Source organism: Podarcis liolepis, assembly GCF_965112155.1.
Source record: "Podarcis liolepis genome assembly, chromosome: 6".
Lineage (NCBI taxonomy): Eukaryota > Metazoa > Chordata > Lepidosauria > Squamata > Lacertidae > Podarcis > Podarcis liolepis.
This window is the reverse complement of record NC_139559.1, coordinates 81205864-81277952: the sequence shown is the minus strand read 5'-3', so window position 1 is coordinate 81277952 and position 72089 is coordinate 81205864. Positions and strand designations below refer to the sequence as shown.

At 44.6% G+C, this 72089-nt stretch overlaps 1 protein-coding gene and 1 long non-coding RNA gene across 2 annotated transcripts; one reads left to right on the top strand and one right to left on the bottom strand.

Annotated features, from left to right (window-relative positions):
- The first annotated feature begins 20177 nt into the window (after positions 1 to 20177).
- On the top strand, positions 20178 to 24515 carry LOC310708518. Its single transcript, XR_014527079.1, has 2 exons — positions 20178 to 20255; positions 24329 to 24515. It is a non-coding gene; the product is annotated as an uncharacterized lncRNA (long non-coding RNA).
- Positions 24516 to 35637: 11122 nt separating this feature from the next.
- ATP6V1G3 (ATPase H+ transporting V1 subunit G3) lies at positions 35638 to 67786 on the bottom strand. Its single transcript, XM_083506894.1, has 4 exons — positions 67698 to 67786; positions 55939 to 56055; positions 37590 to 37690; positions 35638 to 36279 (listed from the first exon to the last, which is right to left on the bottom strand). The coding sequence occupies exons 2-4, from the start codon at positions 56018 to 56020 to the stop codon at positions 36106 to 36108; spliced, it is 357 nt and encodes a 118-aa protein (XP_083363020.1). The 5' UTR covers positions 56021 to 56055; positions 67698 to 67786; the 3' UTR covers positions 35638 to 36105.
- Between the last annotated feature and the right edge of the window lie 4303 nt (positions 67787 to 72089).

Below are 72089 nucleotides of genomic sequence, written 5' to 3'. Positions count from 1 at the left end.
TATATTGGCACCAGCGTAGCTGCAGGAGTTTCCAGAAGGAGGCGTACAAGCCACTATCCAACTGTCTTAGGGATTCCACTCCAGTTTTGTGTAGCCTTAGCCTTTTCTTCTCCTGAAGATGTCCTGCAAAGCAGTGGAGGCTTAGGACCAGAGTTTTCCTTCTCCTAGAAGGGCTGCCTTCCCAGATTGATGAGCCTCACCTGCTCCTCACTTTCCTCCACAGCTTGTGCAGAAACCGCCTTCTTGACCATTGGATCCCACCATTAGACCCGTCTGCTCAACCCACCAGAGCCTGTCTTCACATGCAGGCAAAGTCCCTAACTCACTGAGGGGTTGAGACCCATCGACTACCCTCACCTGGTTTAGCTGGCCAGTCAAAGCCATTCCAGGGGTGCGGCCGCTGTCACATGCTGAAAGCTTGTAGGAGCCACATGTGAGAACTGGGTGCAGGGTGGGGACCAAAGATGGACAAACCACCCCAGAAGGAGCATAACATGTCCCCCACCAGAGTTACTACACCTTCCCAACACCCCATATACCCCAGAATTCAACATAGTGTTATGGTCATCATTTCATCAGTGCAAGCATTTCTGCTTGCTACTGCCTTCCCCTAACATGCTTTTTGGGGTTCTCCTGTTCTCTACTCCCCCCCCCCCAGGCAGTTAGAAGGAGAGGGAGGGAAGCCGCATTGCGTTAGTGCAGGCTTCCTCAACCTTGGCCCTCCAGATGTTTTGAGACTACAATTCCCATCATCCCTGACCACTGGTCCTGCTAGCTAGGCATCATGGGAGTTGTAGGCCAAAAACATCTGGAGGGCCAAGGCTGAGGAAGCCTGCGTTAGTGGAAATCCTTACATGAGCTTCCATTCGTGGGACTCATTAAGTGAATCCCATCCATAGTAAAAAAGGAGCTGAAACAATATTGCAGGCTGCCTGTGTTAGCAGAGACTGCCTTTCTATGTGTGGTGGACAGCTGAACATAACCCCCCCCCCCAATTCTCCTCAGTAAATACCTGGATATTCAATGCATTCTGAAACATTTGCTGATTACTTACCAGTAATCAGCATACAGCCTACTTCCCCAAACTGTGCGCTGTGCACCGACAGGGGGAGGGCATAGCCATATATAATCTCCTCACCTGGCCCAGCACTTCTCTTTCCTCTCTTCATTCTTCATCTCAGCACCAAGCCAGAAATGTAAGAACATCTGCATGCTGGAGCTCTATTGCTCAGACACCACCTTAAGCAAAACTTAAGCATGTCTTTGTAGCTGCGTTGCCATTTTAAGCCAGCCTGAACAAAGCTGCTGTTATCTGCTACTCCTCAACAAGTGTTCTGAGTGAGCAAATGTTATTTTTTTTTACTTTTTACAAGATTGTTTGTGTGATTGTTCAAAGTGTCGGTGTTGACCTTTAAAGCCCTAAACAACCTCAGCCCAGTATACCTGAAGGAGCGTCTCCACCCCCATTGCTCAGCCTGGACACTGAGGTCCAGCTCTGAGGGTCTACTGCTGGTCCCCTCACTGCGAGAAGTGAGGTTACAGGGAATCAGGTAGAGGGCCTTCTCGGTAGTGGCGCCCTCCCTGTGGAATGCCCTCCCTTCAGATATCAAGGAAACAATCAACTATCTGACTTTTAGAAGACGTCTGAAGGCAGCCCTGTATTGGGAAGTTTTTAATGTTTGATGTTTTAGTACATTCTGATATATGCTGTGAGCCACTCAGAGTGGCTGGGGAAAATGGGCAGGATATAAACAATAAAATTATTATTATTATTATTATTACATCTTACTGGGTTGCCCCAGCCACTCTGAGCAGCTTCCAACATACACAAAAACATAGCAAAACATTAAAAAATGTTTTAGAGAACTCCATACCTTCCAATATTTCTCCAATGAAAACAAGGAAAAGCGGGACATTCCAGGATCACATCCGAAACTGGGTCGTCCCTGGAAGATAGGGACACTTAGAGGGCCTGGGTTATCTAAGCTTCCCTTTTAAGCTTGCAAAGGGATGCACTATGCTGAACTCACAAACATGAGGAAGGAAGGCTACTATCTAAGAAATATATCCTCTCCTAACATCTATACACATCCCTACAAAGAGGAAGGTTAATACTTCACCTTGTCATGCTAATTTTGTATCTGCAGATTAACGTGAAACTGTGGTGCAGCAGATTTAGGAGTGAACACATGCACAGAGGAGAAACAGGTTGATTTACCCATTCCTAAATTAGAAGAACCAAATTGTACTTTAGCAGCCGTAACAAACGCAGTGGGCTCCTAGGCTGCCTCAACAATGACTGCAGCTAGGATGTGTCTCTCTCCCCCATTTTCTTGTATTTTCCAGTGCATTTTCTGTTGTTGCTAGAGGCCTTGAAAAATCTCAGATAATGAAAATCTCTATTCAATACTGCCTGCTGGGCATTTAACAAGGGTTCTTGTAAGAGGGCCCAGAACAAGTACGTACATGAATGGAAAGTGCAGGGGCCAACGCAGCATCACAGGCTGCGAAGTAGCCAACTGAAGGTAGCCAGAGACAAACAGGAACAAGTAGACAATGACTCCTAGTGCCTGGAGGCATTGCTTCAAAAGGTGTCAACACCAATTAAATTGTAAAGGCTCTGTCAGCTTCAGAAAACTTACCCAGACAGGGACAAGACAGGACAGAATCAAAGCACGATTTTGTGTATTTCACAGTACATGAATGTCTTTGTGATCCAGATGAGATCCCCTTAAAAACTGGGCCTCTGTCTGAATGCGAAAGAGAGCCAGTCTAAGCAGCGAGACGGGTAGATTTCTTAATGAAAACTTGGCCCAACTTTTCCTGGTAATCAGCAATTTAAATGAATGTTGACATCTAATTTAGGAGGATAGCAATCCCAGGTAAACTATACCGAAATACCCAAACTTTAAAGAGGCCCTGTTAAATTTTGACGGCCTTCCAAATGGGACTGCCATGTTTCATAAGCGTATTTATGAAAAGTCTGGAAGCATTTATCTGTTTTCAAGCATGCACAAAATTCACATTTACGATCAACATTCGCCATGTCTGGGACATTGCTAGCACAACATGTAAGTGACTTCTTTGCCTTCCTTGACCCAAGCAGAGGCTGACCGACAAATTAACAGAACTCATCAGAAAAATCACCGTGTTTTCACACTGAAGGGATTCTCAAGTATTGTGAGTGAAGACTGATTCAGTACCATATTTTTTTCTCTATAAGACTCACTTTTTCCCTCCTAAAAAATAAGGGGAAATGTGTGTGCGTCTTATGGAGCGAATGCAGGCTGCGCAGCTATCCCAGAAGCCAGAACAGCAAGAGGGATTGCTGCTTTCACTGCGCAGCGATCCCTCTTGCTGTTCTGGCTTCTGAGATTCAGAATATTTTGTTTCTTGTTTTCCTCCTCCAAAAACTAGGTGCGTCTTGTGGTCTGGTGCGTCTTATAGAGCGAAAAATATTGTAGTTGACTTCTCACAGACTGACTATTCCCTCAACAAACAGCAAGCCTGATGTTGATGGATCTCTCACATACAGTTACCTACAAGGGAAGCAGCAAAGATACAATCATAGAATTGTAAAGTTGGAAGGGACCACGAGGCTCCAACTCCCTGAATTGCAGAAATCTTTTGCCCAGCGCGAGGCTCAAACCCACAACCTTAAGATTAAGAGTGCGATTCTATTGACTGAGCCAATATCACCCTTCAGTTCTATACTGTCCTTGGGATAGGCACTATGAACGCAATTAAGTTGCTGATGTGATATGCATCAGCTGTGAAAAAGGTGAATTCCATGCTAGAGGTCATTAGGAAGGAACTGAAAATAAATTTTTTTGATTAATTACATCACACTTCCTCCTATGCCCTAATGCCATTCCTTGTGTCGTGAACCACCCTGAGACCTACAAATTTAATATATAATTGAGTGAAAGCGACAATGATCCACTGGGCAAGAGATGTGGGATATAATATAGAACTGTCTTCATGGGAGAAGTTGTGGAAGAGTAATCTAAGATTGACAGCTTGTGCTTTAAAAGGAAGCTATACGAAGATGATTTATAGATGGTATTTAACACCAGATAGGTTAGCCAAAATGTATGAAACTAAGTCAAGTATGTGTTGGAAGTGTAAAATATGGTGGGCTTGCAAAAAAGCTAAAGGCTGTTGGGAAACAATATATAATGAGATTAAAAAGATGTTTAAGTTGATGATTCCCAAGAAACTGGAGCTTTTCTTTTAGGAATTTAGCTAACAATGTTCCAAAAGAGCTGCTTAACTTATATATTTATACAACGACAGCAGCATGAATATTGTACAGTGGAACTTTGTGTTATGAACCGTCCTCCTTGTGAACGCTGCGGGTTACGAGATCCACTAACCCGGAAGTAAATGCCCCTTTGTTGCGAACTTTGCCCCAGGATACGAGCAGAAGTCGTGCGCTGGCAGCACGGCAGCAGTGGGAGGAGCCATTAGCGAAAGCGCACCTCATGTTATGAGTGGTTTTGGGTTACAAATGGACCTCCGGAACGGATTACGTTCATAACCAGAGGTCCCACTGTATGCCCAAAGATGGAAAGAAGGTGAAGTTCCAACAAAGGAAGATTGGCTTTTGAAAAAGATGGAGTATGGAACTGGCAAGATTAACAGCAAAGGTCAGATACCAAAACGACAGAAAATTCACTGAGGACTGGAAACTTGTCATTGAGTATTGAAAGAACTGCTCTAGCGAGATGAAAAGGCAAGTAGGATTTGTAAGATGTGAACAGAGTGAATTATTAAGATAAATAGGTTAACTTGGATGTATTGAATATGCAGCATTTAAGGGTAAATATGGAAACCATGGAATGGGAGGAAGTCAATTAATAAAGTAACTTATGGTTTATGTTGAAATATGTAAAGATGTTTTTTGTGTGAAAAATTAATTGATAAGATTTTTAATTTAAAAACCCCAGATTTAATATTTAAATGAATAAATAATACAAATCTATGGTACAACCACAGGTAATGGTAAAGGTAAAGAACTCCTGGATGTTTAAGTCTAGTCAAAGGTGGTTATGGGATGCGGGGCTCATCTCTGCTTTCAGGCCAAGGGAGCCGGCGTTTGTCCACAGACAACTTTCTGGGTCATGTGGCCAGCAGGACTAAACTGCTTCTGGAGCAACAGAACACTGTGACGGAAACCAGAGTGCATGGAAACACTGTTTACCTTCCCGCTGCAGCAGTATCTGTTTATCTACTCACACTGGTATGCTTTCAAACCACTAGGTTGGCAGAAGCTGGGACAGAGCAACGGGAGCTCACCCCGTCATGGGGATTCGAACCGCCGACCTTCCGACTGGGAAGCCCAAGAAGCTCAGTGTTTAGACCACAGCGGCACTCGTTTTCCTGGTGCAACCACAACTGGAATACTGTGCACAGTCCCCAAAAATGATATTGTAGAGCTGGGAGAGGTTTGGGAAAGGGCAAAAAAATGACCAGGGGGGTGGAACAACTCCCACAAGAGGAAAGGTGGGGGTAATTGGGGTTTTTTAGTTTAAAGAAAAGGTGACTAGCAGGAGACATGGACCTTACATATGGTGCAGAGAAGATGGATAGAGAAAAGATTCCTGCCCTGATCTCTCTTTCTCATATTATTAGAACTTGTGGGTGTCACACGCTCCAACATATGATGAAAATAATAATAATAATAATAATAATAATAATAATAATAATAATAATAATAATAATAATGTTTTATTATTTATACCCACCCATCTGATTGGCTTTTTATTTTTACACTATTCAGGTCTATACATTTCATTAATTTTACAATCATTTTAACATTTCAAAGCTTGACTTCCTTCCCCCTCTTTCAGTACCTTAAATTTATTTTTTAATATCTTCTGCATATCCAAATTCATTGAATTTGGTCATTTAATTATCTACTTTAAATATATACTCTTATGAAACTGCAGGTTATTACAATAATCCTCCCAATGTTTTAATCTGGTTGCAATTTATCTGTAAACATTCAATAAACCATTTCCATTCTTTTATAAAAAGTTTGTTATCTTGATTTCTTATCCCTCTGGTAAGTTTCGCCATTTCTGCATATTCCATAAGTTTTTGTATCCATTCTTGTATCCGTTGGCTTTCCCCAGCCACTCTGGGTGGCTTCCAACATGTATAAAAATATAATAAAACATTACACCTTAAAAAAACTTCCCTATACAGGGCTGCCTTCAAATGCTTTATCTCCTTGGCTCAGGGGGGGTCGGGTCACATAACTCCATACCCTCCAACATTTCTCTGATGAAAATAGGGACGTCCTAAGGCAGGGGTCTGCAACCTTTAAGACAAAAAGAGCCACTTGGACCTGTTTCCGAAGGAAAAAAACTGGGAGTCGCAAAACTCGTCATTATAAAAATAACTTTTTTGTCATTTTTTTATTATTTCTTTGTTTGACCCCTCAGAATTACTCCTCCTCATAGAAATAAACGTTAAATTAACAAGTTACCTTTTTGTGTGTGTGTGTTCTTCACTCCCCTTCAAAACAGTGACCAACATACATGCCCCCTTTCAATGCAGTGACCAGCATACATGCCCCTTACAATGTAGCGGGCGGGCGGGAAGGTGATGTCGGGACAGTGCGTGACTAACGCACGCACCGCCCCATGCGACGTCACAGCCAGTACAGCGCCTGCCACAGTGGGGAGTGTCGGGGCGCACAATGCCCTTCTCCCCTCGCTAGTATCCGCCCCGGAGCCGCGGCAAAGGTGTAAAAGAGCCACATGCGGCTCCAGAGCCGCGGGTTGCAGACCCCTGACCTAAGGAAAAGTGGGGCATTCCAGGTTCCAGTCAGAAACCAGGGTGGCTTCTGTAAACCCAGGACTGTCCCTGGAAAATAGGGGCACTTGGCTGGTTAGCCATAGACATCCGACAGTCATTGTAAGAAAAGAATGTTGAACTAGAATGGCTCATTTAGCAGACTCCTCTTATGATCTTTCCATTTTTACTTCTGTTCCCCCTTTCCACTTTTAGACTCCAAAAGAGATTTCCTGGAGGACATGCAACACAACACCTCTACTCTACCATCGCCTCTAATTTTGGAACACAATTCTTTCCCGCAACCCTTACAACAACCCTCTGAGGTAGGTGAGTATGGTGAGACTTCTAAAAGGTCAATTAAAATAGTTCTCTGCTTCTCTCTAATTTCTCATTCCACGGGGAGTCACAAATATTTTGTCAAAGCTTTAGATCTTATCCTAGTTAGAATCCTAGAGGCACTATCATAATATGAATTAATAATACATGTACCAGTTTCTTCTGAATGTAATAACAAGCAAGCCTTTCAAAGCTCTTCATCATTGCGTTCGGGGTTCTCCGTTGGCAGAAAGCTTTGTTGCGTAGATTTGTCTTATTCTGCTAATAAGCCCGCATGAATCTGAACATACAACATCTGCATTTAAAAGCCACGTTCCTGCCTGCTAGAAATGTGACAGTGTGACACAAATTTTAAAAATAAAATTAAAACCCTGGTTTCCTTTTAGGAGGAAATTCAAAAGAGCTCATTTTCGAGGATGCAATATTTGTTTGCTTGTATGCGTCTCTCTCTGTGTGTTTGCTAGTAAATGAAACTTGCAGAAAGCAGGCATAGACATTTGGTGATGGTGATGTATCTGAAAACGTCCCTACTGCTCATCTAAGCCTGATGAAGCAACAGAGCTCACAGCCAAAGTCCTCTTCAGCTATTCTGCATGTAAGCATAGCAGGGATAGGGAACCTGTGGCCTGCCAGATGTTGCTGGACTACAGCCCCCATCACCCTTGGCCATTCTGGGAGTTGGAGTTGGGAGTTCAGAAACACCTGTAGGTTCCCCACAAATTCTTCATCCATTGTTGTTGTTATTTAGTCGTTTAGTTGTGTCCGACTCTTCATGACCCCATGGACCAGAGCATGCCAGGCACTCCTGTCTTCCACTGCCTCCTGCAGCTTGGTCAAACTCATGCTGGTAGCTTTGACAACACTATCCAACCATCTCGTCCTCTGTCGTCCCCTTCTCCTTGTGCCCTCCATCTTTCCCAACATCAGGGTCTTTTCCAGGAAGTCTTCTCTTCTCATGAGGTGGCAAAGTATTGGAGTCTCAGCTTCACAATCTGTCCTTCCAGTGAGCACTCAGGGCTGATTTCCTTCAGAATGGAGAGGTTTGATCTTCTTGCAGTCCATGGGACTCTCAAGAGTCTCCTCCAGCACCATAATTCAAATGCATCAATTCTTTGGCGATCAGCCTTCTTTATAGTCCAGCTCTCACTTCCATACATCACTACTGGGAAAACCATAGCTTTAACTATACGGACCTTTGTTGGCAAGGTGATGTCTCTGCTTTTTGAGATGCTGTCTAGGTTTGTCATTGCTTTTCTCCCAAGAAGCAGGCGTCTTTTAATTTCTTCATCCATGGAGTAAAGTAAACAGACAAGAGTGTGTGATGAGTAGAGCGCCTTTGCTCTGCTCCCGTTCCCTGTCATTGTTCCCTTTGCCCTCCACAATATCATACTCCAACATTTCTCCAATGAAAATAGGGACACTTTATTTAATCATCATCCTCATGATAATGATAATAATGATAATAATAATAATAATTTATACCTTGCCCATCTGCCTGTGTTGCCCTACCCACTCTGGGTGGCTTCCAACATATATAAAAATATAATAAAACATTGAACATTAAAAAACTTTCCAAAACAGTGGTACCTCGGTTTTTGAATGTAATCTGTTTCTGAATACTGTTTGAGTTCCAAAATGTTCCAAAACCAAACCCTCAATACGCCTCCGGATCTGGCACTCAGCAGAAGCCGCATGGCATGTTTGACTTCCGAGGCGTCTTCGAAAACTGAAGCATTTACTTACTGGTTTACGGTGTTTGAAAACCGAAACGTTCGACTTCTGAGACATTCAAAAACCGAGGTACCACTGTACAGGACTGCCTTCAGATGTGTAAAGATTGAACAGTTACTTATCTCCTTGGCTCGGGGTTTACATAACTCCATACCCTCCAACATGTCTCCCATGAAAATAGGGACGTCCTAAGGAAAAGCAGGACATTCTGGGATCAAATCAGAAACCAGGACGGCTTTTGTAAATCTGGGACTGCCCCTGGAAAATAGAGACTCTTGGAGGGTCTGCAAGATGCAGGGCAATTTTCTGAATCCAGGAGCATCCAGTATTTGGGCAGGCGGCATCCGAGAGAGTTTTAGACCCCTGAAAGGTTCTGAAAGGGTCACCCTCCTATTCTTGCAGAGTGATGAGAACAGTTCTGGGGCAGGAAGGAGGCCATTTCCTCTGCTCTCCCTGTAGAGACTAGAGTTGAGGGCTGACCCAAAATTTCTTGAGAAATAATTTTATGGCAATTCATCTATATCTGTCTGTCTGTCTGTCTGCCTGCCTGCCTGCCTGCCTGCCTGCCTGCCTGCCTGTCTGTCTGTCTATCTATCTATCTATCTATCTATCTATCTATCTATCTATCTATCTATCATCTATCTATCTTTTTTTTAATAAAATATTTATTAGGGTTTCCAATTTTTTACAAACAAAAAAAAAGAAAGCAAACATAAAAAAGAACATTAAAAACACATAAATTTCACAGCTTATTTTCTCATAACATATTTCCCTGACCTCCTCATACCTCCCCTTCTTGTATACCCAGTTCAAATTATTTATGCAACAAATCCTTATCTCAAAGCATTACAGCTTAAAAAAGAAAAACACCTTATTTTCTCTCCAACACCTTGGGTTATTCTAACTTTAAATTCTTACTTATAGAAAGAAAACCATTTTATCATATTCCTTTATACCATTACAGCTAGAAACCACTTAATTTCAATCCAACATCGTTCAACATTCCTTAATTTTACAGTATTTTTGTAAATAGTCCTTAATTTTTTTCCAGTCTTCTTCTGCCGACTCTTCACCCTGGTCACGGATTCTGCCAGTCATTTCTGCCAGTCCCATACAGTCAATCAGCTTCATATCTATCTATCTATCTATCTATCTATCTATCTATCTATCTATCTATCTATCTATCTCTATCTATCTATCTATCTATCTATCTATCTATCTATCTATCTATCTATCTATCTATCATCTATCTATTTATCTATCTATCATCTACAGTATCTATATCTGCTTCTGAACCATTGCAGAATTTCCTGTTTGGCAAAATGTTCACCCATCCCCAACTTAACCAGCCACAAATAGTGTGGAGAATCTTGGGAGGCCATTTTGCCCAGCACTTTCTGAGACATGAATAAAGAATAAAGGAAACCCCAGTGTGTGTGTGTGTGTGTGTGTAAACTTGCCCATCCTGTGGAACACTCTTCCATCAGATGTCAAGGAAATAAACATCTACCTGACTTTCAGAAGAAATCTAAAGGCCCGTACAGGGAGGTTTTTAATGTTTGCAGGTTTTTGTGTGTGTGTTTTAATACTTTGATGGAAGCTGCCCAGAGTGGCTGGGGCAACCCAGTCAGATGGATGGCATGATAATAATAATTACAACGATAGCAACAACAACAACAACACAGTAGCAAATGTTTTAAAAGACAAAATAAAGTGAAAATAGGGGGCTCCATTTAAAACAAAAAACCTGAGACAGATGTCAGACAATCAAGACTATCTCATTTTTAAAACAAAACAAAACATGTGCTCATCTTTCAAGAAGCCTGCCCTACAATCCTTTGTACATGCTCAGGAAAGCTGTCTCTTCATTATGACTTCACACATCCCACCATTAAGTACGCAGTTTCCTGCTGCCAGTGACCTGGCATAGTCTTCGCCATGCTCTTTTCATCACGCGGCAGCAGAGGAAGAATGCCAGCTGATTCTTATTGTGAGCTGAATGTGTTTTGAGGGAATGCTTTGCAAAACATACTGGTTTTCTAGGTAATTCTTCCTTGAGTGTGGTCCTTGGTAACATTAACAAAAGGCCTTTTTAGAAAGCAGAATAAATTGGGACAGACCCGCGATGTGGGAAGAATAGCCCCGCATTTCGTCTGAGAGCCCCCTCCACCCCGCCCCAGAGAAACAGCTACCATTTAGAGTTTTGTACATTGTTGCCTGGAAAGGGGAGGGGAGTAGAGTGGGGAGAGGGACATGAAATGCATAGACAGAAATATTCTCCCTCTATATTCCCCTGATTTCATTCCTCCTTAAATCAGAAACAACCTCTCCCCAGCCCCCGATATAGCATTAATGCTTCTCCTAGCTTGGCAACCCTGAAACAATAGCAGGTATGGCCCATGGCCCATGCAAATATCTTACCCTTCATTAAAAAGAAAACGGAAAGTCGGTTACTGGATTGTGGCTCTCCATGGTTACCTGTCATTCAAAGAAATCTAGCTCTGAAGAATGCTAATTGGCCGTGTTAAAGCTGCGGGTAATTGAACTGTGGTGATAGGCTGCAGTAAAGAACGCTTTGGATTTTTCACAATGTGGACTTTTCTTGCAGTCATCCCACTACAGTTGACTAAAGCGATGGGTGGTGTGGAGGAGACAGAGAAATTCTTCTGGGCCTGTCACTTTTCTCTTCTACTTCAAAGTTGTGTGTACCAGAACTCTGGCTCCCTGTAGACCGGTCATGTCTTGAGGCCTTTGAAGAAAGTCCATAGCTCAGGGGCTGAGCACTAGAAAAGATTCTCCGCCGTGGGCATTTCTAGGTATGGCAGGAAAAGACCCTCGCCGTCACCCCTAGAGAGCTGTTGATAATCAGCGTCAACTATACGAAGCGTCCAGGGTCTGGCTCAGTAGGCGGCAGCTTCTTATGTTCCCAGATTTGAGGAAGGGTCCCAGTCTCCCCTCAAGGGACGTGGGTGGCGCTGTGGGTTAAACCACAGAGCCTAGGACTTGCTGATCAGAAGGTCAGTGGTTCAAATCCCTGCGACGGGGTGAGCTCCCGTTGCTCGGTCCCTGCTCCTGCCAACCTAGCAGTTCAAAAGCACCTCAAAGTGCAAGTAGATAAATAGGTACCGTTCCAGCGGGTAGGTAAATGGCGTTTCCGTGCGCTGCTCTGGTTCGCCAGAAGCAGCTTAGTCATGCTGGCCACATGACCCGGAAGCTGTACGCCTGCTCCCTCGGCCAATAAAGCAAGATGAGTGCCGCAACCCCAGAGTCGGCCACAACTGGACCTAATGGTCAGGGGTCCCTTTACCTTTACCCAGTCTCCCCTGTGCTGCAGTGCTCAGCCAGGCAACTCTCTGATGCCCAGGAAGTACAGAGGAGCTCTCAGGCTAGGCAATGCAGAACCATTGTGTTTTGGGTATATTTTAACAGATTATTGTTTTACCCTTTTGTTTTTGTAAGCTGTTTTGCATATAATTCATTATCAAACTGCGGTAGCCGCATTGGATTCATAATAAAGGTAAAGGGACCCCTGACCATTAGGTCCAGTCTTGACTGCCTCTGGGGTTGGCGCTCATCTCGCTTTATTGGCCGAGGGAGCCGGTGTACAGCTTACGGGTCATGTGGCCAGCATGACTAAGCCGCTTCTGGCAAACCAGAGCAGCGCACAGAAATGCCGTTTACCTACCTGCTGGAGTGGTACCTATTTGCACTTTGACGGTTGGCAGGAGCAGGGACCGAGCAACGGGAGCTCACCCCGTCGCGGGGATTCGAACCGCCGACCTGATCGACAAGCCCTAGGCTCTGTGGTTTAACCCACAGTGCCACCCGTGTCCCGCATTCATAATAATGAGCATCTATCCAGGGACATGGAGAGACAAAGGCTAAAAGAACCCTAGGACATGTGCAGAAATAGCTGCACACTGCTTTGGATCAAGCCTACATGAAAAGCTTCCTATAGGCAGAGGTTGTCAACCATTCTGAGTCCACGACTCCCTTGACTAACTACCTTCTTTCTGCAGCACCCCTGTGGGGCTCAGGAGCCCAGTTATGTGGCCCCTTGCCTGCAGAGCTGGCAGCCTCTTACCCATTTTTGGACACACTCCCTTGTGGAGTGTTCCCTCAGCCTCCTCTCTTACCCCTGCTCCTTGGGCAGCCACTGCCACCGCTCCTGGTCTCTGAGCTGCCCCCCACTCCACCCCAAAGAGAGGTGCCTCCTCACACTGCCCCACAGGGGTCTGGGGCTTCTTTGTCCATTCCCAACTGCAAGGGCTGGCGGACTAGCTTGCTGGGCTCCCTTGCCCCTTGCTTATTCCAAGGCTGTCTCAGCCCCTGGCAACCAGCACCCAGAGGCACCATTCGCCTGTGGAGCTTGTAGCCAGAGCCGCTGCAACAAACAGCTGTGCAAGCCTTGGGGAGGCAGAGATACTGTATTTTTCGCTCTATAAGACACACCAGACCATAAGACACACCTAGTTTTTGGAGGAGGAAAACAAGGAAAAAAATATTCTGAATCTCAGAAGCCAGAACAGCAAGAGGGATCTCTGTGCAGTGAAAGCAGCAATCCCTCTTGCTGTTCTGGCTTCTGGGATAGCTGCGCAGCCTGCATTCGCTCCATAAGATGCACACACATTTCCCCTTACTTTTTAGGAGGGAAAAAGTGAGTCTTATAGAGCAAAAAATATGGTACATCAGAGGAGGGAGAGAAGGAAAGAGGGACAGAGGCCAGTGTTGCTCACGGCACCCCTGACCATCCTTCAAGGCACCCCAGAGTGCCACGGCACACTGGTTGAAAACCACTACTATAGGGAATGGTGGAGAAATCATTGGAAATGAAAAAATCGCTAAATATTTTACTATCATAGCTGCATAATCATGCAAAAGTGGGGATTCAGAACTCTCCACTCCCCCTCCCACACTTATTACTCTAATAAAGTGAATTATTTGCTGCTTTTGTGCATGAAAATTCAAACAGCCCAGCTTCAGTAAAAGACAGAAGTCCATGGAATGCATTCTCTGTGTGGTTCCAAGTCACAGGCATGTGATTGTCCTCTTGTTGCTTCTCATACAACAGTCCATCTCGACAGGTTGAAATGTACGTCTCAGGGAGCTGTCGAACCACGACATCTTCATCTAGTATCGGCGTCAGCAGTGCCTCATCATACAGGGAGGCTTTTTAAACCAATTCTTTTGGAAACGGAACAGGTGATACAAGTTCATAGCCTCTGACTTCAAATTCTTCCGGGATGAGATCAGCACTAACCCTTCCCTCGATTTTCAGGGCCATGTCCCCAGGAACATGAGGCTTTCTCAGAAAATCCTCTACGTCTTCAATTTCCTCATTTGCAAATTTTATCCAACTGCTCTATTCACCCCAGCTCAATTGGATGCCCTCCTGCATCCTCAATCTGCTCTGGTTTATCTTCCCAGAAAGCTTCCAGCCACACTCTGCTGTCTCGACCAGCGTTCCTGATTTACTCCCACTAATTCCTGTTCTATTGGCTTCTGTGCTATAACGCAGGGATGTTCAACCAGTAGATCCACCAGTAGATCCCTCACTGATCCTAGTAGATCGTGGGATCTTCCCCCAAAAGCTCAACAACTCTGAGCAATCCACCCACCCCATGCACGTTCCTCCTCCCTCCAATGACAATGGGTAGATCAATGCCAGTGTTTGTTTGTTTGTTTTTATACTGGGAGTAGATCACAGTCTCTTGGGAGTTGGACATGCCTGCTATAACGATTTAATTTCTGACTTATTTATAGTGGGGGTTTCCCCCCCTGTGTGTAGATCCACCCCAGGAAGCTTCCGGCCTCCAGTAGGGGAGGTAGTAAGAGCTTTGTCTTCCAGAGACAATGCTCCAAACTTTGAGCATGTTTTACACATTTTTGCTAGGATTTTGGGAAATGATATATAATGAGTTGAAAAAAATGATTAAAATAACCTTTGTTAAAAAGCCTGAAGCTGTCCTTTTAGGAATTCTAGGTGCCCAAACCACAAGGGAGCAGAAAAGACTATTTATGTATGCGACCACGGCTGCACGGATGTGACTGGCTCAGAGATGGAAAGAAGATAAAGTTCCTACCAGAGAAGAATGGCAGGTGAAGTTAATGGACTGTGCTGAAATGGCTAAAATGACCGAAAGAGTCCAAAATCAGGAAGACCAAAATTTTATCAAGGAATGGGGAAAATGTATAACTTATCTTAAAGACCATTGTAAACTGTAAAAAATCGTTAGTAGGATTGGAATATCACTTGTAGTTTAAGGGTGAATTTTGGACACAGTGGAGAGGTAACATATTTGGATCATCATAAAATATGTGGGAGGAAATGCTGAATAATAGGACCCACAACGGGGAGGATGGAAGTCTAGGAGATTCATTGAAACCTTGTTTTCACAATTTATGTTTGATATATTTCTGTAAAATTGTAATTTGAAAAACCAAATAAATAAATTTTTTTTTTTTATAATAGTTTTTTTTATTGCTTTTTTCCAGGGTAAAAATACATCATCAATAGCACAACAAAAGCGGTTTTACAGAAAAGAAAAGAAATTATAGAAAGAAAAAAGAAGTTCACTTTTTCACATCAATTTTCATAATCAACCAGACTTCCCCACGTCCTCCATCCCCTGCTTTCTTTACAATGAAAATAAACAGCAAATTAATACCTTATTTCAAATGTTTTTGTGTTTTCATTTAGTTATATAGTCCACAATTTATGCATTTCTAAATCTTAACTTAATTTCCATAGTTTACCAATTTCAATACTGAAGCATGTTTTTCCAGAACACTTAGCAAATTCTCAACATTCATGTAACTTATAATGTTTTTGTAAATAGTCCTTAAATTTTTTCCAGTCCTCTTCCACTGCGTCTTCTCCCAGATCTCGGATTCTGCCTGTCATTTCAGCTAATTCCATGTAGTCGATCAGCTGCGAATGCCATTCTTCCAGCGTGGGTAGCTCCTGTGCCTTCCAGTATTTGGCTATAAGAATTCTTGCTGCTGTGGTTGCATATAAAAAGAAAGTTCTATCTTTTTTTAACACTCTCTGGCCCACGATGCCCAGGAGGAAGGCCTCTGGTTTCTTGTGAAAGGTGTATTTAAACACCTTTTTCAACTCGTTATAAATCATTTCCCAAAAAGCCTTCACCCTCGGGCATGTCCACCAGAGGTGAAAAAAAGTTCCTTCAGCCTCCTTACATTTCCAACATTTATTGTCAGACAAATGATATATCTTTGCAAGTTTGACTGGGGTCATGTACCACCTGTATACCATTTTCATAATGTTTTCCTTTAAGGCACTACATGCCGTGAATTTCATACCAAATAAATAAATTTAGAAGAGGGAGGCTTGGCGAAGCAGCAAAAGCATGGCTTCCACAAGGGTAATTCATGTCTCAATAATCTTTGGGAGTTCTTCGAGTGTTACCTGTTCTGGTTTGTGGCGTTGCATAGGTTGGCAGCTCACTGTACAGAATATTTCTTCTCCAGCACTGCTTTTGATTGCATTGGGACCCATCTATGCCTGGACCCCTTATACACGGTGAGAATTCCTCTCACCCTAAAGGTTTTGCAACATTGGCCACTCCAGTCCCAGACTAGCAGACTGAGGTAAAGCGTCCCTCTACTTTTTGCCATGTACTCAACGTTTTTTACTCCCTCTCTTTTCTCTACACATCTCACTCCTCAAGTTGCCGAATAACACTTGAGTGCAAGCTGCCTCCCCATGGCTCCCAGTTCTAGGAAGGCCACTTGCAAAAGATCCCTGGAGGGAAAGGAATTGCTTCGGAAGGCAAGGCAATCTCCCACAATGCTCTCTGTGGGTCTCATTCCGTCATGTAGACATTATGACTTGACACTTGGAAGAAAAGGGCTCACACACCTAGCACAGAATGAAGAAAAAGAGGACTTTCCCCCCCTGACTTTAACCCCTCTATGAAAAAGTGCATAATGTCCAGCATGAGCACTGGCTGGGAGTGTCGCTTTCAAATTTCAGAGGCAGAAGTATGACTTTAAGCAAGAGTTAAAAGGTCTGTGTGTATACAAGATAAATGAGTATTTTGTTGTGATTCCTTTTTATAACCTCAAATAGACATATGAATAAAAGTGAAACAATCTCCTTGGGTTGTTGGCCTGCACTTAACATGTAAAGGTAAAGGTAAAGGGACCCCTGACCATTACGTCCAGTCGCGGACGACTCTGGGGTTGCGGCGCTCATCTTGCTTTATTGGCCGAGGGAGCCGGAGTACAGCTTCCGGGTCATGGGACCAGCATGACTAAGCCACTTCTGGCCAACCAGAGCAGCACACGGAAACGCTATTTACCTTCCCGCCGGAGCAGTACCTATTTATCTATTTGCACTTTGATGTGCTTTCAAACTGCTAGGTGGGCAGGAGCTGGGACTGAGCAACGGGAGCTCACCCCGTTACGGGGATTCGAACCGCTGACCTTCTGATTGGAGAGCCCTAGGCTCTGTGGTTTAACCCTCAGCGCCACCCGCGTCCCATTTATTTGCAATAGAACCCCTATAACTTTGTTCTCAGAGTGGTTTCATAGAATCATAGAGTTGGAATAGACCACAAGGGCCGTCGAGTCCAACCCCCTGCCAAGCAGGAAACACCATCAGAACACTCCTGACATATGGTTGTCAAGCCTCTGCTTAAAGACCTCCAAAGTAGGAGACTCCACCACACTCCTTGGCAGCAAATTCCACTGTTGAACAGCTCTTACTGTCAGGAAGTTCTTCCTAATGTTTAGGTGGAATCTTCTTTCTTGTAGTTTGGATCCATTGCTCCGTGTCCGCTTCTCTGGAGCAGCAGAAAACAACCTTTCTCCCTCCTCTATATGACATCCTTTTATATATTTGAACATGGCTATCATATCACCCCTTAACCTCCTCTTCTCCAGGCTAAACATGCCCAGCTCCCTTAGCCGTTCCTCATAAGGCATCGTTTCCAGGCCTTTGACCATTTTGGTTGCCCTCTTCTGGACACGTTCCAGTTTGTCAGTGTCCTTCTTGAATTGTGGTGCCCAGAACTGGACACAGTACTCCAGGTGAGGTCTGACCAGAGCAGAATACAGTGGCACTATTACTTCCCTTGATCTAGATGCTATACTCCTATTGATGCAGCCCAGAATTGCATTGGCTTTTTTAGCTGCCGCGTCACACTGTTGGCTCATGTCAAGTTTGTGGTCAACCAAGACTCCTAGATCCTTTTCACATGTACTGCTCTCAAGCCAGGTGTCACCCATCTTGTATTTGTGCCTCTCATTTTTTTGCCCAAGTGCAATACTTTACATTTCTCCCTGTTAAAGTTCATCTTGTTTGTTTTGGCCCAGTTCTCTAATCTGTCAAGGTTGTTTTGAAGTGTGATCCTGTCCTTTGGGGTGTTAGCCACCCCTCCCAGTTTGGTGTCATCTGCAAATTTGATCAGGATGCCCTTGAGTCCATCATCCAAGTCGTTGATAAAGATGTTGAATAAGACCGGGCCCAAGACAGAACCCTGTGGCACCCCACTAGTCACTCTTCTCCAGGATGAAGAGGAACCATTGATGAGGACCCTTTGGGTTCGGTCAGTCAGCCAGTTACAAATCCACTGAGTGGTAGCATAGTCAAGACTGCATTTTACCAGCTTCTTTACAAGAATATCATGGGGCACCTTGTCGAATGCCTTGCTGAAATCAAGGTAGGCTACATCCACTGCGTTCCCTTCATCTACCAGGCTTGTAATTCTGTCAAAAAACGAGATCAGGTTAGTCTGACATGACTTATTTTTCAGAAATCCATGCTGACTATTGGTGATCACAGCATTCCTTTCTAAAAGATGTGCAATTACAGTTCGGACTCTTACACAAGAAAAGCACTAAAACCAAGTATAAAGGTTGCAGCACCCAGGATAATCTCTAAAACATAAGCTTAGCAGCTACAGCAACTGCAAAGCAATATGAAACCAGCTAGGTGGTCTTCTCTTGGCAGAAGAATGAACATGGACTAACAGCTCCCTTTCCACCTAAGAACACTAGGATCTAACCTGGCATAACATTTAACGTTCAGGGTTTTGTTTTGTTTTGATTTTATTTTTTTAAAGATAGTGCAAATAGTATCCACTGGTGGGGCTGATAATTCCTGGGGTAATCAATGGCGCCCACAGGGATTTCCTCACATTGCAAATAGCAGCTTCAGAAGAGGGATTATCCTGAAGACTACAGCAAGCTAAATTTGTCCTCCACATCAAATAATTATTAGCTTCCTGTGCCCTTCCTCTGCCACTCCTGAGTCATTCATATATATATATATATATATATATATATATATATATATATATATGAGAGACTGGGGAAACCCAGCCAGATAGGCAGGGTATAAATAATAAAATTTATATAGCATTTGTTGTCACAGCCAGGTAGCTCTTTGATTCGGTAACCGAATACTTAACTCTTGCTCATTGCATTGAAAAGAGTTTTTTAACTTTTACAGTACTCAGTCAAACCCTCAATACGTGGGTTTATTGTTCATCCACAACACAACTTCCTTTTGTAGTCTGCTAGAGTGAAATTTTATATACTGAATGCTTGGGTCTTGGCTTGCCCTTCCCTATTTAGGCAAGTTCTGCACCCAGTTCTCAGCTTTTTTTGTTTACCGAATGCCTTGCACACCACATTAAAGCTGCTGTAATAATCTGCGATGTGCGAATTATTATGCATCATCTTTAGTTTTATAAAAACTAAAGCCGGCAACTGGCGTCCCAGCCAGCTTCCCTTGTGGGCCATTGCACTCCTGGACCGATTTACAGTGGTATCTCGGGTTACATACGCTTCAGGTTACACACTCCGCTAACCCAGAAATAGTGCTTCAGGTTAAGAACTTTGCTTCAGGATGAGAACAGAAATCGTGCTCTGGCGGCGTGGCGGCAGCGGGAGGCCCCATGAGCTAAAGTGGTGCTTCAGGTTAAGAACAGTTTCACGTTAAGTACGGACCTCCAGAACGAATTAAGTACTTAACCCGAGGTACCACTGTATTATTTTATTTGTTAAAATAAATAAATAAATAAATAAACAAATAAATAAATACCCCCCCACCAGCGTTACATTGTTGTTATGGCGACGTATTTCTGGTATAATGCACTTCTTTCTTGCGCATGGACCTTTCCCTGGCATGTGCTTCCGTTACTATGGTGACGGTTGGGCCTTCCTTTTGCCCCTCCTTTCAATGGTAGAGCACCTTCTGGTGTCTTGAGCGTCTGTGTGTGGCGACAGTAGATGGCTGCGGGCACCGGGAAATAATAGTAGTGACAGAAACTTGCAAGCAGCTCATCCATCTATGGAGCCAAGTCCGTGTTGTGCGGTAAGGGCGGCTCGATCAGGCTTGAGATGTCTTGCGGAAAGTAATTTGGTCCAATTTGGGAAATGTGTGGCCGTGTCTATGGAATGCTAGGAGATCACAGATTCAGAGATCAGATTCCGAATGGGATGTGGAGGGGGGAGGGAGGGAGAGAGAGAGAAATTCAGAACAGGCACATTTAACTAATTTACACTTTCGGAGGTGGACACACAAACTGAAACACGGCAATCGTCTGGGATTGGTGCTTCTCTGAATTTTTCAAGGCAGTTCTCTGGCCAAGTAATGTGGGCAGGAATGCATAGAAAGCGTGCACAGAAAGGCCCATAACATACAAAAATGTGTTGCATTATGGGAAATTGCTCTGAGGAAGTCTGCACATTAGGTAAATTGGATACAGAAATGTGTATCTATGGAGAATTTTTCAGTAAAATGCCGATGAATTTTTGTGACTGTTTTTTCTTTTGAATGGAACATGTGAACTGATTTGGAAATATGTAGAGCTGAAGACTCCTGAGAGTCCCATGGACTGCAAGAAGATCAAACCTCTCCATTCTGAAGGAAATCAGCCCTGAGTGCTCCCTGGAAGGACAGATCCTGAAGCTGAGGCTCCAATACTTCGGCCACCTCATGAGAAGAGAAGACTCCCTGGAAAAGACCCTGATGTTGGGAAAGATGGAGGGCACAAGGAGAAGGGGATGACAGAGGACAAGATGGTTGGATAGTGTTCTCGAAGCTACCAGCATGAGTTTGACCAAACTGTGGGAGGCAGTGGAAGACAGGAGTGCCTGGCGTGCTCTGGTCCATGGGGTTGCGAAGAGTCGGACACGACTAAACAACGACAACAAGAGCTGAAGAATGGAAAATGAGAAACTGAAATTAACAGATGGCCCACCCACCCAGTTCCTTGCTCCATACAGTGTGAAGAGCAGGCCTGGCTCTCAACATAGCACAGGAACCAACTCCTAGAGGCTGAGGTCTTTTGGCACCCGCCAATAAAATATTTGAGGGGGCTGGGCCCCCAAAGATGATGGGCATTGCCATTCAAATGGTGTGCGTGCACTGCATCATGTGATTGATTATGTGGCGTGGGGCTTACTTGGGCCCCTCCAATATTTTATTCAAGTTGGCACCCCGGCACCATAGGTTTTTGTGGGACTGATGTAGCCACGTGAACAGGCATTAAGTCACTGTCTCAGTGACTTAATGCCTGTCTCATTAATGCCTGTCTCATTAATGCCTGTCTCATTAAGTCACTGTCTCAGAAGCAGTACATGTGAAAAGGATCTAGGAGTCTTGGTTGACCACAAACTTGACATGAGCCAACAGTGTGACGCGGCAGCTAAAAAAGCCAATGCAATTCTGGGCTGCATCAATAGGAGTATAGCATCTAGATCAAGGGAAGTAATAGTGCCACTGTATTCTGCTCTGGTCAGACCTCACCTGGAGTACTGTGTCCAGTTCTGGGCACCACAGTTCAAGAAGGACACTGACAAACTGGAACGTGTCCAGAGGAGGGCAACCAAAATGGTCAAAGGCCTGGAAACGATGCCTTATGAGGAACGGCTAAGGGAGCTGGGCATGTTTAGCCTGGAGAAGAGGAGGTTAAGGGGTGATATGATAGCCATGTTCAAATATATAAAAGGATGTCACATAGAGGAGGGAGAAAGGTTGTTTTCTGCTGCTCCAGAGAAGCAGACACGGAGCAATGGATCCAAACTACAAGAAAGAAGATTCCACCTAAACATTAGGAAGAACTTCCTGACAGTAAGAGCTGTTCGACAGTGGAATTTGCTGCCAAGGAGTGTGGTGGAGTCTCCTACTTTGGAGGTCTTTAAGCAGAGGCTTGACAACCATATGTCAGGAGTGCTCTGATGGTGTTTCCTGCTTGGCAGGGGGTTGGACTCGATGGCCCTTGTGGTCTCTTCCAACTCTATGATTCTATGATTCTATTCTATGATTCTATGATTCTTCCGAGTTAAAACTGAGGCACACTTCATTTGTTTACCCCCAAAAACTGACTTCTTGAGTGTCTAAGAGGAAGAACTTACTAGCCCCAGAGGGGTAACTTACTCTCTTACATACACTGGGGTGTGTGAGGAGTGAGGCACCGTGTCAGTACAGCAATGTGGCTAATGGGAGGTCAGGTGTGCAGTGACACCTCTTCTCATTGGCTGGTTCTTCATCCTGCTTGGTTGTAGTGGCAGTGGCCTTAGGTGGAAAGGGGAAGGTCTAAAACAGTTTTTCTCAAACTTGGGTCTCCAGCTGTTTTGGATTACAACTCCCACCATCTCTGACTACTGATCCTTCTAGCTAGTATGACCTGGGCAAGAGACCCAAGGGCCAGACAGAGAGTGTTAAGTTGTGGGTGAACATATCAGACGACATAGTGATTCTTTAAACAGCTCTTGTTTATTCACAGGCCAGAACAGAACTGAACTGAAGGGTTCAGCCAGCCTGCTTATATAGAGCTCCACTAGAACGCAACAGTAACCATTTTCTGTAACTATCCAATCACTGAACGTCACTTTCGATCCCTTATTTGCATATGCGGACCTGAACTATCTACAGTATCCCCCTGCTGGCCCAGGGTGAGAACTTCAGCACATAACAGAGAGGACATTTGGCCCCTTGAGGGTTTGCTATTTCTGACCTAGGGCATAAACCCTGGCAAGGCAAACTAGTTTTGGGGACCAAATACATACAGCAAAATTAAATCTCAGAGTGCTTGGGGAAACATTAACGGAACGAGTCACCACTGTGAACATAAATTTCACAAGCTTCTTCAGCCGCATCTCACACTGCAAAACAGATTGCCCCTTACCTTGCAACTTTGCTATTATTAAAAACGACGCAGTTACTCTCGAAATCAACAGACGGAGTTCTTGATACTCTCTTGTTGAACCATTGCGTTCAAAATATATAGATGCTTTCTTTGATGGCATCTTTCTCTCAAATCTCAAAAACCAATTTGCAGCCTCCCCACTCCCCCCTCAAGCTGTCACCCTGTTCGGTGGCACATGGGACGGCGTGTTGCAGAAAGATGACCACCCCCAACCTGGGGCTCCCCAAAAGGAACAGCAATAAAACACTTTTTAAGAAATGCACTTCACAGCTTATTCTTTGTGAGAATTGCTTCTTTCGCCACAAACCCCCACGCTGCTAGGTGAAGCGGAGCAGGGGCAGTTTCCCTGGAAAGCTTTCCTTTGTTGGAATGAAGGAGGGTCTTCAGTAACAGAGAGAAAGTCCGGCTTGTTACATGAACTCCGGCGAAAGTGAAAATAGAGTTCTAATAAGGATGGCTGGCCTGTGACTTCTTTCAGATCGGAACAACGAAGGCACCCTCCTCTTGTTGAACATCATCTCGCCGTAAGCATCTGGTGATGTGTTACACACGCCATCTTCTTTTAACACACCTGGTGAAACCCTAGTGGGTTTCCCCCCCTTCCTTTCTTTCCTGGTGCCAAACGGCAGCGCATCACATGATTACACAGCAGCGGAGTTCAACGGGGCCAGTTTTGTGTAGAGATGATATAGGATGCTGTGGCTGATGTTTCTTTCCTTCCTTGTTCCAGTTGGTTTAAGCCAATTGCTACTCAGCTTACTCTTCGTTTGCGATTTCCCCTTTCTTCCATTTCTTATGCATTCTCTTCTTAAATCTCAGCTCATCTGTCAGCTCCTTATGCAATGCTCCCTCAGGTACCCTGCCCACTGCTGGGGTTGTGTCGCTGCGGCAGGTTCTGATGAGATCTCGTGAGATCTCATGGAACTCTCGTGAGATTTTGCCAGAAGCTGCTGCATAACCCCAGTAAGCGAGGCTTTGGCGGGGGGTGGCAAGGGGGTGGCAGGAGATGCTACAATTAAAACAAAACAAAACATGATTTCACCTTGGCTGATCAGATCCGGCCAACCGATTTTGAGTTGATGCCTTGTGGTTGGATGGACTCGTGCTCCTCCGAGACCGTGGGCTGACCTTTATTTTATTTTATTTTTTCAGGTGGAAAGGGTTGCCCGGGAAAATATTCAATAGTATGCATGGCCTCATTAGGGCACAGGCAGTCCCTCATGAGACAATTTGTAAAGAGAATTTGTTTACTGCATTCCCCGCTTTCATTACAGATTCCGTCTTTGGCAATCTCAGACGTCAGGCTTATCACCACTTCGTTTCCTGGAGGTAATGAACGAAAATTCAAAGAAGATCCTGATACAATCGGAAGAGGTTAACACTTTGCATATTGCACGGCTTTCAACTATATCTTCCTCTTCAAGCCTTGCGTGGGGAAATTAAATGCCTTGTGTAGATGTCTATAGGGTTAAGGCTATAATGATGCAACACAACACAGCTAGTTATTACAATTATGTGATGTCACAAAAATCCTGGGATGCAAAGGGATCCAGTTAACCTATAAATGTCAGTGTTGGGATACGAGACTCTGGTGAAGGCTTAAGGAAAATTTCTAGAGGCGGAGAGGAGGGCAGGAAGCCTCAAAGTAACAGATGGGCCGAAGGGCGTCACACACCTACATGATGTATGGGAAAAGTGCAAAGCTTATATCTTTGAAGACAGCACAGTCTGATGGTGGGCGAGCTCATCTTGTGTATAGTTTGGCACCCATGGAAGATAGGCATCTCCTCTTACACTCAGCATCAGTGGGTGATGTGTGTGTGTGTTTCTGGAGGAAGGGAGGCTGAGGGCAACTAGGTAGGCAGAGAGGCGGGAGTCATTTTGCCAGCATCAGTCAGCCTGCCCCTTGGGTACCCAAGCTCAGAGTAATTGAATTGAATGAGGTCCCCAAGAAGACCAAAGGAACATAAAACCATGGCTGCATACACACGCCATGGATTTACAGCACATGACTCCCCCCCCCAAGAGTCCTGGGAACTGTAGCTTGCCCCCAAACTATAATTCCCAGCACCCTTCGCAAACGGCAGTTCCCAAAATTCTTTAAAGTGCTTTAAATGTAAGGTGAGCATTCAGGCCATTAGGTAGTTTATTTGGCCAGTAGTTCAGTAAATCTTTTAAGTGTCAGACCTTTGTATCTCAAAGAAAACTGCAGATAAGGTTTTACTCCTGCAGATAAGAAGGTTTTACTCCACATCGATGCTTTTGAGCTACGTAGAGCAGCTAAACCACACAGAGGATAACTAAGGCTGCAGTCCTGTATATTATTATCATTATTATCATTATTATTATTATTATTTATTGAATATATATATCCCTGAGAGTAAGTATGACTGAACTTAGTGAGGCTTACTTCTGAGTAGACATGCCTAGGATGGTGCTGTTTGACTTTTAGTGGGGTAGGAGAGCTGTGGGGTGGGGAGAATTCACATATGGCAACCAATGCACCCCTTGGGTTTCAGATAGTACATGAGTAGACGAGTCTAAAAAGCCCTGGAAATGAATTTTCAATAAGGAAATCGATAAGGAAATCCTAACTCCCAACAACCAGTGCAGACATCACTGTTTACACTGGTCCTTCAATTCTTCAATTCTCCTTAGTGCTCCAAGCATTTCATATACACTATGTCAGTAATCCTTTGGCTCCCAACCTCATAAGGCCAGGCAGCTGAAACATGGGTGCAGTTGCCTGCCTAAAACTAAAGGCAGGGCTGGGATTTGAAGAAGGGACACCCTGACTACAGATGGGGGAGAGATTCAATTCAGTCAGGGCTGGCCCAGGACATTTTGGGCCAGACGGGGTAAGTGAGGATGTTCATCAGGAACAAGGGTGGTGGTGGAGGAAATAAAAATCAACACTGGGATCTGCTGCCTCTGCAGATCCTGCCACCTGAGGCAGTTGCCTCACCTTGCCTCATGTGTGGACCGGCCCTGAATTCAGTTCACATTTAAATGTGACTCTACCCAGTTCACACTGTCCAGAACAAGAACTGAAACATGGGCATCCTTCAAAATTCTCCAGGTTCTGTAAAGCAGTTCTCCAGCCATGTTCTTGCGCATAACAATGCAAATACTGAGGTAAGTGTGGCATAAAAATGCATATTTGAGTGACAACCACATTCAAAAATGCATTATGTTAGAGGAAATTGCTCCCCAGAAGTGTTTATATTCCATATGAACACAAATACAGTGGCGCCTCGCAAGACAAAAAGAATCCGTTCTGTGATTCTCTTTGTCTAGCGGTTTTTTCGTCTTGCGAAGCAAGCCCATTGACGGATTAGCGGATTAGCGCTATTAGCGCTATTAGCGGCTTTTAGCGGCTTATCTGCCGATTGGATCAGCTGATAAGCGGATTAGCGGCTTAGAAAAAAGGGGGGAAGGAAAAAAAACAGCAGGAACTCGCAAGACATTGTCGTCTTGCGAAGCAAGCCCATAGGAAATTCGTTTTGCGAAGCACCTCCAAAACGGAAAACTCTTTCGTCTAGTGAGTTTTCCGTCTTGCGAGGCATTCGTCTTGCGGGGCGCCACTGTATTGGGAGAGATTTGTGTTAAAACACTGGTGAACTTTCATGATTTATTGTTATTATCATCACTGCAAACTGATGCAGAGATAAAGAGAACCAAACACTGGAAGATTAAGAAACTGAGAGAGAATTGACATTCTTGAATTCCTACTCCTGCGTCACTGCTTATTCTTGCAGGCTGCAGTCCTATACACACTTCCCTATGCCTCCCTAAGCTCATCGGGACTTACTCCTGAGGAGATATAGATAGGATTGCGTTGTTAATAATTACGCTATAGCAGCGCAATTCTAATTACAACCGGGGGTCCAAACGAGTCTCGAAACATCTGCTTTAATTCTCTACATCCTTAAGGTTACCTCAAGAGCCCCACAATTATTTCCAGGATTCAATTGCCAGAGTACTACAGCGACCACAGGGGCCTCATATTGGTTGTTTCCTGGCATCATTGGGCTGAGAAGCAGGCATGCAACTGGGCAAAATGGCCTAGCTGTCACAAAGGGGCTAAATCTGTATCCTGGCTATTCTACATCTGATCACAGGTAGAGGTTCATATGCCTGAATACTTATATACAAGAGGAAAAAGCCCTGCACCTGGAAAGTTAGATATTAGGTTTTTAGCTTAGCCATACCCCTTTCTGTTAATTTTCCATGTGAGGAGAGTTAGAACAGCCTACACACAAGTTTACCACTGCAGTGGAACCCAGGAAATGGTAAACGGTAAAGGACCCCTGAATAGTTAAGTCCAGTGAAAGGCGACTATGGGGTTGCGGCGCTCATCTCGCTTTTCAGGCTGAGGGAGCCAGCGTTTGTCCACAGACAGCTTTCCGGGTCATGTGGCCAGCAAGACTAAACCGCTTCTGGCACAACAGAACACTGTGACGGAAACCAGAGCACATGGAAATGCTGCTTACCTTCCTGCCACAGTGGTATCTATTTATCTACTTGCACTGGCGTGCTTTCAAATTGCTAGGTTTGCAGGAGCTGGGACAGAGCAACGGGAGCTCACCCAGCTTTGGGGATTCGAACCGCCATCCTTCTGCGGGGTGAGCTCCCGTTGCTCTGTCCCAGCTCCTGCCAACCTAGCAACTCGAAAGCACGCCAGTCGCAGGAAGGTAAACGGCATTTCCGTGCACTCTGGTTTCTGTCACGGTGTTCCGTTGCGCCAGAAGCAGTTTAGTCATGCCACCCGTTTCCCTAAAGGACGCCTCCTTTGGGGTTAGTAAGGATGTCTCCACATTCTGCGATGCGAAGAAAAAATGTGCATGTTAGCTGGAAGCACACATGCAAATGCATGTATTTGTGAAATGTGTTGCAGAAACATGCAAAACTGCATACAAAATGTGTATGTGAGGGGAAATGTGCATAAAAATTACCACTCTGGGTTCCTTTGCGAGGATATGAATTGGGGAAAAACATGCACAAAAGAATCAATAAAATGCTGAATGATTTTTGTGTCAGCTTTAGAAAAATCACAAACTGCTGTGGAAATAGAATTAATTGAATTTAAGATTGGAGTAGAGGGGGACTGAGAGAAATGGCAACTGACAGAATTGCTGAGCCCAAATCAAGAGACTCTGAGAATGAGGAAGGAAATGCCGAATGGCTACCACTTTTCTGTGGTCTACAGGCTTACTTATCGTATCTTAATCCCTTTGCTATTCCATTTCAAGGCATGGGAGCTCTTCTGAGACACATCTAACCAAGAGGAAAGGGAAAGACCAAGAAACTAAAGGTGAGAAAACGAAAGAGGTCCCCAAGAATGTAGTCAGTGGCCTTTTGGGTATAGCAGTTGTGGTGAACCTCACTGCTAAAGATCCACCACACACTGGCTATTTTATAAGAGAGAGAGGGAGAGGGAGGGAGGCAGAAGAAAGCTGGCACCACAGAGATTCATTTCATAATTTATACATGTCAAAATATGTCAAATCAGTGTATAATTTCTAAAATATCCTCTTGTTTCTTTGGGTGAAATGGACACAAGTGAGGAGATTAGGACTTTGCTAAATCCGCAGCGCCATCTAATGGTAAACTGCAATATTTACTTCTGTTTCCTCTTTATCCGTGGGATAAAAAACAACAACCCAGAAAAGCAGTTCATCCACAGGTAATGGTGTGTACATATATTACGGGAGAATTAAGGGCAGAAGAACAAAGAGATGAACAGAGCAGATATTTCAGTTTCTCTGTATTTCTCAGTGCAGGCAAGTGATGCCTGTACAACAGCTGCAAATATGTGCAGTAAAAGCAAGGCAACCACAGTTGGAAGGTACCCCCAGGAAGGCAGCAGAGGCAGGAAATTGAACCATGAATGAGGAGGAAGAGAAGGAGGAATAATATTTTCCAGAAAAAAAATAAAAAAATTCCTTCCAGTAGCACCTTAAAGACCAACTAAGTTAGTTCTTGGTATGAGCTTTCGTCTGCATGCACACGAAAGCTCATACCAAGAACTAACTTAGTTGGTCTTTAAGGTGCTACTGGAAGGAATTTTTTTTATTTTGACTATGGCAGACCAACACGGCTACCTATCTGTAACTAGAAAAAAATTAGTTCTGCTTCATGGAATATGCTCATTTCAAAGTGAGTATCAAAAACAGAAGGCATTGGCCACCATCTTAAATACAGCTCCTCTTCACAGTGACTCAGCGTCTCATACCCTCCGATGAAAATAGAGATGTCCTATTTCATCATGATAATAATTTTATTATTTATACCATGCCCATCTGACAGGGTTACTCCAGCCACTCTGGGCAGCTTCCAACAGATATAAAAACATAATATAAACATTAAACATTTTTTTAAAATTCCCTATGCATAGCTGCCTTCAGATGTCTTCTATTTTCACCGATGAAAATAGGGACACCCTAAGGAAAAGCAGGACATTCCGGGATCAAATCAGAAACCGGGACGGTTTCTGTAAATCTGAGACTCTCCCTGGAAAATAGGTACACTTGGAGGGTCTGGCGTCTTATTTTTTGGCTGGATTTATTTCTTTTTTCCCCTTTAATTCTCACTCACCCTGGGCCTTCCCTTGACATGTTCTTCGGCGCTGCCTTCAGTGCTCCACGCATGGTGGGATGCCATCACACACCTCAGGCAGAAATGATGGAGTCTGGCCCAAGCACCCCTCCTTCCTTTTCTCCCACTTTGGAAGCCTCATGAAGAAGATGACCAGCAGATCTGGGGAAGTGACCCAGGTCTGAAAACCTAAAAAGCTGGTGCCAGTCCATGTCGAGAGCGATGAGATAAATGGACCAATGGGCTGAGTAAGTATAAAGTCGCTTCCTATGTTCCTATCCCACTTTAATGGTCTTGAAGAAATAATTTATTAATAAATACTTCTATATCAGTGTGAGATAGATAGATAGATGGATAGATGGATGGATGGATAGATAGATGATAGATAGATGATAGATAGATAGATAGATAGATAGATAGATGATAGATGATGATGATAGATAGATAGATAGATAGATGATAGGTAGGTAGATAGATAAGCTGAAAACCACTGAACAGTTTTCTTTTGGGGGAGGGGAAATTCTCAGTGATATTTTTTTGTTCTGGAAAAGCAAAATCATGTTTAAAAGAAAGAAAAGGCTTCTTCCCTCAGTTCTGTTAAAGCCCTGAAAAGTCCCCGGGAAAGTTTGCCCTCTGAAGAAACAGCTACTCCAAATTTGGCACATGAGAATAGCATGGCAGAACAGAGTGGCCATTTGAACGAGCCGCTGCTACCTTTTTCCATGGGAGGAAAAGATAGCGAGGGGCCATTTGGAATGCCGATAAAGTGAGTGGAGAGAAAGAGTTTGCCATGCCCCCCCCCCTCTAAATATCCTCTTCTGTAAGCGAGTTTGCTTTAGACTCCGGATTATCGGTTTCTGCTTCACCAGCCTCCCAGTGGTTGAAAATGGAACACGATTCTAGAAACAGAAGATGTGTTTTGCAAAGTTATTCACACAGCATTAATCACATTAACCGAGAACGTTTCTTCCTACTGAGGTCCGTGGTGGAAAAGGCTATCTTCTGCCAAGTTAGAATGTTATAGAAGCTTGAGGAACAGCCCTACCATTAGGCAAAATGGGCAACTGCTTTTGGTGGCAGATTTTGGGAGTAAGGCGGCAGCAATAGCAGTCCCCATGGCTGTTGCTCCTTAGGCATTGTCCCTGCCACCACCATATTGGCAGTTGGAGGACAAATCTGCATCTGCTCCATAGCTTGTCCTGGGACCCTAAAATCGCCTTCAGGAGCAGTGGAAGATGCTGCGATGCAAAGGCTCATTTATTCCAACCTGCCACTTCAAGATTTTATTCTCCATTCCCCTCAAAAAAGGAAAAGGTCCCATCTCCCCCTGTATCCACAAACTATAGAATATTTTCTGCCTGGCAGGGGGAGGGTGAAATCCAGCAGTAGTTAACACTGAAGTAGCCCATCTCCCAACTTCCAAAAGGCATCAAGTCATAGCTCAGTTGGTTAGAGTGTGGTGCTGATAACACCAAGGTCACAGGTTTGATCCCCACATGGGACAGCTGTATATTCCTGCATTGCAGAGGTTTGGAAGGGGGCCTTGCAGAAACCTGCCATGGGGCAAGCCCATTCAGTCTTTGTGCACTGTTGTCAGTACGAGTGAATGGTGCTCCATAGAGATGATAATAAGTTTGCAAGACAGGACAAAACTCTGTATGCATGCCCACAATTTGTTTTTGAATGATACTCCCAGTCCTGGTATTCAAAGCATTTTGCAAGAGTTGTGTATTCACAACAAATGATTATGTGCCTCACAGCGCAGTGGTTTGAAGCGTTTGCTGTCTCAAAATAAGGGACACTGCACTGTAAACAAGGGCGAGCCACTTAATGGCCAGAAAACAACATTGCACCAGAGGCCACTGGTAGCTATAAATATAGATAGCACAGAATTGAAGTGATCTTGAAACCATGGTTAGGTGCAGATCTGTTTGCGATGTCCTATAAACCTATATAGATTTGTTTTGCCGTGTATATACAAAACAGAGCATGCCTGCCTCTTTGCTGCTTAATGAGAGGAAGCAAACGCCACACGCAGTGATTTGTAGAACCTCAGCATGTTTATATTTCTCTTGATCTTCCAGATTCTTTTACTGTGTTTAAACAGGTTTGAGCAGTTCATGTTTTCCCCACGCTGATTGCTGTAAGGTTGCAAAGCTAGGCATACTATGCACCTGAATTGATAGTAGGGCTTATTTTATTTGCAAGGGAGACCTCCCTGCTTTCCCTTATTTATGGCCTGTGTGTGTTACAGCTTTCATTTACCAGCAGCACTAACACCAGTCCTTTGTCTCCTTGGAAACACCGAGATCAGGAGTCCAAAGATGCTCTCTCTCAGAATCTCTTGGTGTACCTGCATGGAACTCTGCACATGTTTTGAAACCTCTTGTGCACAGTTGCACCCTTCCCCTTTCCCCCCTCCACTGCCCCCTTTCCCTAATAAACCTCTCTTGGATATTTGGCTTCATTGGAGAAGACTTTCTCACTAAAATCTTCCCCGCGTGCAAAGGCTGCAAAATTAAGTGGCAAATATTTCTCAAGGTTCCATTAGTTTTGCATCCACTGGGTCTTGGGGAAACAATTCCACAATGTGTCTATTTTTTCATAGAGCTTGGGCTCAAGCGAGGAACCATTGGTGGCAGTGCCCACTAGTTCTTCAACTAGCAGGGTGAGGGTAGGTTTTCCAGGTATGTTTAGTTTGTGGTTGCAACATATTTCAATTATTTGGAGGTCAAATGGGGGCTAATACAAGAATGGGACACGCCAGTAAAATACAATCCCTTTCCCTTGCCCTGATCCCATTAGGGCAGTGGCGTAGCGTGGGGGGTGCAGGGAGGGCCGGCCGCACCGGGCGCAACATCTGGGGGTTAGGGTTAGGGGGCGCAAATCCACGGGTTAGGGGGCGCAAATCCATGGGTTAGGGGGCGCAAATCCACGGGTTAGGGGGCGCAAATTACTTGCCTTGCCCCGGGTGCTGACAACCCACGCTACGCCACTGCATTAGGGTGTTCCTCAGTGGCTAAATTTGTAATAATTATTTCTTTATTAAGATTTCCAAAACTTTCTGCTAGAAGGTGATTAAGGAGCTCTGAGCTTAGAGTGATTTTGAGGGGATTGGGTACATTGTGGGTTGCGATTCGGCGCTTCTGCGCAAGCGCCGAAACCCGGAAGTAACCTGTTCCGGTACTTCCGGGTTTGGCGTGGTGGAGAACCTGAAATCGCACAACCCAAAGCATCTGTAACCCAAGGTATGACACACTCTCTCTCTCTCTCTCTCTCTATATATATATATATATTGCAAAGAATCTGTAATCCAATATCTGCTGAGGGATGATATTGTTTCAGGATACTTAGTTGAGATCTTTTAAAGTCAAATTTAAAACTTTTTAATCGGACTTAATGATGGCTACTGAGTCTTTTAGATGTTTTATGTGTTTAATATGTCTGGACTATTAATGTTTTATGGACAGGCTTTTTTATTGTCTACATTATGCCAATAAAGCATAATGAATGAATGAATGAATGAATGAGCAAGCTGCATTCACAGAAGGTGAATCTGTTGGTGGGAATTAGCCATGATGGAACTGGAACATCAGTTCCCACTGGAGAGGAAGGCTGCTGTTGTCTTTGCGCCTTGTTTATGGGCTTCCCAGAAGCATCTTGTTGGCTTGTGTTGAAAAGAGGATACAGGGCAACATGGAGTCAGGGCACCTCTTCTCTTCTCTTCTTCCTCAGGAAGAAGTCTCTTGAACTCTCCTTCGTTCTGGCAATTTCCCGTGCCCTTTTCTAATCTAAGCCACTCCCAGTGCAAACTTCATAATCACCCTCATACAGGACTTCTTTTTCTTTGTCTTGTCACGGCAGGGTTTGGGGGAAGAATGAGCAATAGGGACCTCAAATCCAGCTGGGCAAGCTCACCCCATTTCAAAGTAATTCATCTGATTTGCTATTCTGCTTAGCAGGTGACCACACCAACCCACTTCGTTTGACATTGGCTCCCAATCTCTTCTCTCCAGCTCTTCTCAGAGAGCCACACAGATTCTCCACATTGTGAGGAGATGGATGCATAAGGAACAGCCAGGGCAAATTCCTTTCATAGAAACATGGAGCTGCAGAGTTGGAAGAGGTCTAGTCCAACCCCTTGCAACGCAGGAATCCCAATGAAACCATCCATGACAGATGACCATCCAACCTCTGCTTAAAAACACCCAAAGAAGGAGAGGCCGCCACTTCTGGTGTGAGTCTGTTCCACGGTAGAACAGCTCTTACTGTCAAAAAGCTCTTCCTGGTGTTTAGTCAGAATCTCATTTCTTGTAACTTAAATTCATTGGTACGGGTCCTACCCTCTGGAGCAGGATAAAACGTGCTCCATCTTCTATGTGACAGTCCTTTATCTGTTTGAAGATGGCCATCTTATCTCCTCTCAGTCTCCCCTTTTCCAGGCTAAACATACCCAACTTCCTCATAAGGTTTGGTTTCCAGACTCTTGATCATCTTGGCTCCCCTCTCCTCCACATCATCTAGCGTCTCAAAGCCCTTTCAAAATTGTGGCACCCAGAACTGGACACAGTACTCCAGGTGTGGTCTGACTAAGACAGAACTGAGTGGGATTTTGACTTCCTTTGACTGGGGCACTTGACTTCTTTTGAGCTTTTTTTGGCTGCTGCATCATCCTGTAGCTTCACACATGCATGTCCATTCCTCCCCCTTTTTATTGGGATATTTTATCAAAGGTGACTTTGTTCATCATGCCTTGGGGCTTGGGACTAACCTGTTCTCATTCTGATATTAGCAAAACATAACATTATGAAAATAATAATAATGATCTCTTTGCTGATGCTTTGTAGACGAATGTAATCCACTACTATTAACTTTGTGTTGCATGAGTGGGTCTGAGAGATGACTGCTCCTTTTTAGAATAGCAAGTGACATATTAGATTATCTAGTCTGCAAGAGATTATCAGCATCAACACCATAATCTCTGCTCTTTTGGCAGCACCAATCTTGCCCTCCCTCGAAACCTTTCCCAACTGACCCCTTTTCCTTCTTCCTTGTCTTGCCAATGTAAAAATCTTACCTTTAACAGCAGGGGTAGCCAATGTGATATATATCTAGGACTACAACTCCCATCAGCCCAACTAGCATGGCCAAAAGCAAGGGATGATGGGAGCTGTAGTCCAACATCTGGTGGGCACCACATTGGTTACTCGTGCATATATGCTGTTTTAGGCAGCTTATGAAAAGCACAAAATAATGACTAAATATGGAAAGGCCAGCTGCTATGCATCGTAGTGAAGGAGAACAAAGCCTGCTTTGATCAATAACATGGATAATCCATAACTGCTGCAGAAGACTCCCTTTAAAGGAGCAATGGGGGTGCAAAATCAGAAAACTTATACCCAGATATTCAACATTATATTTACATCAGAAGATAAAACTGGATGGCTCGCTGGCATTTCTGGAATGCTTCCTGTTTCAGAGCAAAGTTTTAAAGCTGCACCTGGAAGGGCCTAGACTAGCTTGCAGATGCCTGACCAGCCTGGCCAATTCACACATTCAGCTGGGAACCAAATTGGAGCGGGATGATCCATCTATCCCTAGTATGAAGCCTACCAATGCTAGGTCTTAAGAGATTCCTGTCTTAGAACAATAAAAGGGGAAGGGGCAATTACTCTAACTACCAATAAAGCCACAAACACGACTTCCTTGTTCTACATCATTTCTACACAATTATGTCTGGTCTGTAAGGCTACCTAGTGTAGATGATTGTTGCCTCTCCATATGCACCACAGCCACACTTGAAACAAATGTTTTTAATTTTAAAACTAATTATATATCTATAATATTGATGGCACACTCGGTTATTTTAAACCCTCCACATATTGTGACAAACAGATTTCCTGCAACAGGCCAAGTCATGCAAAGCAAACACGTTTTAAGTAGTGGGGAACATAAGTACAGAAGTAAAATACACCCACTGAAAAGCTGCTGGTGTCAAACAATTCTTTATTCTGCCATTGCCCATATTTAAGTGACACATTCTTTGCTACCAAAAAAAGGGTATGTGTGGACGGGTGGAGGAGGAGAAGGTGGGGGAGAATACATCTGACCAAATGTTTGCGTGAAACCTTGCAGGAACTGGTCACATCACATGTCTTAGAAACATCTACATGCTTTGGGCTTTTGTGTATATCGCATGCACAATGGAAAACAGAAAACAATAAAGGCAGGGAAATTATTCTTTCTGATCAAAGGCAGCTCAAGACAGCTGTGGTGTCAGAGGCAGAAAATCCAAATGGCTCCTGCCCAATTCACACCAGTGCTTAAAATGTAATGATTGACAGCACACTGCCCTGTAACGGTACCCGCAAATCTGCCACCTGAATTGGAAATATTCACTCTGCCAAATAGTAGGGATGGCATTGCTCCTTTGGAAACTTTTCCATGGAAGGATTTAAATGGTGTATGCATAATTTGCGTGGAGTTCAGGGTCGATGTGATACACCTCATTCAAGAGGCGTCCAATCACACTCTCCATGTTCTTATGATAGTTACTAGTGAGGTCCCGGATCTTTGCTGTGGTTTCTTCATCTATTTTTGTCGATAGGTTCCCTTGAGAGCCCATGATCTACAAAGGCAAAACAAGACATATCCCATGAACGAAACAGGAACAAATGAACAAGGTTGTGCCACTTTCTACAAAGCCAGGCCCAAAACAATAGAAACCTCCCCCCTTAGTCTTCTGCACATACAGTCAATATGGAGGAAGCGAGTTGCGGATATCTTCTCTTGCTACAAACCAAGCTATGGAAAGAAGCATCACAAATCTCTCGCAAAGCCCAACATGATAGTGGGAGACCATGGGTGGAATTCAAGGTTGTGCTAGTTGGTCATTCCACCAGTGAAGCATTTCTGCTTGCCAGAAGAAATGGCCTCCCCTCTCGCATCCCTTCAGGCTGTTCTGGGGCTTCTTCCAACCAGAGAAGATTTGGGGTAGGTGCAGAGGGAGGAGAGGGGGGAGCCCTGCTGCTCTAGTGGGAGTACTAGCGCACTGTGTTAGTTGAGTTCGGTCCCTTATCTCAGCCTACCAAGGTTTCACACATGAAAAGAATTGGAGGAGGGGAGGAATTGCCGGTAGACTACAAATAATGACTGGAATTCCATCCATGGTCTCTCACTTTCATGCTGGGCTTTGCAAAAGGAAAGTCAGACACCAGGCGCCCCTGAATTGAAACACCCACAGAGGTTTGATGTGCATGGAAGATATATTTAGAGTTATTACTCTAGCTCAGGGGTCAGCAAACTTTTTCAGCAGGGGGCCGGCACACTGTCCCTCAGACCTTGGGGGGGGGGCCAGACTATATTTTGAAAAAATAATAATAATGAACTAATTCCTATGCCCCACAAATAACCCAGAGACACATTTTTTAAAAAAAGGACACATTCTACTCATGTAAAAACACACTGTCTGTGGGCCGGATTTAGAAGGCGATTGGGCCGGATCCGCCCCCTGGGCCTTAGTTTGCCTACCCATGCTCTAGCTTATGTAGTGTGTCTGGAAACAAATGGAAAGTATCGTTAGCTGCAAGCATGTGAGTTGGGCCTTTGAACAGGAAACACTGTAGGCAGTGGCGTAGCGTGGGTTGTCAGCACCCGGGGCAAGGCAAGTAATTTGCGCCCCCTAACCCGTGGATTTGCGCCCCCTAACCCCCAGATGTTGCGCCCGGTGCGACCGGCACCCCCTGCACCCCCCACGCTATGCCACTGACTGTAGGAACTGGACCTATGCATCTAAACATCTGGGGTGCATGTCACCATTCACGCATAGAGGTGAAATACACATGCTCATTGACATTCCACAGCGAGACTACCCTCAGCCAAGGAAGTGTGAGAAGCAACCCTTAATTTATCCATTCTTCCCTTGGTACTCTTACTCACATTGGACTGCTTATGTCTGAAATCCTTTTCCCTTTGTAGCCTGTAGTGGTCAATCTCTGCTGTAGCTTCTTCTTTGGCTTGCTTCAGTCTCTTTCCCTTTCCTGGGAAAACAAAAAGGAGAGGTCATTCAGCTGGCATTACAGTACAGTACAAGTTAATATTATTTCGACATAGCCTTTCTTTCATGCCTGGAAATCTCAAGCCTGCCTGCGGCTTAGAAAAGGGCACAGAGAGCACCATCCTTGTATTCAAACGCAGCGAACCTGCTGCCCGCCACCCCCTTAAGCTGAGCATTAGTCTCCCCTTGGACTAGAAGAAACTCTGCTGCGGGCTTGCATTCAGTGTTTACAACCCTGCAAATAAACCTGTTAGGTTACCAACCACCCTGTGGAGAATGGATACAATGGCCAGAGTTCAACAGGAACACAACATTTCTCCTACAAGTTATCTTTGCTCCCAGTGTAGAGATAAGGAATGAGATTCCCCACCTGTGTTGGTTTATCAGGGCTCTTCCACAGAGACTCCTGGTATTTCGTATCTGCATGACATGGGAGCAAGTCTCGAGCTCTCCTGTTCCTCTGCCTGGTGTGCACATGTCGATAACCCAGGGTTGCTAACTTTTGATTTCAAAAACACTGTTCCTCTTGGTGAAACTGGGATGGCTATAGGACAGGAGATGAGTCTGAGCCACAGTAGAATCTCTGGCAGATTAGGCAAGGTGTCATGGGCTGGTTGGACAACAGAGGAGTGGTAGGAGGAACCAGCCAGGGAACCACGAAGGGAAGAAGGCTCAGAACCCAGGGAGCAGTGGTAGGGCAATGACGAGCGGGTGCAGGGAGAAGACTGGGAAGAGAGGTGTTGGACGCTGACGGGGTAACTTGTCTTAGTGAGCAGGGAGATTCTGTGGCAGAGAGAAGTCAAGAATCGGAGGCAGAAGCTGGTGAGTGAGAGGAAGGAGGCCAAGAGGTAGAGATGAGTTAGGCTGGTCAACAGTCATGGGTGTCTCCTCCCTTCTGCTATGGCAGGCTCCCCTCCCCCTGACTCCCAAAACCAGGCAACAGAAGGCACAAAAACAGGCTGCACACAGCTAGTAAAAGTTTGAAAACACAGCTCAGTAAAAGTGAATCTTAAGTGAAGCTGGCTGGAGATTTGACAGGTAACTGGCTCTAAAATGGACCCTTTTTAGAGGGGGGAACCAAGGAGAGCATTTAGAGAATTTGATCCTTGCAGATCACATAGTGATTCTGTCCAGTGGCACCAATCCCTTAATTGGCGTTTGTCTGTGGATATAATCTCTAGTTTATGTAAATAATAAGAGTTCCAATAAGGCTGGGTGAAATAGCGATAAAAGAAAGGTACATCTATAACACTTTCTGTCCATTGTTAGTACTACCATTCTTTATATGATTTCATATAAACACTCCGAGAAAATTTCTGGCTGTGATAAAAATGACAGTTTCCGTGCTATTCTGCTTAGTGGTATATATTTTTTTTCATGTTTCCCTTCCAGGCCCAACCTTCCTCTTTTGTCACTCAAAAAGTCCAAAATGGCTTCTCATCAATTAATTTAACATGTCTCCAGATTGTATTACACCTGATCCTGTGACTCCAGGGATGATGGGATTTGTAGTCCAATAATGTCTGGAGGAGCACAGGTTCTCAGCCCTGTTTAAATTTGTTGAACTGTGTGAATCTTTCATCTTGAGATCAGCTATTGAGGCAGCGCAGAGTATCGTATTTCTTTTATTTATTTAAAGGGAGGATATTATTATTATTGAGTCTGCTTTTTTAACAATGTACATAAACTTCTGAGAGGAAGCACAATTGCGTCCATAGTCACTGAGCCTGTCTTCTTCCTCTGTTCCCCATCTGCTGGCTACAGGAAGGAAACTCGTATGGAGTTTACTGGGCATTTTGATTATGTGCTGACTCCATGATCAGGACCATTTTATTTACAATCTCACATCAGCAACTCAAATGTTCCCAGGCTCCCTAACTGAAAAGGCACTGGGCACTGTCACAATGTGTTCCTTGGTGCAACCATTGATGACTCCCTATCATGCTTTCAGCCTCAAATCAAACATTTCTTCTCTCTCTCTCCCCCCCCCCCCAATTTCCAACAGCCACAGCCAGAGAACAGATTTTAGTTGTCACTGATGAGAAAAGACATTATTCTGCAAGATTTGCCATATTGATTTGCAGCCAGGAGCCTTTCAGTCAACACCAACTGGATTCTATTTAATGCTGGCAGATTTCCAAGGTACTACAAAGATACAGTTCAGCCACTCGCTGAGTTGCAACATTTACATTTTATGGGGTTCCCCCCCTCCCTTTTCTCAACACTTGCTAAATGCAAAGGTGGGTGGGAACATCAAAGGAGGTTTCTAGCACAAATATGCTGCCGACATGAAAGTGAAGGTAAAGTCAAGAATGGGCGGAACAAATCACAAAATGAAGGAGGGGAATCTTGCGATCTTAAAGGTAATCTTTAGGGAACACTAAAAACAAGGCCGCCATCCCATGCCCACTTACCTGGGAACAAATTCCATTGAACTCAGTAAGACTTACTTCTAAAGAGGATTGCACTGTACATTTTGCAAATACCCGGGTTACTACAGGACCGGCCCTACCGTTAGGCAAAATGAGACAGCTGCTTCAGGCAGCAGATGCTGGTGATGCGGTAGCAGCATTCCCAGGCCACCATTCCCCCTAGCCTCTCCAGACATTTCACTCTGCTGCCACGTGGCCTGTCCTGAGCCCCCTAATCTGGTTTGATGCTTCAGGTGTAGTGGCAGATGCTATTCCTCCACTGGTGTCAATGTAAAGTTCAACTGCTTCTGTGGGCTGAATTGGGGTGGGGGAGACCATCGTGTCCTTCATCTGAGGCAGCAAACTATCATGGGTCAGCCTCAGGTAAGTGCCCACATTCTTGAGTGAATTGCATTTATTTGTTTACTTGGATCTGTAGGTTGAAATCTTAAAAATAAATCCTATGACTTTTTTAGAACCTGAAAACATAGCGCTCAGGTATTCCTTTCATATTTTTCTGGGGTTTTATAATTTGTTGGAAGCCACCCAGAATAGCTGGGCCAACCCAGTCAGATGCACGGCTATCTATCTATCTATCTATCTATCTATCTATCTATCTATCTATCTATCTAGTAAACGGACCTCTGCCTCCCTGCTGAAAGTTAACCATTCCCATGGCCTCTTCAGCAAAGGAGGGAAGTCTGTATTATGGAAAAACATGTCCATTTCAGTTTCTCATTTTTTTTCAATCTGAAATTCAGTTCTCCACATTTCTACATCAGTTGTGATTTTTTATTTATTTTAAAAAGTCTCTATGATTTATTTATTTTTGTGTAAAGCGATTTTCACCAGTATAACGTGTTGAGATATTCTACTCTTTGCTAATATACACAATTATATGCACACTTTATCCCAGTATATGCAATTTTGTAGACATTACTTGACTGGACCTGCACGGCAAACTTCAGAGAAGTGTGAATTTTAAAGGATAGCTGTGTTTCGGTTTGCATATTATTTCTGATACTTCAAATCTGGTAAGTTCACCTTCAAATGAGGACTGAATCGAATTTCTTCCCCCGTCTCTAGTGGAGAGTTGGGTACTCCCTCTCACTGGGTAAGATCCCTTTAATAAAAGCTATACTGAAAGGAGGGAGGGGAGAACCCATCCATTTGCGAAAGGCAGAGACATGCCCAGGACAGGACATAATAGCCAGGAGGGAAAACTGGATTGTTTACTAATATGAAGTTTGCTTCTGTGGGCTAAAAGTGATTGACAATTCATGGCATCCTCTTGCATTCCTTTTAACATTAAGAGTAGCACAGACTGGGGTTGGCAAGAGACAGAACATGTTCTACAAATCAGCCTTTGGGTGACTTGCTGAGTTTATGACTCCCAATAATTTAGTAATATGAAGTAAAATTGTTTGGGTTTTGTGAACTGGTTTTTCTTCTTCAGGTTTTAGAATTCTGTGTTCAAAACCCTTGCAGAATTGTACACATGCATGCAGACTATTCCAGTGTATGGCTTATGACACAAATAGCCAATGGGGTATGTGGCGTTTGCATTCTAGGTGGGTCATAAAGAAAGGGTTAAATGAGTGTGAAGTGATTGGCCAGTGGGAACCCAAGGGGAGGAGTTAGAGTTGGAGTTGTTGGGAAGTCAGTTGGGAGTTGGAGAAGGAAGAGGGAGGATAAGTCTGTGGGTTGGTCGATTGTGTTATGAGAGAGTGAGAGAAACTGATAGGAGGAGTCAGATAGACAGTTGGGATAATCAGTTCGCAGTTATTAGGAAAGGTATAGGCCGGTAAAGAAACTAAGACTAAGAAACTGACGAGAAAAATTATCTGAAACCATAAACTTGTTAAGGCTTATAAAATAAACTTGCTTATTTGATTTAATGTTAACAACTGTCTGGACTCCGTGTGTACCCCAGAGAAACGGGTTGGTGGCAGCGAGGAGGCAATCACAGTGGTGGCACAGGGATCAATAGACCGTCAAACGCCCGGGGACCCTGTGTGATCGCCACAGGGTGATCTTCCAGGGTTGTTGGACTCCAACTCCCATCAGCCCCAGCCAACACAGCCAATAGTCAGTGACGATAACTGTAGTCCAACAACAACAACTAGAAGGCACACATTGGCTATTCCTGGCTTACAGGATGCAGTAGATGATTGGTTCCACCCTCTCAGCCACCATTTTGTACCTCGTTGGTGGATCTTGGAGTTTAAGCAAAAACACAAAGTTGATCCCATAAGTCAGTCCACTCATGGCACAGTCCTGCATTTCATAAAAGGGGTGCAACACGACAGCAGCTAAGAGCTGTAGCAAGGTGGTTCCCACTTGCGTGGAGAGGCAAGCAAGCGAGTTCAAACCTTACAGCTCGCTTCACACAGGATATGATGTTAAGGTGCAGTGCTGCACACATATCCAGCTTAGAGGAGCAAGTCGCAGGTGGATGTTGAGAGCTGTTGTTGTGGCTGAAGACTGTGAGCTATGAAGTCACCAGTTTGAATCTCACCTCAGCCCAAAGGATGTAAAGAAAGCCACTATTTTCTCAGTCACAGCTCACAGGGCTACTCTAAGGTTTGCTCAGATAGTGTACCTTTTTTTTTTTGGAAAATGTGACATGTGTCATTGAAAGTCTACTCAATACTGATCCAGAGTAGAACTCAAACGTATAGTTAGCAGAATGAAAACTTAAACATGTTGCAGGATTCCCCCCAAAATAGACCAGAGGCAGTTAATATTTCTTCCAGCAGAGCTTTACTGTTGCTGAAGGCAAATGAGCATAATGGTCACAAATCCAATACATTCAGGATTGGCACTGTCCACAAGAAATCCAGTTTCAAGCTGACTTAACTTAAACTTACAATAACTTATAATAAGTCTAAAACTTATTTTAGACTTGCAACATGTAAATCTTGTCATGCTGTAAGCCACATTGAGCATTGTTTTTAACTGTGGAATGGCGGCATACAAATAAAAAATGAAATGAAATGAAACTTAACACTATATACAGAACGCCACACCAGAAGGAAAAGAGATAGGAAGAGAAAGTGAGAAACTCAGGCTCCTTCTGGCCTTATTTTTATAGTAAGCATGATCTTGACGGAAAGAGATAACAGAACCAGTTTAAACCAGCTGTACTCAGCTTCTCTGAAGGAATAACCCAAACATCACGAACCTTCTGCTTGTTTCCTTCACACAGAGAAGCTTCTAGAAGCTTCCCGAACTCTCTTGAGTTAATCAGAACAGGAAAGATCTCTACACATCAGATCAATACTTTCTGCACTAAGAAATGCAAACTGACGACATGAATTAAGTAGTGTATAATTAAAATGAGGCCCATGTGCACCCACTCACATTCATCCCTTGTTTCCTGCAACTTTTATTTGCCTCCTGCTGTCAGAATTTAGGCTGTAAGCTCCTTAGGGTGGCCAGTTGCATATCACTTGCAACAGGGATGCCAACTTGAATAAAATATGGGGGGGGGCAGGTAAGCCCCATCCCTAATGATCACATGATGCGATGCACACGCACCATTTGAATGGCAATGCCCATCGACTTAGAAGGGATGGTCCCCTCAAATATTTTAGGGGGTGGGCGGGCAAAGGGACTTTGGCTCCTAGGAGTTGGCTCCTATGCCTTGCATATTGCATTTCATTCCTCTGGAAAGTAGGAGACGTGGCTATCCTGTCAGGGGAAAGGAGGGCCTTCATTTTCTTGGTGCTATTTTTGTTTCTTCCTTTGCATTTGATGGGCATTTTGTTGTTGTTTCAGTTGTGCAGTCAATGTACACATGTACACATGTACATTGTATATGTACACATGTACACATGCAGAACTGCAACAACAACAAAATGCCCGTCAAATGCAAAGGAAGAAACAACAATAGCACCACAGAAAGAGCAAAAAGAAGAAATAGAAAGCAAAACTTACTGGGGTGGTGGTGGTGATGGGGGATCGGGTCTGCAGTACTGACTCATCCTGAAAGTGCTATGTGACTTTTTATCACCTCACTAGTAGTAAAATTTTCCATGTTATGGAAACCGAAGAGATAACAAAAGTCGGTATAGCTATCAAAAAGTCTCTCACACAAAAGGAGGATGAGGAGAGCATGAGGAAAAGATTCAAACTCAAGGCACCTATTCTTAAAATCACAAAGCTCCTTTAAGTACAAGCTTGGATGGAAAGACCAATGGAACTGGTCTCTCACAGAGGAGTCAGCCATGTGGACCTTGCTTCCTGTCTCCCCTTGTGCTGCCCATAAGCTCCGTATATGCTATTGGGAACACTGCAAACAGCTAATTATAAAAGAATTCCTATTCCACCATCTCATAAAATACCAGGGCAGCATACAACAATAAAACATGAAAAGTAAACCATTAAAAATAGAACAAAATAACCATCAAAATGACTGGCTACTCCTGAAGATTTTAAACAGTGGCATAGACCCGTGGGCATAAAAATGTCATCAAGAAATGCCTGAGAGTGATTGAGGCTAGCTAGGGTTTTAATACACGGGACAACTGTCTACACTCCTCCAGACAATATCAGTGATCAGGCTTGGATATAAAGGCTTGCTTGGGCAAGGCCAGATTAAGTCTTGTGGCATCTTAAAGACTAAATAATAATAATGGTATAATTTTTGCAGACTACAAGGAATACTATGGGCCTCTGGTGTTTCAGAGATTCCAGCAAAAACACAAGTGGTTTACAAAGATCAGTAACCAATCATAAAACCTCAGAGTTTTAAAATCACCCATCTATTTTCCTCATCCATGTCACCATTGTCGCTTTGCACAGAAGTCCAGCACAAACCTCAACATGCAACGCCTGTTCACATTATACTTCATCTAAGACTCTACTTCGTTCACACAGAGCACTACAAATCACTTCCTGCTCCCAAACTTCCAAACTTTCTCCCCATGTATTAATTACTTTGTTTGTGGGGCGGGGTAGCAGGTAGGGAGAGATACCTCAGATAAACAAGGCTATACTATATTAATTGCAAATGAACATTGTTTCCGCTGACCTGACTGACCACTGTTACTGGGCCTAGGCAAACCGCAGAGATTCCATGGACTGGGAAATAAGAAATTACATTAAAGGGAAGGGAGAAAAGAGCAGCTCTTTAGGACAAACGGATTCCTATCTCCATGTGCTGAAACAATTCACTCTTCAAGCATAGCTCTGACTTCATTAACCAGAAGGTTGGTGATTCGAGTATGTTTCCGAGCACAATTCAAAGTGTTGGTGCTGAACTTTAAAGCCCTAAACGGCCTCGGTCCAGTATACCTGAAGGAGCGTCTCCACCCCCATCGTTCAGCCCAGACACTGAGGTCCAGCACTGAGGGCCTTCTGGCGGTTCCCTCACTGTGAGAAGCCAAGTTACAGGGAACCAGGCAGAGGGTCTTCTCGGTGGTGGCACCCACCCTGTGGAATGCCCTCCCACCAGATGTCAAAGAGAACAACAACTACCAGACTTTTAGAAGACATCTGAAGGCAGCCCTCTTTAGGAAAGCTTTTAATGTTTGATGCATTACAGTGGTACTTTGGGATGCGAATGGGATCCGTTCTGGAGCCCCATTCACATCCTGAATGGAACGTAAGATGCGACGGCGCATCTGTGCATGCGCGGGTTGCATTTTGCCGCTTCTGCGCATGCGCATGACGTCATTTTGAGAGTCTGTGCATGTGGGAGCAGCGAAACCTGGAAGTAACACGCTCCGTTACTTCTGGGTTGCAGTGGAGCGCAACCCAAAAGCACTCAACCTGAGGCACATTCAACCCGAGGTATGACTGTACTGTATTTTAATATTTTGTTGGAAGCCGCCCAGAGTGGCTGGGGAAGCCCAGCCAGATGGGTGGGGTATAAATAATAAATTGTTATTATTAAATTATTATTCGAACCCACCCAGGGACAGTTGTGGGCAGTATTGCAGGGGGTTGGATTACATGACCCTCAGGGACCCTTCCAACTCTACAATTCTATGATAGTAAAGGTAAAGGGACCCCTGACCATTAGGTCCAGTCATGACCGACTCTGGGGTTGCGGCACTCATCTCGCTTTATTGGCCGAGGGAGCCGGCGTACATCTTCCGGGTCATGTGGCCAGCATGACTAAGCCGCTTCTGGCGAACCAGAGCAGCGCATGGAAACGCCGTTTACCTTCCTGACGGAGCGGTACCTATTTATCTACTTGCGCTTTGACGTGCTTTCGAACTGCTAGGTGGGCAGGAGCAGGGACCGAGCAACGGGAGCTCACTCCGTCGTGGGGAATCGAACCGCCGACCTTCTGATCGGCAAGTCCTAGGCTCTGTGGTTTAACCCACAGCGCCACCCGCGTCACTGAAAGGGGAAGAAACCAGGCTAGCTCATCTATCTGCACATTTTGCTTCCTAACTTTCTTAATAGTAGGCTCCTTATCTTACGGCTGCTTTTTTAAAAGGAAAGCTCAGAGTCTTGCCCCCTCTGGAGGCAGGGCCCTGGTGTAACTGCTCCAGGTGCACCATTGATAATCTGGACTTGGCTCAGGTGCTCCTTAAGATATCCCGATCCCAAGCTGTTTTAGCAGAGATCAGTTCCTGATCAAATGGAGAAAGTATACGCGCATATGGTTTATATAAACAGCAGATTTAGGATCAATGCTTGGAGGCTGGCACAATTGCCTCCCGCCCATGTCAACTCTATGTACAACTGATGTTTAAAAACCATCTAATATGACATGGGAACACAAAAGAGGTGCAAGAAGAGCAGCACAGACCCAAATCCCCTAATGAGAGCACACTCTTAGGCGTTTTGGTTCGCTGATCAGCTCGCTGTGGATGCTGTGATCTTGGGGAACTCGTAAATGGGAAAGCACAATCTCTCGGCAGCATATATTGATTACAAGACAGCCTTTGATTCTCTGCAGCCTTCTTGGCTGCTTCAAATACTTAGAGGGTACAAAGTGAATCCTGCTAGTACAATAGTCCTGCGATAGATAAAACGGAATGTAAATATTGCCACAGGATTGCTACCAGATTACTGGGGGTGAAACTGTTACCGCTGCAGTTTCAAGGTAATACGTGACCAGAGTTTGGGGCTTGACAAAGGAATCGTCACGGTGCCCAGAATTTTTGGAAGGAAGGAATGTGCTTTGAATATGCTGTACAGTGGTACCTCAGGTTACATACACTTCAGGTTACATACGCTTCAGGTTTCACACTCCGTTAACCCAGAAATAGTACCTTGGGTTAAGAACTTTGCTTCAGGATGAGAACATAAATCGTATTTTGGCGGCGCGGCAGCAGCAGGAGGCCCCACTAGCTAAAGTGGTGCTTCAGGTTAAGAACAGTTTCAGGTTAAGAACAGACCTCCGGAACGAATTAAGTACTTAACCCGAGGTACCACTGTAAATGTGTTTGCAGCCCAGCAGTAGGCAGAGCCAGCTAATTCTGGTTTTGTCCCCATATTACCGTATTTTTCGCTCTATAAGATGCACCAGACCACAAGACGCACTTAGTTTTTGGAGGAGGAAAACAAGAAAAAAAATATTCTGAATCTCAGAATCCAGAACAGCAAGAGGGATTGCTGCGCAGTGAAAGCAGCAATCCCTCTTGCTGTTCTGGCTTCTGGGATAGCTGTGCAGCCTGCATTCGCTCCATAAGAAGCACACACATTTCCCCTTACTTTTTAGGAGGGAAAAAGTGAGTCTTATAGAGCAAAAAATATGGTACTTTCGGTTGAGTTCTACAAAGGCAACACAGACACTAAGGACGAGGGAGCTGACAGCCAGGGCCATATCTCTAGACCGGATGTAAATAAAAAGAGAGGCAGGTGGTGCTGGCTGAGTTGAGACGGAAGTTAGCAGGATACTGCCCCATCTGCCAAAACGGATCACCTTCCTTTTTACGTATGCATGTATGCATGCAGATATATGTGCATTAAAAAGTTATTTTGTATCATTATTCCACAATTGCTCCCATGCACTTATCTCAATATTATTACCATTACCCATTGCCCAATGTATCATTGAAGATTTCACTTGTTCATTTTTTGTTTCCCATTCTAATAGCATCTTATATATTTTCGACAACACATTCACATTGCCTTCTAGCAGGTTTCTCTCTAATTGGGAGGTTTGACTCCCAAAGCCCAATTTTTTATCTATTTTAAAGACTCCATCCTCTTAGCCAGATGTCCGCAAACTTTGTCAGCAGGGGGCTGGTCCACTGTCCCTCAGATCTTGTGGGGGCCCGGACTATATTTTTTTGGGGGGGGAAATGAACAAATTCCTATGCCCCACAAATAACCCAGAGATGCATTTTAAATAAAAGGACACATTCTACTCATGTAAAAACACACTGATAATCCTGATAATGACTGTCCGTGGGCCGGATTTAGAAGGCTATTGGGCCGGATCCGGCCCCTGGGCCTCAGTTTGCCTACCCATGCTCTTAGCCTTCCAATGATGAAAATATGCATACCCTTTAACATTTAGCTGATGAATATAGTGACATCCTATTCTATTTAATTTATTAATTATTATTATTATTATTATTATTGTTGTTGTTGTTTTGTTGTTGTTACTATTATTAATTATTATTATTATTATTATTACTACTACTATACTATACTATACTATACTATACTATACTATTATGATACTATACTATTATGATACTATTTATACCCCGCCCATCTGACTGGGTTGTCCCAGCCACTCTGGGCAGCTTCCAAAATAAAAATAATCATCAAACATTAAACATTATAAAACTTCCCTATACAGGGTTGCCTTCAGATGTCTTCTAAAGGTTGTATAGTTAGTTACTTACCTCCTTGGCTCAGGAGTCACACATCTCCATATCCTCCAACATTACTCCAATGAAAGCAGGGACATCCTAAGGAAAAGTGGGACTTTCTGGGATCAAACCAGAAACCAAGATGGGTTCTGTAAACCTGGGACTGTCCCTGGAAAACAGGGACAGTTGGAGAGTCTGAAATATTGAAGAGCTGGAGTACAACTTCTCCTCCTTCCAGCCGCACTCAATCATCCTGTCTCTAATATTGGAATTCTCCCCTGTATCCAGAGGAAAGCCATCCTGTTAACCGAGCCCAGCTCACTGAAATCACCTCACACATAATGCTGTTTCTTGTCTACAAGCATCTTACGAGAAATGGCGGGCTTTCATTTCTGTATCTGTTCCACTGGTGTAACTCTGGGGGTTTCTGGGCGAATATCAGGAGGGTGGAAACACTGTAAGAAAGATCAGACTCAGACCCTAACAAAGCAATGTTTGATGAACGCTTAGTTTTTAGACTCGAGGCAATTGCTCACCCCCACCCTGTTTTTCTCTGGCTTGCCACGCCACATTGGATCGCATGAGGTTGCAGCGCACATGTGAAGCTGTATCGGAAGTGACACGTAGCAATGTAACTCCTCTGGGCATGGCACAGGAATGAAGATGAGGCTTGGAAAAACTAGTCTTGTCCGTGGTTTTGTGACTTGAGACGACTCTGGATGGAACTGACTGATCCAGCGGTAAATTATCCGCTCGGTGGGCAGCGCAGTCCCATGTCAGTACCTGCCTCTCCGTGAGTGGATTTAAGCTGCGGGGAACACCAAACGAAAGGAAAACCTTTTGAGGCCTTGAGTCGATTTACGGGCATTTGTCTTGCTGACTCTGCTTATTGCAGGATTCAAAGAGAGATCAAGTGTGATTATACAAAGCTTCGCCAGTGCAGAAACAATCTGGCGAGGAACCATGTGGATTTATTGAATATCGTTTCAACTTCTGGGGTGCGCATTCTTCTGCCTACCCCATGATATTTAATTGCAGTTGCCAGACTCTATATGTTAGGGTGATCTCTCGGATTATGTACAGATGGGCACAAACTATTTTAAAGAGTTATCCCCCCCCCCTCTGCAAAGAGCCCGAAGTGCATGTTTTCCCAGGGTTAACATTCATTGAATATGACTGAGCTTCTATGTGTTCAGCAACTGCACCGAAGCCTCCAGCAGCCACTGGCCTGGAAGTTGGGCTGACTCACTGCAAATGCTTCATGATGCCTGAAATCAAATATTTTGATTCAGGCTCATGCTCTCTATCAAACCTCGATATGAAGGTGGTGTGTTCTTATTGGACATAGACGTTTTGCTACGTGGTAATGCGGCATAACACAAACTGGCTGCTGTGGGGCCATGGCAAGCTGTAGAATTGGAGAGAATATGCTATCCTTTCACTTGAGATTTAAAAGCTTATGGTTTCAGAGAAGGAAGTAAGATAACCCGAGTCACACCAAGGAATGGGAACAGAAGTCGGTGGATGTGAACATTATCATGACATAAAGCTATTCATCATTCATACAATCAGTGGAAACACTCCTCAGACTTAATATAGGAGACAAATTTTCAGAGTGCATTTCAATAGAAGAGGCACTATTATGGGCAGTGGCATAGCATACGTTGGCAGCACCCGGGGCAAGGCAAGGATTGCATCCCCTAACCTCCTTGGGGGCATTCGCTGTGCCCCTGTGGTGGTTGCTCCTCATGGAGGTCACCTGCTGGTCGCCTCATTTGCCCACTCAGCTTGGTGAGCTCCCAGTGAGAGCAGCAGCTGCCGCTCCTTAGCTGGCCTAGTGGCATCCCAGCAGTGCTGGAGCCACAGAAGGCTTAGGATGAGTCCTGGCTCTGCTTGGTGGGCATCCTTTCTCTGTGAGGAGAAGAAGGCGCTGCCACAGCCCCAAAGGCCTGGCCCAGGAGCAACTCACATCTTTGGAAGGCGGCCATCACTTGGCCTCGGTGAGGGAATCCATCATGGGGGCCCTGGGTTACGCCCCCTCAGCATCTGCCCCAGGGCCACAGCACCCCTTTCCCCACGCTACACCACTGATTATGGGAAATGCCTTTTGCACACGATGCAAAGATTCGTGGTTTGGCGAAAGAGACAAGTGCTTTATGTGCTATAACATCACATCTAATCTAGCCCTTAAGTCTTTTGACCATTTCTATGGGGCCTCAGTATGTGACCTCTTAAAACACTTCAAAAATATTAAGAGAAATAAGTCATTTCGACATTGTCTAATAAACTACTGAAGCAGCGCTGGGCTCTCTCAGCTGTAGTCTCATGACATTGCTTCCGTTTTTAACCCTGCAAAATCAAAAAAGGTGTGCTTGACGCACGGTGTGTATATTACGAAGTTCTGGATGTCATGCTAGCATGGCAGGCTCTAAGGTTTCCCACACGGCCATTGGTCCAGTCACACCAGCGACCTGCTGTTTCTTATTTCACTGAATTTGGACACTGTGAGTAAATTGGCAGCGGCACTGCAGCGTTGTGGATGGATTCAACCACTGTCTCTCTCTGGCTTGGGCTGTGTTACACCTGATTGCGTCTCATGACAGGACCTAGATCTAAACCTGCTGTTTTACACAAGGCAAAGCGAAAATTAATGAAAGGTTTGGATCACATTAACCTTTTCTTTTACGCACTAAGCGGCACAAACAAGGGCCTGTTGTTTGGTCACTCAAGGACACAGCTGACATCAAGGGTCGGGATATAGCAGACGTTTGATTCATACCAGATGTGTAGATCTCATCACACAAGAGGTGGTGGCAGAGATATGAATTTAGGTTCAGTGCCTTCTGAGCTTTAATATGGCAATAGGTGAAAGTGAGTAGGCTGAATGCCGGATGATGATTGCTCTATATATTACAATCATGCAAAAAATAATAACCATGTAATCAATACATTTCTAACAACAGAATAGTTTTCTTCCAGGGTTCCTCCCCCCTTTTCCTTATCTAGGTGCACACAGAGGGTAGAATATTTTGCCCTGCAGGAATAAGTTCACACATGTACTCCCATCACTAGTGTCAGGATAAAAGGTAAAGGGACCCCTGACCATTAGGTCCAGTTGTGGCCGACTCTAGGGTTGCGGCACTTATCTTGCTTTATTGGCTGAGGGAGCTGGCGTATAGCTTCCGGGTCACGTGGCCAGCATGACTAAGCTGCTTCTGGCGAACCAGAGCAGCGCACAGAAACGCCTTTTACCTTCCCGCCGGAGCGGTACCTATTAATCTACTTGCACTTCGTGCTTTTGAACTGCTAGGTTGGCAGGAGCAGGGACCAAACAACGGGAGCTCACCCCGTTGCGGGGATTTGAACCGCTGACCTTCTGATCACCAAGCCCTAGGCTCTGTGGTTTAATCCACAGTGCCACCCGCATCCCCTGGTGTCAGGGTAGAAACCCAATAATGAGGTATAGCAGTCCCCCATCACATAAACCCACATTGTGCGAAGGGACTGCTACTCCATTAGTTGGAAGCGTGTGTGTGAATTAAGCACCCATGTATGTGGGACAATGCAAGCTTGCCTTTCCCACCCAATCATAGTTTCTGCTAACGTGTTGAATGGGTGAGAAAAATCCCTTAGCAACGTTGCACAGGAGTTGCCTCACTTAATCCTATGCTGCTGGCAATAGGGTGGCTTCCTTTGGGCTGATCGTTGTCCTCTCTTCCTGCTAAGCATTGATTGGATGGGAAGGGCCTATATGACCAGTCCTATCGCTATGGTGGAGGTTTCTGAATATTACTGCAATAGTTTGGGACAAAGCTATGCGGAAGCGTGGAAGCTTCATGTGTACACTGCGTTTGCACACATTATCTGGGAGTGCAGATCACAATGTATTGCTTTACCGCATTACTAGGAGAAAGCTCTGGGGAAGATGGAGAAGAACTAAAACAGCAGGATCTCTGAATGCTCAATCTAGCAAGGAAGACCCACAAGCAGAAGAGGGTTTCATAACATATATCTAATGTGGATGCAATCTGGGGGCTGCAGCGTTGTCAGTTTGTGCATAAAATTTGAGGAAAAGCTTCATTTGGCTCAACAAATCCCCTCTTCGGATCTGTGGACATAAAATCAAAAGATATCTCCGGGTGTGTTCTCCAGATGTGATCTAAACTCACCTTCAAGCTTGCCTTGATAGCTATGCCAGCAACATGGATGCTGGCTGAAGCCTCTAAGCCTTTCTCCTTCCTGCTGGCCCCAATGATCACCAAGTACCTCTGCCTCCACACGTTGATCACTTCTCCTTTTCATCCTCCATGGGGCAGAAGCACACACCACTAGGTGCATGAAGACTGACCCAGTTAGAGAAGATAACAGCACTAGTGGGTAGGGAGGAGGCGGTGCTACTGAACAACAGAACCAGCGGGGAAAGGCTTAGCCTGCTCAGTTCACTGGAATATCCTAGTGCTTTGGTTTGATGGAAGGTATGAGCCATCTGGGAGCTGACTACACAATGACAGGCCAGCAGGGATGTCCCCCTGGCCTGTGCACAAGGTCTGTTGGCTTACTCACAGTGCAACCCAAATTAGATAAGGGAAGGATGTCAAGGAGATGAGTAACTACATAACCTTGAGAGGGCATCTGACCGCAGCTCTGTATGGGGGAGCTTTTTAAGGTTTAATGTTTTATTATGTTTTTATATATCTTGGAAGCTGCGCAGAGTGGCTGGGACAACCCAGTCAGATGGGCAGGGTACAAATAATAAGTTGTTATTATTACTATGACTTGGCCACCCTGGCCTGTTAGTATTACATATTTAGCATGGTGTTCATATCCCAACTTTCCTCCAATCTACTGTGCTTAGCTGAACAGCAAGATCATAAGCCTTTAAAAGAGGCTTCAGAAATACCTTTTCTTGCCTCCTTCCAGAAACAGAAAAGCAGCAATCGGTGAAGCATGTAAAAACTCAACACACAACAATCTCTTTGCAAGAAAACGAAGGTCATGTTTTCCAGTTTAACATGTCAGGCCCGTCTCTGTTCAGAAAGGGCAAGCTCAATGTTTTGCTTGACAACTGAATCCAGCACCGACAAGGGCGGACTGCAACTGGCTGGAACAGATTACCTGGGAACTGGTGCTTTCTGAAGGAAGGGTTTATGGAGGTGGGTGCCATCGGTCTGCAGGTTACTAATTAAAAGCCCAGCATGCAAAGAGGAAGCAATTCTGGATTGTACACACTCCGCAGGCCACAATGCAACATAAAACCTCTGGGGCTATATAAGCAGTTCTGAAACCATCTCGCCCGTTCGGGTGACTGGTCTGCAGCTAATCTGGTTAATCCAACTGAGTCAACCGTACCAACTGCAGTGGAGATGGCCAACCTGTGCGACACTGTTCTGAACTGCAGGTCCAGAGGAGGGCTTGTGAGAGTGGTTGGGTGCAGGGATACCAAAGAAGGAGGTCCAAAACACCAGAGTGATCAGTTCTAGTGCCTTATAAAGGAAAGGTGTAGACTTATAGCAAATCAGCCTGTCAGGTCTCCCAGGCTTTACTGACGTAGGATGGATGCAGCAGCAAGATGACGACTTATCTGCACCCAAGCAAACATTCACACATTCTTTATACACAAAGCAGCATACGCCACTTTGGCCTGGATTCCCCATCTCTCTGCCAGACCAGGTGAGGGCATAGGTGGCAAATACCCAAATCTTACAGATAGTTCCCCTTTCTGGACTCAGAGCTCAACACCAAAGCAAGCCAATTATCAAAGCAAGTGAATACAAATATACATGAGCTCGTTGCTATAACAGCTACCAATTAATTGTGGGGTTTTCTTGACTACCAAGATGGCGTCCGCAGTGCTTCCAGAAGAGTTTGCCTTTGGTCCAATGCAGACACCCAGCCCCGTGTTGTTGGACTACAGCCCCCAACATCGCTGACCATTCTGGTTGAGGAAGATGGGACTTGGGAGTCCAGCCAAGGCTGCAAGTGAGTTACAGTCAACTACAGTAGTACTTAATGGAAGTGAATGAAGGGAGCAAGAGCATAGCTCTGAATGGGTTAAAAAAGCCACACCTCACACAAAAAACACTGAAAGCATGGACTTGAAGCCAATTTCATTGGTTGAAAGCCCAGCTTCAGATACATCCCAAGACAGTAAGGAGAAAGAGTTTAAGAGCAAAATGGAAGAGGTAGTTAAAACATTGAGTAAAGATGAACTAGTGCCAGAATTCCTATGCTTATTCTACAGAAGTTGCTGCAAAACAAAAAGGCATATGATTTTATATTTATGACTTCATACTCCTCATAAGTGAAGGAAAATGTACTAGCTACTGTAATACAGGGAATCTGGAGAAAGAAGCAAGATGTCAAGATTTTAACCACATTTGGGTGGGAATGTAAAGTAGCAAAACAATTCTGTATTAATGTGATCAATGCAACTGAGGGCAATTGGAAAAGCCCACAGTTTTGTTCTTGGGTGGATTGGAACAACAACAACAACAACAACAACAACAACAACATTTATATGCCACCCATGTGACTGGGTTACCCCAGTCACTCTGGGCGGCTTCCAACAAATTAAAACCCACACGGGTTAATTTTGGGTTAATATTGATCCAATATAAAAATAAACATGGGAAATATGTTAGTTACAGTGCAAATATTAGTGGCCATTAGTTGGACAAAAATAACTCATCATTTGAGGACTAGAAATAAAAATCTGTGGACTGTTGGTATAAGTTTATTTGCTACTGGAATGAGAAAACAAATGATCAGAATGATATCAAATATGTGTTGGAAGTAATCTGCAGGAATAATATGACGAGGAGATAACTTCACTTATAACAATACTACAAATTTAGTTACTCACTTGGTATAATTTATGTTAAACAGATAGATTTGTTATGCCTTTCTGTCTATGCCTCTTTATGTGTAAATGAATTATTTAAAGCTAAAAAAAATACATTAAATAAAAATTCCTGTGCTTTTTCCATTGACATTCATCAGAGAAATGCAGTCAGCCCAGGGGCTGCACCACTTACTTTTTTTGGCTTCCTCAAGCTTGTCCTTGGCACGTTTTTCAGCCTGCAAAAGCTGTTGGATTCCCTGAGACTGGCTCGTCATTCTGGCTCCTCGATTTCAGAGGTGCTGTGCGGTGACTGGGAAAGAGGAAGGGGGCTTTATGCTTTGTCTTGTTGTGTCAACATTAAGAGGATTCACTTTGCCCTGCCCAAGCCTGCTGAAGCGAGATTCATGCTCTGGGAGGTGGCTGTAAGGGAGGCACACAGACCAGTTCTCTTTTCCTCTGGTTTATACAGGATCACGGAAATGTTTTGAAAATCTGGTGCCTGTGTTTGTCCATAATATTTGTGGACCTTCTTTTTTTTAAGAGTAAAAGTAATTAGAGTACCAGCAGATCCCAGGACACTTCCAGACATAAGCTCTGCACAAACGTATCAGGATGAATGCTCAGGAAACACTGATTGTCTAGAAGCACCCTTAGATTTTAAACAAATTCAACGCCCATCAGCGTTATCCTATATTTGCTGCATGTGTTGAATCTATCTTTCTGTGCCAGAACCAGTGGCAACATGCCAAGCACTGCTACTATCTAGACTTTGTGCCATCCAGATGTTGTGCTGGCAGGGGCAGATGATGGGACTTGTAGTGCAAAACATCTGAAGAGCACCCCACTGAGGAAGGCTGACCGAAACCCTGCCTAAAGTAGGATTTATGTAAAAGATGTGAAATGCCAACACCTACAAAGTGATTCCTGGGATGTGGGGGTTACAAAATATGCCCTGTGGTGGCATAATTGCCCGTCACATATTTCAGGCTATCCGAAGTCACATCCCCCCCCCGAGGTTCAGAGACAACAAATAAATGAAAATATATATACTCGGGACAAGGGGGTGTGAATTGGCTTGGGGAGCCGGGGGGGGGGCAAAGAGCAAGGCCTGGACTCAATACCTGAGGTTCTTCACCCGTGAATTAGGTAAAGGTAAAGGAACCCCTGACCATTAGGTCCAGTTGTGTCCGACTCTGGGGTTGCAGCGCTCATCTTGCTTTATTGGCCGAAGAACCCGGCGTATAGCTTCCGGGTAATGTGGCCAGCATGACTAAGCTGCTTCTGGCGAACCGGAGCAGCGCACAGAAATGCTGTTTACCTTCCCGCCGGAGTGGTACCTATTTATCTACTTGCAGTTTGACGTGCTTTCGAACTGCTAGGTTGACAGGAGCTGGGACCGAGCAACGGGAGCCCACCCCGTCGCGGGGATTCAAACAACTGACCTTCTGATCAGCAGGTCCTAGGCTCTGTGGTTTAACCCACAGCACCACCCATGTCCCTTACCCGTGAATTACATCATTATAAAACACTAAGAGAAGAAGGACAAGTCGGACACTTAACATCACCTCATGGGTGAGCCATGCATGTGGCGCCTCTAGGTGAGAACACATGCTCCTCAGCAACGAGACCTTTTGCCAAGAGACCAAGAACACCACGGCAAAGCTGTCAAGCAAGGCCGGAGCCTCCCTCAGTGGTCTGGATCCTGTGACTCTCACAGACGCGAGAGAGCACACAGAAGCCTCTATTTTTGGAGGACTTACTGTCACATTTCTTTAAATAAAAAATGACCGCATTTTATGATAGAAAAAGGGGAAGTGCAGGCCAGCTGGAGAAAATGGTTTATACAGCAGAATGCGGCCCTCCCAGTTACCTCCCTTGGGGATGAAAATGTAAAAGAGAAAATGAAAGCCTAAAACGGGAGAACAACCACTTTGCATATTTTCCCAGTCAATTGCTGACCAGTACCACCCAGGGGTTCAGCCTGACCCCCTCAAGGAATTCCCATGTAACCAGAACTCCAGATCACAAGGGCAGGTTTCCTCTTATTATGCCCCACAGCCATTTCCTGACCACACACAAGTGAAGCACCAAGAGCTCTTTAACTAATTCCCATCCGGCATGTCTGAAAAGTGGCAGATACTTTACCAGGGCTTATGCACCTCAGATGTCAAGTCCAGGGAGAGGCAGGCTAAATGGAAGTGAGCCTTCCACTCTGAAACCACCACAGCCTTATTGGGTCTTAAGTAATTTGCAGGTGTGCTGCATTAGCAAGTTCATAAATTGGCAGTCGTTAGTGGAGGCGGCCTTTGTTCCAAATACAGATGCAATGCTTCAGACTTCATACAACGATGAAAGGGTCAAAACAGCAGGATGCCAAAGAGTCTAGCTGGGGGGGAGGGCATTTGTATGTGCTTTCTTTTTGTTTTGAGTGCAAGTTATCAAAGCCAAAGGAAAAAGGTTGTGCAAACACCTGCATGTGTGTGTGTGTTTGTGTGTTTTTAATGCTATCAAAACGAGGCCAACCATCGCTATTGTTTTAACCAAGAGAACTTCTTCAAACAGATAAAGGTATGAACCTCAGAAATGCAAAAGTCTCGAAGTTTCACATCGACTAAGGCTGCTTTTCTGCACCACCGGACTCCTACTGCGTCCTGTTTCTCCTCCTATTCGCAGAGGCTTTTTCTCACTTTAACTTCTAACCACATCCTGTTTGATTCTTGGAACAAAAATTCTTTTGTGTTTCTTAGCATGGGGCCGAGCGCCACTGAGGGCTTTATAGTCTGTTCTCTCACAGCATCTGGGTGGTGGAAGGGAAACATAGAGACCGTAGATTGCGGCGACCACAAGGGAGCAACACGCTACTCCACCCTCTCCCCTTCAGGTCAGTCCTAAGGAAGCCTGGCAGTACAACAGTGTCCTACAATGCCGCCACGGTCGCAGGAAGGTTGCAGAGGGGAGGCCTGCATTCCTTGCCAATCCCACAACAGCGGGAACATCACTGTTGATAGGAACTTGACTTTGGAGTCCCTGTGAGCTGTGAATGCCACCACCATGGCAAGAGGCCTGGAAGACTTAGGGCAATGAACTGAAGAGCAGGATAGGCTATCATAAGGACATTGCCAGGAGGTGCAAGGCTTGGGATTTGATAGCATGCCTTGGAAAATGCCCCAGTCCCTGTGTGTTTCAAATATGAATGCACTTGCAGATCTGAACACAGTTGCACTGGTTTGTTGTTGCAAAACAGGGTTTCGGGTTTCCAGACTTCCTTCTCTGGAATGTGGAAGACATTTCCTTATCATACCCTTAGAGTGGTGCGACAAAATCATTTTCTTGGGTGCTTGGCAAAGAACGTCGGTGGGTGAAAGCCCACCTCCTAGGAAACGGGACCTTTAGAACGGCTTGCATTTGCCTCTAGCTCAGGATTCGATCAGAGCTGGAGATGAAGTATGAGCTTTGTCACTGTAGGAATCTTCCCTACTTCCCTCTTTTACATAAGCTACACGGGGTTGTTGTGACTCTACGCCACCCTGAGCTCCATGGAATTATTCACGTAAAGGTGACTTCTAAACTCGATTATTGGAAGGTGCTGTGTGTGAAGCTTCATCTGAAGATCGTCTGAAAGCTTTAATTGGTTCAAAATATAGCAACAAGGATGCTAATGGGCATGGATTATACTGTATGCTTAGCAGGTCCAGCATCAGTACCCATAATAGTAGTACAGTGGTACCTCGGGTTACATACGCTTCAGGTTACAGACTCCGTTAACCCAGAAATAGTACCTTGGGTTAAGAACTTTGCTTTAGGATCAGAACAGAAATTGTGCTCCGGCGGTGCAGCGGCAGCGGGAGGCCCCATTAGCTAAAGTGGTGCTTCAGGTTAAGAACAGTTTCAGGTTAAGAATGGACCTCTGGAACGAATTAAGTACTTAACCCAAGGTACCACTGTAGTAGTAGTAGTAGTAATATAATAATAATAATAATAATAATAATAATAATAATAATAATAATAATAATATAATATTTATACCTGCCCATCTGGCTGGATTTCCCCAACTACTCTGGGCAGCTCCCAACAGAATATTAAAAACACGATAAAACATCAAACATAAAAAACTTCCCTAAACGCGGCTGCCTTCAGGTGTCTTCTAAAAGTCAGATAGTTGTTTATTTCCTTGACATCTTCCTCAGGTGTGTGGGCAGGGCAGGGGTGGGCATTGAAAGAGGGAATAGATGCCTCTGTCTTACGAGCGACCTGTAAATTCCAATTATTGCCAGAAACAGACTTTGCTAATTGCTTTCATTTTGAATTTCCATTTGAGTCTGATACCTTTGAGGATTTCTGGGGTCATTTGCAGAAGGGTCATTTCTAACCTAATTAGACCGCAAGTGCTTCCCCCATTACCATCCTAAATCTACAAGCATGGACAGTTCTCCCTAGTTGGTAGCAGAGATATGGGTATATTTTACATTGCCGTGCTTTCCTTGACAAAACCAGTACAGTCATACCTCGGGTTACAGACACTTCAGGTTGCCTTTTTTTGGGTTACGGCCCGCCGAAACCCAGAAGTACTGGAATGGGTTACTTCCAGATTTCGGCGGTCGCGCATGCGCAGAAACGCTAAATTGCAACCCGTACATGTGCAGACGCGCTGCTGCGGGTTGTGAACGCTGCAGGTTGTGAACGTGCATCCATCCCACATGGATCACATTCGCAACCCGAGCGTCCACTGTATAAGGACAGCTGAAACTCTCAGGAGGATCCAGTCGTAATCTGGTGAACCGGGTTTGCATCCCTGCTCCTCCACATGCAGCTGCTGGGTGACCCTGGGCTAGTCACACTTCTCTGAAGTCTCTCAGCCCCACTCACCTCACAGAGTGTTTGTTGTGGGGGAGGAAGGGAAAGGAGATTGTTAGCCGCTTTGAGACTCCTTCGGGTAGTGATAAAGCAGGATATTAAATCCAAACTCCTCCTCTTCTTCCTTCACACAAGCACAATAACAGTTCAGTGCAGAGCTAAGAGACATGATGCCCTCCAGATTTTGTGGGACTACAGCGCCCCTCATCCTTGGTCGTAGGCCATGCAAGCTGATGGGAGGTGGAGTCTAACAATATCTGAAGGGCACTGGATTGGCTGACCTTGGCGTTTGTGTCTCTGCCTTCCAGTGCTTTATGTACACACAAAGCAGATATAACTACATCTCTCTCTCTCTGTTTCTGCGTCACAGTGATATCAGCCTAGTTAAGGTACTTCCATAGCTTGATATGCTGAAATCAGGGGTAAAAATTGCTCTGCTCTTTTGGGTAGACTCTAGATCTGTGAGGGGCATACAATAGTTGTAAGATTGTTGAGGTGGGACCGACAGCATCCCAAATGTGAGAGACATGATAAGGCTGGATCTGATTTTGCAGCTCCCAGCATAGGGAGAACAGCAGTTTGTGCAACGAAATTGAAATTTCAGTGTGGCCTTTTTATTCTTACTAAATGAAATTCACTTGCAGCAGGGTTCGCCCACCAGATGGTGACTTTAACAAACAACCAGCATATCGTTGGCCTTGTGGGACCTTACTGCCATTTAATATAAAAGTTGATAGTTACAGTATAATAATAAAAAAAGTTTCAACAGACAGAAAGGCTGTGCTTGGCAAAAACTGCAGAGCTTCCAAGAAAGTGTGTGTGTGTTTGTTTGTCTCTCTGGGTGTAGATGTTATTGCAAAATGACCTGTAATAAGTATTGCAAAAAGAGAAACCAAACAAACAGCTGAACATTAGGGCAGACTCCAGAACATCATAAACTTGGGGAGTGGGGATGGGAGGTTGAAGCTACTGAAGCCGTGAGGAAGGATAGTTCAAGGGGGGGGGGGACAGCACAGGCGGAGGAAAGGGAAATAAATATCATTTCCCTGTGGGCAGAGGTAAAGGTAAAGGGACCCCTGACTATTAGGTCCAGTCGTGGATGACTCTGGGGTTGCGGCGCTCATCTCGCTTTATTGGCTGAGGGAGCCGGCGTACAGCTTCCGGGTCATGTGGCTAGCATGACTAAGCCGCTTCTGGCGAACCAGAGCAGCACACGGAAATGCTGTTTACCTTCCTGCTGCAGCGGTACCTATTTATCTTTTTTTCTTTTTTCTTTTAATTCAAAATTATAACAAGACATATTATCCAAAAACATATCATCCTTGTCCCCCCCCCCATTTTTCCTCCCTCTCCCCTCCCACACAAAACCCACACAGTTTGCTTTGTTGCGTCTTCAGATACTTTGTAAAGGGTTCACATTCACCCTTAAAGTCAGTTATCCTTGTCCCGTAGCATATATGTCAGTTTTGCCAGTTCTGCATAGTCCATCAATTTTTCTTGCCGTGATTCTTTAGTTGGGGTTTCTTCAGTCTTCCATGCTGGTGCTACCAGAACTCTCGCGGCCGTTGTCGCATACATGAAGATGTTTTTCAACTTTTTGGGCAGGTCTTTCCCTACAATCCCCAACAAAAATGCCTCAGGTGCGGTACCTATTCATCTACTTGCACTGGTATACTTTTGAACTGCTAGGTTGGCAGCAGCTGGGACAGAGCAACGGGAGCTCACCCCGTCGCGGGGATTCAAACCGCCGACCTTCTGATCGGCAAGCCCTAGGCTCTGTGGCTTAACCCACAACACTAAAGTGATGAGTAGGTGGAGGCTCACCCTGGATAATCATTTGGGCAACACTTCTGCTTACCTGTATGTTCAGTGGGCAGAAGAGAAACCTCCTCACCAGCGGAGTAATGCTGGCATCATTCTGTGGGCAGAAGCCAGTGGGAGGCTGGCAGGGCTGGGCAGACAGACACCCACCCAGCCTGGCATAAAGGGAGTTTGGATTGCTCGGCCTCCAATTTAGCCCCACTAAAATGTAGGGCTAATTAAATTTTTTCCTCAGAATGCATCATTTGTGGGTGATGGAATTTGCCAAATATTCTCCAGGGAGAGGATTGACATTTTTTAACAGTTCGGGAGGAACTCAGAAAAGAGAATTTTTGAACATTGGTTAGGAAACTATTTTTGCTTGCTTTCGTAGTGGATGAAACTATTTTTTTTAGTTCTTATTAGCGAATGAAGGAAACATTGGGCTAAGGAAAGGAGAACTGGAAGGAGTAACGATCAATTGCATTGCTTTCTTATTAAATTAATTTTAAGGAATATTAAAACTGGATCCACAGTTGCACCCAAAATTCACAGGTGGTGAAATTGGGGGGGGGGGGGTCCGTTTCATGGTGCTCAGTAATTAATGCAATTCATCATATATGGGACTGCCTTTTAAGATGGTTCAGAAACTGCAGCTGGTACTCATATCTTAGGAGAAATGTGTATATGACCCTTTTGTGCATCCTTTCAAAATAATAATAATAATAATAATAATAATAATAATAATAATAATAATGCTGCAATCTGATAGGAAAAACTGACAAGAAGAGAACTGTAGCAGGAACATCCTGATTCTACCCAGACTCCACCCACTCCTCTTGAGTCCAGTGCCACCTAGTGACTAACTGGCTTAATGACACTATCCACATATGTGTCACCCACGAATCTTTTGTCTGTGCTGCATAACCATTTTGGAACATCATTAGTATTTGCATTGCTCTGCCTTAGCAGTCAAAGGTAGCAGCAATCATGGATATTAAATCTTTTCTCATACAGGGCATGACAGGTGATAATGGAAGTCTCACAAAGGGAAATGGGTTGCTTTGAAAAGCTCAAAAGATTACATCTATATTTAAAGGAAGCTTTGTGCTTATGACAAAGTAATTCCTCATAAAAAAAAGACTGCACAATGGTAGCACTTGAAATTTCTGCAAAATTAAACGAAACCCCATTGACTCTTCTCCATGGCAAGTCTTCAAATGGAAGATCTTTCAATTACATGCATTTGCCCTGAAGGGAACCTTACTCTTTAACTTTGATGATGATATTCTTCCCTCTTCCAAGTCTTGACTCCTAATGCAGGTGGTTGTAAACCTGCCTTAAATAATATTTTAGAATGAGCTAACAGGATAACTCGCCAATCTCAGGTTTTCTGAAGTAATTAGGGTTGTTGGAGAATTCCAATAAAAACAGAAATGGAAGCAGAAACTGCCGATGTTAGCCTATTCATCCCACGTCCAGAAGAGAAGTCAATCTGGCAAATATAAGTGATATTCACTGTTGTTGTTGCTTTCAGTCTGCAAATGATACTTCCTTGATTAAATTCTCCCCCTGTTTGCACTGCATCTCCCTTGCATTGAAATAAATGGCGTGGAATAACACGCTTACAATGTAATTATGTAAACTCTGTAGTGCTGCCACAGTCAACAGCAAGACGACTAGCATAGTGTTTGGCAGAAGACAAACTGCAGCAGAACGGAAACAAGGCTGATTGGGATTATCACAGGGTGTGGAGGAAAATGGTGCCCTATTATATCCCAAGAAGCGATGCATTTGCCAAACAGTCCCAATTTTCAGAAGTGTAATTTTTGCTTGTGCTCTCTATGTTTTTCCTATTCAAGAAAGACTCTCTTTTACATATGCAATGCTAAACTCCTTTTAACAATTGCTTGAAGCTACACACTCCAGCTCTTGGAATTACTTGGGAGAATCCTGCAGCCTAGAATAGTTTTCTTTCAGGACCAGCCCAGCTGCCTTACTCTGCCTCATTGTAGGGCCGGCCCTGTTCTGTACATTGAATCCTGTCGAGGTAAATGACAGGATTCAATGTACAGAACAGGGCCGGCCCTACAATGAGGCAGAGTAAGGCAGCTGCCTCAGGTGGCAGGTGCTGAGGGACAGGGAGAGGACAGAGCTGCGAGTGCCACATTGGCCTGCCCTGTACCCCCTATGCTAGTTGGCTGCCCTCAAGTGCAGTGGGAGAGACTTTCCTTTCACCGTTATCAGAGTAAGATTCAACTGGCAATCCACTTGGCTTCTGTGTGTGCCTTGGGGAAAGTTACCATCTCGTCCTTTGCCTCAGGCAGCAAAATGTCTTGAGCCAACCCTGGTACAGATAGCTGCAATAGCTGTCAACTGGAGCAGCTATTGAATCTGACTTCAGCACTGCCGACGGGACAGCATCCTCCACCATATGTGATAGCGAAGACTAGCTTAGTGAGTGCAGGGCCCGCCACGTGGCGTATACAGCTGTTCTCCAACTCGGGAAATGCCTCTGGACTTGAAGAGGAATGTCTCCGATTGCTTCCCAATATTCCCCAACATCTGCTGCTTGAAATGGGTGCCTGATTCTGCCTAATGAGAGGGACGGGCCTGTACATAGTCGTAGAAGGACTGAAGGACAGCATATGTCTAAATTTATAACTAGTATCTTGTAAACTTTGGCTCGACCTTGCGTTTGGCACTGCCTAGCAAAATGCTCAGCCCAGCCCAGCTTCATGCAGCCTCACAGTTTAGGGGAGTTAGAACAATAAAACAATGAGTTAAAACAACAAAGTGAAGCACTAAAAGGAGTTAAGAAATAAATTGGGAGAGAGGATAAAAACAAATGCTAAGTGTTATGTACTGAAGTTCTCACCCTGGGCCAGCAGGGGGATACTGTAGATAGTTCAGGTCCACATATGCAAATAAGGGATCGAAAGTGACATTCAGTGATTGGATAGTTACAGAAAGTTGTTACAGTTACGTTGTACTGGAGCATATATATAAGCAGGCTGGCTGAACCCTTCAGTTCAGTTCTGTTCTGGCCTGTGAATAAACAAGAGCTGTTTGAATAATCGCTGTGTCATCTGATATGTTCACCCACAACTTAACACTAAGGTTAGAGAGCAGAAACCTGCCTTAGAGTTGGCCTTAGAGCTCAAAACCCTGCTTCAAGCATTCGGCAGCCATCTTGGATCCTCAATGTAACCACAATGTAAGCACATATGTCTAAATGTAGCTACCATGCCTGAGGACTGGTTCACCACTTGACTGCAGGTTCCAGTGGCAACTTCGCACATGTAAACAAGCTGTTGCAGGTCAAGCACCACGAGACGGGTCTGACGCTTCACATCCTCCCTGTCACAATGCTTTTCAATGGAGTAATCCCACACATTCAACCATGAGCAGTCAAGTGCTGCTAGGCACTCAAGCAATATGATAACCAAGTGAAGTTAAAAGCATCTGTGAATCAATTTGTAAATGCAACTTCTAAAAAACCAGAGTCCAGATGTGACCTTCATAGTGCATTAATGGGAAATGGTATAGTGCGGTCCGCTGAATAATGAATTGGGAAGACACAGGTTCAGATTTCACCTCCATTGTGGACACACAAGGGGGCCTTAGGCAAACAGCTTTCAGTCTCAGTCCTTGACACTCAGCTGTAATTTGAGGGATAAAACTGACTGCATTACGGAATTGCTGTATGGCAGAGCTGGCCAAACTTTTTGGGCAAAAGTGTGAGAATGTGCCATAGAGCCAGCATCCCCTCCAACATTCTTCAGATGAAAATAGGGAAATTTCTCACTCCCCCCAACTCACCCTCCCTGACCCTTCCATTTTTTTGTCATCCCCACCATAGAGCAGAAGAAAGGTGAGTGGTGCCACAACTACACCAATGGGACACAGCACACATGCCCTCCACCGTGTAGTGTGGTGGTTAAGAGCGGTAGACATAATCTGGTGAACCGGGTTCGTGTCCCCGCTCCTCCACATGCAGCTGCTGGGTGACCTTCGGCTAGTCACACTTCTCTGAAGTCTCTCAGCCCCACTCACCTCACAGAGTGTTTGTTGTGGGGGAGGAAGGGAAAAGGAGAATGTTAGCCGCTTTGAGACTCCTTCGGGTAGTGATAAAGCAGGATATCAAATCCAAACTACTCCTCCTCCTCCTTCTCCTCCTCCTCCTCCTCCTCCTCCTCTTCTTCTGAAAACTCCTTAATCCTGATTTTATTTTAATCATTGGTAGATTTACAAAAATAAAAACACCCCAATAAATAAATTTTAGAAAGGGGCAAGACTAGACATGGATACACAAAGCATTTGTATTTTTTAATCAAGACTGCTTGTGCTGTGTTCCTGCTCCTCAGAGCTGAATTCAATAAACGTGGCATTTTGCTCCCCCCACCAGTATAAAATTCTTGTTAAATTATTTCAAGTTGAGTATAGACTTGATTGTATGCACGACACTGCAAACGGTTCACTGGAAGACATCCCTCATCACCACCAAACAAAATTTAAAGCTGTGGCTTTAATATATAACTTTGGATGCATTTGTTCTGACTTGTCCCCCCCCCAGTGAAATGTTCTTTATTCACTCCTTAGAGGCAGTTTCACATCAGGGAAGAGACCCCCGATTTGTCCGTTATGCCGTCAGTTTGTGAGCGTGTGTTGCTGGCGGTTGGGGTTGCTGATAGTATTCTGAGCTCCCTGCTGAGCCCTGGAACAATGACTTCAAAGCCTCTCTTCCACCTCTCCCCTGTTCTCTTTCTAAAACATCCTCAGGCATAAAATGAGAAACATAAAAATAGCGAACAGCGCCGTCGTCCACAAGTATTGTGGGATAAATAAAGATTTTGTTGCTTTAAAACAAAACCAAAAAAAGGGCGCACACAAAAAAGAATCCGAGCAAAATTGTGCATCTTTTGAAGTCGGGAGCCAAGCTCCCATTGATTTCAACAGGAACAGAATTTTGTCTGTGCAGCGCTCATCTTTGTGAACTGCTTAAACGGAGCTACCTGTTCATCCGCTTCTTTTATCTCTTCCCCACCACCACCCCACTCCTCCTGGAGTTACTATTTTAAATGTGCTCAAAAAGCAGATAACAAAACACACCATGGGCAGAAGCCACAAAGAGCTAATGCCTCGTGATTGTGCCAAAAGATAGAGTGTCACTACTACGATTGAAATCAAAGGAGCTAATCTTTGTTATTTGTTTGAATCAGCATGCTTGAAATGTCCCCTTTCTCTTTCCTCTCCTTTCTTTGATAATCGGGGAAAAAGAAATTTGTGGCTACTCACGGCTGCTTGAATCAGCAGAGGTGCACATCATTCATGCTCCTTTGTCTCTGACGCAGATATGAGGGTGGCTGGTCTGTCACTGATTTGATTCCACTAGGCTTCTTCAACCTGGTGTCCTCTAGATGTTTTGGATCCCAACTTCTATCAGTTCCAGCCAGTCAGCCAGCCAGCGTAAGACATGATAGGAATTATAGTTCAACAACACCTGGAAGGCAACAGTTTGGGGAAAGTCAGAGCTCAGGGTGCCTTATATATGGATCTCAGGTTCAATCCCTTTCAGAGAGATTACAGTGAGAGCCAGTGTGGTGTAGTGGTTAAGAGCGATAGACTCGTAATCTGGGGAACTGGGTTCGCGTCTCTGCTCCTCCACATGCTGCTGCTGGGTGACCTTGGGCCAGTCACACTTCTTTGAAGTCTCTCAGCCCCACTCACCTCACAGAGTGTTTGTTGTGGGGGAGGAAGGGAAAGGAGAATGTTAGCCGCTTTGAGACTCCCGAAGGGGAGTGAAAGGCGGGATATCAAATACAAATTCCTCCTCCTCCTCCTCCTCCTCCTCCTCTTCTTCTTCTTCAGGACCCAACCTGCTTAGTTTCAGCAGTGGAACTGCATCATGGACCTGTAGGCCATTCTTTGGCTTGCTTGCACACACTCTGCAACTTTCAGCTTCTAATCCTGTCCCAGAAGGCCCTCCTTCATTGCTGACGTCTCCTGCTTCTATCAGCTCCCATCTCATCATTTCTGCTGACTGCTCCTCAGTGTCCCACCACCAGGCTCCAGACGTCATCTTCTGAGCCCTCCATGGGAGTGCAAGTTCCCACCACTCTTCTTCATCCAGCCAGTCGAAGCAAAAACACTGTTGTAAACAAAAAATGCCCTTTTTCCTTATGGGGTATCCAAGAGCCCATATAGAGTCCTTAAGTAGGTTCCCTATTGGTAGGAGAAAATAACAGAGGCCAACCAGAGAATATTGAGAAGCAAAGCAGCTAGTAAGCTTGATCTTTATTGATCTGTTGCAACAGGGTGCTCCCCTCACCCGCAGGAAAGGAGGAGGAACCCAGAACTAAGGTGTGCCTGCCCCTATATAGAGATTTTAAATTCCCTGCCCTGGAGCTCAAGACCACCCCTCCATACATCATACATGCATCACAGAAGGGGTGTAACCGAAGACCACCACCCCACAAACATCACACCTACATCACAGAAAAGGTGGTCTACAACAGAAATTTGAATGTTGTTTTTCTCCTGTCATTGTTTATCTCCTGTCTGGCAGGTTACTTGATTGGATTGCCTGGGTAGCCTGGCCAGTCTTTTGTACTGATAAATACTTAGTTCCTGGGCCAGGTCACAGGCTCACACCCTATTTATATCTTAAATGTGCCCTTAAGGCAGGATTTGTGAGGAAAGAGACAATGGGGAGGTCTCTCACTTTGACCTTGCAGAGAAAACATTTGCTCAGTTTAGGAATCAAAATGGTTCCAGGTTGGTCTTCCTGTGCTGATCTGTGTACATGCTTGACTGGTACACTTATGAACATTACCATATATCTAAGACCTCAAAATCCCTATCACAATACTCAAGGAGGGAGCAAAGTGGGGCTGGTGAGGTTGTGTGGCCTAGAGAAGTTTCAAGAGAGGCCTGGAGAGTCTTACTTGGCCCCTGGACCTGAAGTACCCCATCCCCGATGTATTCGAAGGTGTTGGGGGATGTCATCCATGGATACAGAGTCTGGGGACTTCAGGATGCAGATGATACACAGCTGTAATACTTCATATGTGACGCACTTTGAAAGTCTGACATATGCTATATAAATTCCGCTGCTGCTTCTATGTTAAATTGTAGCCAGTTGGTCAGAGTAGACCTGTTGATATTAATGGACATAACTACCTTAGGTCCATTCATTTCAGTGGGCCTACTCTGACTAGAACTCACTTGGTTATGTCTCTTAGGGTGTAATCCTCACCCTACTTACCTGGGAATATGCCCTCGTGAATTCAGTGGAACTTACTTCTGAGTGGATATGGTTAGTTTGGATTGCGATCTTGGGGTTGCATCCAGCATTAGTCATGCTCAGGGGAAACCCATGAAACTCTGAGTAGAATTGAGTTGGATAAAACCCATGTTTATTAACAGGCAAATAGTTTCCTGCTCCTCTGGGCATATTTGGCTTCTTTTAACGTCCTCTCACTCTTAATTAGCACTGTGTAAGACTGATATTGATATTTTGACTTGGCTTTTTTCATGGATGTGCTGCTCTTATATTTTTAGTTCTTACGAGTTTATTTCAGCTTTCCCTACAACTAAGTTAATCTGAGAGCCATTGCTATTAGGATCTTTTTAAAACAACAGCAACAACAACACTGCCACACTATGCTGTTTATTGTGGTATTTAGATGTATTCTTGCCTTTTTAAAATTCTTTTTAAAATTTTATTGAACAGTGCCCCCAAAACCATGTTATAGGGTGGTTAACAAATATAATAAATAAATAAGGAACTGTTTCAGCACCTGGCAGGATTCTCAAGATTCTCATGAGGTGTTTATGAGTTTTGGAGCCAGACTTACATACACCACCATCAATAACTGATTCTTCTTTAAAACAATATACAGGAGGACAATTCTCCCTGTCACACCTTGAGGAGCCACAGGGCAGTTGCTCTGACAGGAAGGGTGTTTCTTTAACAAAAGTGCAAATTTGGCTCCATGATGTCTGACAATTTTAAACGAAGGTGTTGGTAGCCAGGAGCCCTTCAATGTATCTTTTGTTTTCCCAACAGAGCCGGAGAGAAACAATTTAAGAATGGGTAATTCACAGACCTGATTTTATCGTAAATCAGTTAAGATGGAGCTCTGGTCCCAGGCACTGGTAAGGCTCTGCCAACAGTTGTTTATTCATATATTTGTTCAAGCCACTGTTTAACGGCTTGCTTGTGATTGAACCCAGTTTCCACAGACTATAATAATGCTGAACCTCCAGTTATCAAAGAGGCACTGACTTTCCTTGTCTGAGCTACTACCACACAAGTCAGGTTTCATTTGCCTCAGCCAAAAGCTGTAACGGAAGTATCAATATCAGTACCTCGTGGCTCTTTAAAGAAAAACAGAAAACACACCGGCAAGAGACACCGGCAGGCCCTCTTCTCATGCCTTGGCCCCAGGAGCAAGAAAGACAATTGTAAACGAAAGACTATTTTGGTAATTCTGTTTGTATGATTTCCCTTGAATGCTGGGAAAGTTGCACTGGGAAAGTTCTGTTGAGCTGCCCATAGGCTGTTGGTCCAAAAAGCTTTGGAAGGCAGCAGTAGCTACAGAAGCTTACCTATGAGATCCATGTGGTCAAAGGATAAGCAAAATTGTATGTTGCCTGCTGGGATGACTTTATTTCTAATATCCACAAAAGGAATTATGCTGGTGCTGTGGGTTAAACCACAGAGCCTAGGACTTGCCAATCAGAAGGTCGGCGGTTCGAATCCCCACAACGGGGTGAGCTCCTGTTGCTCAGTCCCTGCTCCTGCCAACCTAGCAGTTCAAAAGCACGTCAAAGTGCAAGTAGATAAATAGGTACCACTCTGGTGGGAAGGTAAATGGCGTTTCCGTGCGCTGCTCTGGTTCGCCAGAAGCGGCTTAGTCATGCTGGCCACATGACCCGGAAGCTGTACGCCGGCTCCCTCGGCCAATAAAGCGAAATGAGCGCCGCAACCCCAGAGTCGGCCACGACTGGACCTAATGGTCAGGGGTCCCTTTGGAAGGATTAACTGGGGACAGGGCCATAGGGTTTGGGTCGACATGAAGGGGGATGCTTGTAAGATCAGCATTAGCATTAGAGCTGGTGATGGACTGGAAAAGGTGTTTTCCCATTGTCTTGGTAACAAGCAAACATGCAATTATTTTGTTGTTGGACGGTTCATTGGTCTAAAACAGGGATAGGAAACCTTACAGCAGAGGCAGTTTTACGGTAGCACAATCGGTTCGGCCGTGCTGCAGGGGGCACCATAATAACGCTATAGAACAATGCTGTGAGAGGTGTGGGCACCATATTTTAATGTCTCACAAGGTGCCGCTGAAATTTGAGAGCTCAGTGTCTGCCACTGCCCCCAGAGCTGTCTATATGGCCCTTGGAACTGTCTGCAGGACACACATCCCTCCCCGTCAAACCCATCATCAACCCTGCTTTGCCCTGTCCTTGCCTGGCTGGAATGTGAACTCTAACAATGCTTCTTGCATTGTGACTCTGTCCACCATCAGCTCCAAAAGGTTCCTTGAAGGAAATGCAGTGCTTGAGCTGAAACGGTTTCCCTACCCCTGGTCTAAGCTGCTTGAGGTTTTGCACTGACAAGTTTCTTAAGCAAACTATGTTTCAAAAAGCAATCCTATGAATATCAATATCAATATCAAA

What these genes read in the sequence shown, in the direction of transcription:
- ATP6V1G3 (XM_083506894.1), bottom strand. Translation starts at nt 56,020, where the DNA reads ATGACGAGCCAGTCTCAGGGAATCCAACAGCTTTTGCAGGCTGAAAAA. An exon ending in GCTTGAGGAAGCCAAAAAAA is followed by an intron (nt 37,691 to 55,938) that starts GTAAGTGGTGCA and finishes TTGTTTTCCCAG; the next exon opens with GAAAGGGAAAGAGACTGAAG. An exon ending in TCAGACATAAGCAGTCCAAT is followed by an intron (nt 36,280 to 37,589) that starts GTGAGTAAGAGT and finishes TTGCCTTTGTAG; the next exon opens with ATCATGGGCTCTCAAGGGAA.